This window comes from Lytechinus pictus, unplaced genomic scaffold (genome assembly GCF_037042905.1).
Source record: "Lytechinus pictus isolate F3 Inbred unplaced genomic scaffold, Lp3.0 scaffold_26, whole genome shotgun sequence".
NCBI lineage: Eukaryota > Metazoa > Echinodermata > Echinoidea > Temnopleuroida > Toxopneustidae > Lytechinus > Lytechinus pictus.
The window spans coordinates 1308564-1380652 of record NW_026974146.1 but is presented as its reverse complement, the minus strand read 5'-3'; the positions used below and the strand labels follow the sequence as shown (position 1 = coordinate 1380652).

Here is a 72089-nt window from a genome sequence, read left to right as displayed (position 1 = left end):
CGTAGTTACCTTAACAGCGTAATAACGCCAGGAATATTAACAATCTATTATTTCTAACAGAAAGCTAAAACAAAGCAAATGTAGCATATCATCACATTGATGGTTTGTGATGGAGCTTTGCTCGGACCAGACATATCAAATGAGGTATAGTGTAGTAGTACTAATGTGATTAGCACCAATCTCTAAATACTGTTTATAAAAACTAGGGCCAATCTTTCAACCTAGCTGCTTTCATGAGGCTCTTGGTAAAAAGAGATAGAAAGATTACAACGGAAAGTTGAGATGGACAAAGATATTGTACATTTAGGCAAAGTAGTGTAGCGGATCTGACCCTTTGCCTTGTAATCAGAGGGTCGTGTGTTTGAATACCACCATGGCCTAGCCGCTAGCGTCCTTTGGCAAGGCGTCAATCCACAATTTCCCACTCTCCACCCAGGCATTAAATGGGTACCCGGTAGGATGCAAAAGCCTATAAATAGTATGCCTAGCAATTGAGTCTTAGAACTCTTGTTGGAGTGCTTTTCAGGGAGTGGAGAAGGTGCATACATTGTATGCGGGCATGCAAGGATCCGTTGACCGGGGTAATAATATTTCTGTAAAGCTCTTAGTGACATTGTTCCGTTGTGTTTAGCGCTGTATAAATGCAAAATATTATTATTATCAAATATGTATTATAACATACCCTCTAGATTGTTTTAAATAACAAACAAAAGGTGAATTAATATCCTGGATATTTTTTTGTTTTACATGTACTGCACAGGTTTAGTGTCCAGCTAATTCTGTTATGAAGTTCTGGTTATAATCGCTACACAGGTTTACATAATTATGTAGGCCTGTATATTAAGTAACTGACTAATACCGATTCATGATTCTTTTCATACATCTTTGATAAATACTGATGTATGTACAAGGAAGAACATAACAAATATCATGTTTAAAGGGGAAGTTCACCCAGACAAAAAGTTGAATAAAATAACAGAAAATATAAAAAAAATATTGAAGGTTCAAGAAAAATCCATCATAATGAATAAATGAAGTTATTATTAAATATTTGATTGATGTTATACCTGTATGCTAGTAAATTCTTTTCATATCGTTTGGTGAAAATATATCATCACAAACCGTTAAGATATTTGAAATTTATGCATTTTATATTATGTATTATTTTGGGCAGCTGCCCTTTTTATGACGTTACCAATATGGAAAAATGTAATCGTATAGGGATAAATACATTTAAGAACAAATTTTTGTACTACATGTACGTAGACAATATTATCTGAGAGTGCTTATAAATAAAGGAGACTAAATGAGATTTTTTTTTATCTGGTTCTAATGCACAGGTATGCTGTCATTTAAAATGTGTTATACTTTCAAGTGCTTTGACGCAAAAACATCTAATTGATGCAAAAACATGGAATCGTTTTTAACTTTATAAAATCCATATCTTCCTAGACATCTTTTAATTAATGATACTTCATAATCATGGAAGTTAAAAAGGGAAATATTAGCTTTAAAAGTTACATGTAGGAGAGAAAGTAAATCATTGAATTTCAGAGGTGCATGTAGTATTTGTATGAGAGTGATATTGAATGACAATGTCCATGATACTGTACATGTGTGTATTACAGTATAGGGAATATACATATATACATAGAGTGAAGGTAATGAAAAATGACCAGGTGGGTTGGATTGAGATGGTTTGCAGGGTGAAGGCTTAATTCTGAAAATGGAATACATCTATGTAGACATGCAGTAGCAGCACATGTTGTTCTTGAAAGAATGTTTGAAATTATTAAGTTCTTTGCATTGAAAAGTAATTATAGGTCACATCAATTACAGGCTTTTGTAAACTTGTAAATCATCCAAATTTGTTTTGAGAATAATAATAATTGGCATGTAGCGCTTTATCAATCTAGACTTCTCAAAGCACTTCATAATTATTATTACCCATTCACTTAATCAATCTTTAAGCAGCCTGTTTTTATAGGTGCACACCTGCTAAACCAACCACAATGATGGTTGTTTCCTACCGGTACTCAATCAATTAGTACCTGGGTAAGAGTGGCAAAGTGTTGATTTATGCCTTGCCAAAGGACGCTAGGCCATGGTGGGATTCGAAAACATGACCCTCTGATTACAAGGCGAGAGTCAGAACCGCTACACCACTGCGCTTCCACAAAAATAAGGCAGTTTATGCCAACAGTACATAACCAAGATAATTGATTTTGAAAAATTTAATTCTTTCAATATTCAGAGGTTTTAGTATTAACATAATACATGCACTTAAACAGAAAAGCTATATAATGAAAATAAAGTGTTTGGATATGGTTGATGTAGAAACATGGAATATCTTTTTAACTTTATCCATATGTGATTCTTCCTAGTCATCTCTAATATGATAATACACATGGAAGATATAAAGAGAAATATCGGCTTCAAAAAGGTGGGAGAGAAAGTAGATCATTGAATATCAGAGTTGCATGTGGTATGTGTATGAGAGTGATATTGACCATGATACATACAATGTATACAGTACAATGAGAGCTACATTGAGTGTATACATGGAACATAACAATATGATGAAATGAACAATGACCAGGTGGTTTAGATTGAGATGGTATGTAGGGTAAAAGGTTACTGAAAATAGAATACTAATATGGAGTAACAAAGATATCTGGGATTATTATTGTCTTCACATGTATGATCTTAAATTGATCATTTTTGTGATATCTCAGAAATTGTTGAAAGTGATGCTATAATGTTGAATAAGGGTACAGAGGTTACCTGTAATAATTCCTTCTTTCAAAATTCATAGGTATTGAAATGTCTTGTATAAAGAAAAATAAACATCAACAGAAAAGCTATAAAGCCTAATCAGGTATGGATGCTAAAATGTTATGTTGTGATGCAATTAGCCTTATCAACACATTTTTGAACCAGTTTAACTTGAAGCATTACAGCATGATCGTACCATCTGATATGTACATGTATGTTTAATGATCAATGTTTGTACACATGTAGGTCCATACTCTTAAGATTTGGAATAATAAGCCTCTATCATCAGCCTCTTCACATCACCTAGTAGAAGCTTTATGCTTCCTACCTAACCTGACTAACCTGATACTGAGTAGAGTTTGTGAAGAGGAGGAGTTCTGTTCTCATCTGAATGAGAAGGCTTCAACCTTGAAGGTATGCTTGCTTCTACTTTATACGTATAACATGTTTGAAAACATGTCTATCTAATTTTATTGTGTTAAATACATTTAAGAACATATTTTTATACTATTTAGGAGTGTTCATTAATAAAGGAGACTAGATGAGTAAATGTTTTGGAAATTTTGCTCTAATGCACAGGTATGCTGTAATTGAAAAATTGTCATATCTTCAAGTGTTTGGTAACGATTGTTGCAGAAATAAGGAATTGTTTACAACTTTGTCCGTCTGTGAGTTTTACAAGACATCTCCTAATAAAATTGGTATACGTGGAAGATTAAAAGAGAAATATCAGCTTTTAAAAGTTAGGAGAGAAATTAGATCATTGAATATCAGAGGTGCATGTGGTATGTGTATGAGAGTGATATTGACCATGATACATACAATGTATACAGTACAGTGAGAGCTACATTGAGTGTATACATGGAACATAACAATAGGATGAAATGAACAATGACCAGGTGGTTTAGATTGAGATGGTATGCAGGGTAAAAGGTTACTGAAAATAGAATACAAATATGGAGTAATGAACATATCACAGATTATCTGAGATTATTATGGCCTTCACATGTATGATCTTAAATTGATCATTTTTGTGATATCTCAGAAATTGTTGAAAGTGATGCTGTAAGGTAGAATAAGGGTACAGAGATTACCTGTAATAATTCCTTCTTTCAAAATTCATAGGTATTAAAAATGTGTAGTCCTTTAACAAAATACACCTCAACAAAAAAGATGTGAAGCCTAAACAGGTATGGATGCTAAAATGTTATGTTGTGAAATACATCTATGAATACATTAGCCTTATCAACACATTTTTTGAACCAGTTCAACTTGAAGCATTACAGCATGATCATACCATCTGATATGTACATGTATGTTTAATGATCAATGTTTGTACACATGTAGGTCCATACTCTTCAGATTTGGAATGATGGGCGTCTATCATCAGCCTCTTCACATCACCTAGTAGAAGCTTTATGCTCCCTACCTAACCTGACTAACCTGACACTGAGTGGAGTTTGTGAAGAGGAGTTCTGTTCTCATCTGAATGAGAAGGCTTCAACCTTGAAGGTATGTCTGCCTCTACTTTATACTCACATCATGTTTGGAAAACTTGGAATATTGAAAAAGTGTTTATCTAATTTTATTGTGTTAAATTCATTAAAGAACGTATTTTATGCTACTTAGAAATATTGTTTGAGAGCGTTTATAAATAAAGGAGACTAGATGAGATTTCTTTTTAAAATTTGGTTCTAATGCATATTTATGCTGTAATTGAGAAATTGTCATATCTTCAAGTGTTTGGTTATGGTTGATGTAGAAACATGGAATCCTTTTTAACTTTATCCATATGTAATTCTTCCTAGTCATCTCTTATATGATAATACACATGGAAGATATAAAGAGAAATATCAGCTTCAAAAAGGTGGGAGAGAAAGTAGATCATTGAATATCAGAGGTGCATGTGGTATGTGTATGAGAGTGATATTGACCATGATACATACAATGTATACAGTACAGTGAGAGCTACATTGAGTGTATACATGGAACATAACAATAGGATGAAATGAACAATGACCAGGTGGTTTAGATTGAGATGGTATGCAGGGTAAAAGGTTACTGAAAATAGAATACAAATATGAAGTAACAAACATATCACAGAGTATCTGAGATTATTATGGTCTTCACATGTATGATCTTAAATTTATCATTTTGTGATATCTCAGAAATTGTTGAAAGTGATGCTGTAATGTAGACTAAGGGTACAGAGATTACCTGTAATAATTCCTTCTTTCAAAATTCATAGGTATTAAAATGTCTTTTTTAAACAAAATACACATCAACAGAAAAGCTATAAAGCCTAATCAGGTATGGTTGCTAAAATGTTATGTTGTGATACATACATTAGCCTTATCAACACATTTTTGAACCAGTTTAACTTGAAGCATTACAGCATGATCATACCATCTGATATGTACATGTATGTTTAATGATCAATGTTTGTCCACATGTAGGTCCATACTCTTCAGATTTGGAATTATAAGCCTCTATCATCAGCCTCTTCACATCACCTAGTAGAAGCTTTATGCTTCCTACCTAACCTGACTAACCTGATGCTGATAGGAGGTCATAACAAGGAGGAGTTATATTCTCATCTGAATGAGAAGGCTTCAACCTTGAAGGTATGTCTGCCTCTAGTTTATTCTCACATCATGTTTGGAAAACTTGGAATATTCAAAAAGTGTTTGTTGGGACGGATCTGAGTATTTTGGTGAATTTGGTGGAGAAAATATTATGTTTCTTTTTAAAAACAAAGACAAATCAAACACACCAATCAATGGGACTAGGAAAAAACAGGGGGAAAACTAAACAAGCAACAACAAGCACGGCGACTCAAACACCCCAACTTTTTAGCTAAACGTGATCATTCAAGAAAAATAAGCACTTGACAAAATAATTAGTTCGATGACTTCGATTTATAATTAAAATGATTCGAATGTTTTCTTTGACAAATTTACAGAGTGTTTACAACTCAAAGAAATGCCTGTATGATATATCAAATAATTGAAGACAGCAAATAAAGTTTCGTCGTATATTCAAGGGAATTATAACAGAGCAATTAATTATGTAATAAAATCCCGGAATAAAAAAACTCCAAAATAGGCCAAAGCGTTGAGAAGTTGACAGTTCGATCTACTTGGCGAATTGAGTTCGACCTGAACTTGGAATGGTGGAATACGTAGCTAGGCCTGTCGTATACAACGGAGAGTGGAAAAGCAGTCTAGATGGATCCTCGATCGATGTCATGTAGGACAAAAACTCGTCTATGGTGAGGGTCTCAGTGGAACCTGACAATTATCAAAATAAAACAAACAGTGTCCTAATACACTTATCGTTGTCGAACACAGATAAACGACCTCAAAACGTGTAAAGATATAATTTATCATCTCATAATAATGACAGTGAGAATTGTCTATTTAGCAGCAATTCTAAACAAAATATAAAAGTACATCATGTAAAACCAGGCTATATGCCTTTAAGAAATTCGACGAGAATGACTTTCATAATGTCAAGGTCAAATAACAATGTTCACTATCAAGTATAGCATACATCGCAAAACTCTCCATAATACCGACAACTGAAGATCGATTAAATACTAAGCTGTCTGCAATGACATATAAATCAACGTAAATAATTTCAAAGATCTATTTTTGCTTATAATATTCGACATTTCATGTGGATGACACTTTATACAAAAATAAAGTTGTCTACAAACGTACTCGGCATAATTTCTTCAGTACAAATACTTTGTCAAGAAATTAGTTATATCAAATATCTCTTTTCTCTTTTTACTATAAATGTTGTTATAAATATTAAACGTACATACCCGATAAACATCAGGAAAAAGAAGTAAAAAGTCAGCTAAACCAGGAGTCCATTAATTTTCCTTTACAAAATGACGAGCCCAGACAGCATCGGTGAAGTACGCTGTCGGGAGCTAAGCCGACGGTCTCGGGGGAGATATTGGTTCAAATCCCCATAGAAAAAGATGTAACCAAAATTGAACACAGACGACTCTGCTGAAGTATCAGCAACCGGGCTTTTTTTAAGAGTCCCGTATCGTTAATTAAGAACGCACGAAACCGCCCTTACAGGGCGAGATCCAATTGGTCATTTTTCGTAACCAAGAAAAACATTATTTACATATTATTACTAAGTCCGTGTCTCTTAGGGTTCAACACGTATTGGGAATGCTTTCTTTTGAAATTCACCTGCTGTTCCGGAAATACTGTCTTTAATAATAACAGGTGGAAATTTCTTTGCGTCCAACTAAAAAAAATCCAAATTGCTTTTGATTCTTTTTTTACACAGTATCACATAAAAGTGTTTTTGATTCTTGTTTTACACAGTATCACATAAAAGTATTTCAGGCTTCTTTGATATCCTAAAAATAAACTCAGAAATTGTCACTACATGTTTATCTAATTTTATTGTGTTAAATACATTAAAGAACATATTTTATACTACTTACATGTAGATACATGTATATTGTTTGAGAGTGTTTACAAATGAAGGAGACTAGATGAGTAAATGTTTTGGAAATTTGGCTCTACATGTAATTGAGAAATTGTCAATTCATTATCTTCAAGTGTTTGGTTATGATGTCGAAACATGGAATCCTTTTTAACTTTATCCATATGTGATTCTTCCTAGTCATCTCTAATATGATAATACACATGGAAGATATAAAGAGAAATATCAGCTTCAAAAAGGTGGGAGAGAAAGTAGATCATTGAATATCAGAGGTGCATGTGGTATGTGTATGAGAGTGATATTGACCATGATACATACAATGTATACAGTACAGTGAGAGCTACATTGAGTGTATACATGGAACATAATAATAGGATGAAATGAACAATGACCAGGTGGTTTAGATTGAGATGGTATGCAGGGTAAAAGCTGGAATGGAAAATGGATATGAATATGAACATACTGTTTCCTTGCTGACTCACATATTGTAGAAGATAAATACCTGCCTTTCAACTTGACATCAGTTTCAAATTAATGTTTTTCAACAATCTTTACATCTGTTGGCAAGACAATAAATATGTTTTTGTCCTGCTCAACCTATGTTTAGTGAGTTGGTGTCTGATGACATATATCTGTAGAATATACATCTCAATGGCTCTATAGTACACATAATTAATAGATTTATATTAAAAATGAATAGTTGTAATGTTGTTTTTATTTTACATCTTATGTGTGTAATGAAAGAAATATGTTTGTGTGTTGAATACATGAGACTTGTCAACAATCTCATCCAGTGACCTAGCAGAAGCACTGTGTATTATGCCAAATATTACTGACTTAACATTGAGTTCTCTTACTACGTTACTGCATTGGTTATGGGTGTTTGTGTGTGTGTGTGTGTGTGTTTTGCTTTATAGGATATAATGATTTATGAATGGTCATTCAATAAATTCTGTTTGAAATAGAATAGTGGATATTGACAGGCTGCTAATTGGATTGAAGTGTTAGTACGGGATAGTTTACTACCCTGGTATTTGAATATCAATTTCAAATTTATTAATTCTGTTTGGTAACTACTAGGAGCAAAATTTGTAGGTCTAGCAAAGAAATGGAAATTTACCCAGTATCAAATGCTGCAATGAACAGTCTGCAAAATTACATGTAGCGCTTGTCTCTGATGGTTATATTAAGGTTAAACATAATTAAATATTGTATTCTAGATTAATTTAGTGCCCTAAATGAATCACAGTCCTACTTCCTGGATGTTATACACCATCGACTTCAATTAATAATGCTGAATAGAAATTAGAATGAAATCCAATATTTTTTAGAGAAAGGAACTATTTGTAGAATTTTCAAAATTGTGAACTTTGTAAAAGAAAAATATTCATGATTTTTCTACAAAGACAATCACTATACATGCACATGATCTGTTTTAATGCATGGAGCTATTCATGTTGAACTATTGGTGCAATCCATTATGCTATACCAACCAGTAAACTCCAGAAAGTAATTTACATTCCATTTGTCTAGATGTTTACAATTATTGCGTACTTGACCTTCTATTCTACCAAAGTCAGAAATAGTCAAGGGGAGCATGTACATGAATATAATTAACATGATAACAAATGTTAATTGGCTTGTACACATTTAAGGGAATCTCCCTGACACTTTTACATAGTGTATATAAACAATTGGGATGAAAAATAAAACTTAATAAAGTAAGTGAGACTCTATCCTGTGGATAATGACATGTGAACTCTGAATTTTATACATCTCTGTTAAATGTTAGGAATTACTGTGTAAATTTACTAAACATCTAGACGGCGTCATATTGTTTACATGTATTTTCATATTAAAGATAAATTTGACATTCTATCAAATAAACCATCTATCCTTTTTTAGAGAACATTGTGAGTTCTTTTTACATTGCTTCAAGATATCAGGAATGTTTATTATTAATTGCTATTGCCCTCACTGACATTTAGGTGTCTAATTCAGATATTAATGCTTATTCTTTACATAATGAACATAACTTAATCAAAGGGATATTCTTCTTAAAGTGCATTTTGGGTCATTAGTTATTTAGTTAGTCTCAGAAAGGGAAACATTTATTTAAGAGACCCATATCACAGTCAGTGGAAAAAGGATTGATGATGCAAAGTTTGTCTAACAATTTGAATTGATAGATAAAAGATAGAGAGGAGGCATAATATATATATTTTTTGGAGACTATTAAATATTGAGGAAAAAAAAAGATGGAGGAGTAAGGATTGGAAAGAGTGGTGGAATTTTTAAATTACATGTATCCTGTTTGATGAAATGATGAGAACCGGGGGGGGGGGGGGGACTTCCATTGGCGAGTGGATACCTCCCCCCCCCCCTCTCCACTTGTGAATTTGCATTAAGCAAATTCCATGTAGAAGCATTGGTTTGTTTAATTTATTGATAAACAGAAAGTTCAATTTTAATGTAATTGCTAAGTGTTGGAAACAATTTCAAAATGATTATAACTTGCAAAAGCTGAACATTTAATTCCATCAGAACTATGGAGTATTAAAGCAAGAAAAATATTAATACAGTAAAAACAATGTGTGTCAAATAACACAGAAGGTCAATTCTTTTAATGATAAAAGATCTGAATTGTAAGTGGCAAGTTCAATTCTTGAAAGTAGGTCGTAGGTGATACATGAAAATTGTATTTGTTTTCTACATGTACAATGTAAGCAAAGGTTATTTGTGTTGAAAACTCAAAATAATGCAAGGAAATATTGAAGTTCTTTGATATGGTTTTCCATGAATTTCAGATGGTCAATTTTTAGACAATAACAATCGAAAAATTTAAGAGGATACATAACAGTATAAAAAGGACACAAAACACCAGATAATCATACTGAGTAATTTTATTGTGATAAACACTATATTCATGTTGCATTGTCTGTCTCTTCTCTTTCTCTCTCTCTCTCTCTCTCTCTCTCTATTTTCTTTTTGTCCTCAGATCTTCCTCCTGTTCTCTTCCTCATCACTATTTTCAAAATTTGCCTCGTTTAAATTTTCTTCTAGAGACGCAAGAGACGTCTTCTTTTGATGTGAAGTTGAGGAGATATAAAAAACTTTGTGCTCTGCACCCCTATGGAGCATGCTTTGCACTCTCTGTAAGTGTTGGCAACCTTCGCGTGCATTAATCAGCCCCCTGTAAATGTCCAACTAATGATCCGCGCCTGATATGACCTATATAAAATTTATATAAAAGAAGAAAGGTATATTCTATGCATGATACAATTTTGAGCATTATGATAATGAGAATAAAGAAATGATTTGATGAATTACAATTTCCAATGATGCTTCTATTCTTTCAGGGTTCTTTCCCTCAGATCAGCAAAGGTAATTTCATATTCAATGGAAAGCCTCAGAAGGATCTTCAATCATTCTTACAAACACTCAGTGATGAGAAAAGGTAGGTGAACTAATAAACTTATTAAGGTAAAGGTGACCTCTTCACTCAGGCTGATACAACCTAGATATGATCAATGTATAAACAGTTCTTATACTGCTCATTAATTTGATCATTACAATGGGCTAACTCATTTATAAATGTATGACAAATGAAATAATTGTACCTAAATGGTCATGAAATGGCTTTTGTAGAAATATGCTCCAGGCATACGATAATTGGACCTATACTGGTCATGTAAATGAAATAACTATTTACAGTACTAATTTATCATTATGAGGAACATAATGATTGCACTTAAACTGATCGTGTCGTGGTCTAGTGGTTCTGACTCTTGCCTTTCAAACAGGGCCGTGGGTTCAAATCCTAGCCATGGCGTGTTTTCCTTCAGCAAGAAATTTATCCACACTGTGCTGCACTCGACCCAGGTGAGGTAAATGGGTATTGGCAGGAAGAAATTCATCAAAAAGCTGTGCGCACCATAATCGGTAGACTACATGTAGCTTAGCCAGGGTAATATAGGAGTGCCTTGAGCACCTAGCAAGGTGGATACTTGCGCTATACAAATCCTATATTATTTTTATTTTATCATGAAATTGCTTCATCCGATAGTAATTAATTTATATAAGGTACATGTATACAATAAATGTACTTGAAAGGGTCTTGAACAGCTTTTTTACAATACTAAATTCATATGAGGAATGCAATAGTTTTACCTGAATCATTCATAACAGCTTTTTAAGATACTGGTTTAAATGTACAAGGAATACAATATTTGTATTTAAATTGGTCATGAAACAGCTTTTTGTGCAATTTTCATTTATATGTATGTGGAATACAGTAATTGTACCTAAATTGGTTGTAGAACTGCTTTGTACAATAATATACAAATTATACAATGATGGTCAAAGATTTGGCTTAAACTATTCACATCGAAGGAACATCAATAGTACCCTTCCCCTGATGGCCATCGGCCTAAAGACCCCCTCACACTGAATTGCCTGAAATATGCCTTGCGATGGCTGGCGAAAGGCATTTTTTAAGAAATCTCTTTCAATGGTAACTGGTAGGAATCATATTTACACTTCGTGTTTGGGTTCGTAGTTCGTAGTTGAATTAACAGCTGCAATTATTCAAATTCGCGCGGAAATTTTGAACATGTTTAAAATTTCCTGACGAATTGAGAAATCGTTGGTCATCTTTTGAATTCGCATCTCTTATTTAGTCTGTGGTAATCGTTTATTTATAATGTTTATCGTTCGTTTGTTATTGTCGCGCATAGTCCCTCATCGCGCTTTTGCCAAAGTGGACCGATCTCGAAAGAAGCCTTAACGAAGCAACACAATGACAAAAACGTACAAGATTGCCCTATCTATTCCCTTGTCTTCGTTTCTAATCGCACGCCATATCAAAACATTGCTCACAGTTCGTTCGTCTTATTGGGTTATATAAACCCTTCGCTCGTCTTCGGCTGCAATTTACTCACATAAGTGAACCGAAAAATCAATATCCTTTGCATGTCATATTTATCCTTCGCTAACCGTTCGTTGATAAAATTTGACAATAGTTACTGATCGCATGATTTGACAGAAATTTTATTTGAATTAGTTGAATTTGCGTGCATTTCGTGCATTTTTCCCATTCGTCACCTTTTGTCAGCCTACATTAGGTCAGGTGTGAGGGGGCATTAAGGGAAAATGGTACTATTGATGTTTTTTAATGTGCATAGATTTAGCCTGTTCAGAGAATGAGTCTTTGTATATATATTGTATATCCCTACCAGCTGTATCATTCCTCTTCATATGTAAAAAAAAATAAAGAAAAAAAGTAAAATTATACGTTTTCTTCTTTTGTAAACTCACAATTTAACGGTCTCATGCAAGGGATTTTTCCAAGGCTAATTTATATACCTGTACGAGGAATACAATAATTGTATTCAAACTGGCCATGAAACAGTAATATCTATTAAGCGGTTAGACATGTTGTTCCGATGAGCGCTATTTAAAAGCGGATTATTATTATTAACATTACTAATTTTAGGGAATACAATAATTACACCTATTGGTCATAAACAGATTTGTACAACAATAATTTTATGTTTGAGGAATACAATAAATTGTTCATGAATCAGCACTTACAATCGTAATGTATATGTTAAAGGGATGGTCCGCGCTGAAAATATTTATATCTAAATAAAAAAAGTAAAATTACCGAAGCAAAGTTCTGAAAATTTCATCAAAATCGGATAACAAATAATAACAAGGTTATTGAATTCTAAAGTTTATCAATTTTTTTTAAACAGTTACATGCACATCGCCATGAATATACATTAGTTTAATTGGCACACATTTGTAATTCCGAAGCTTCGTTATTCCGAAGGTTCGTTAGTCCAAAGACAAAATGTGGTTTGTATTTCCGAAGGTTCGTTAGTCCAAAAACGAAGTGAGGTTCTTAATTCCGAAGGTTGGTTAGTCCAAAAACGAAATGATTAGCGAACCTTATTTCGTTTTCGGATTAAAAAAGCTTCGGAACATCGAACATTATTTCGTTTTCAGATTATTGAACCTTCGGAATAACGCCACAAATGTTTGGATTAACGAACCCTTTTATGATTTCGGATTAACGAACATCGAGGTATAGGCAATTTACGTGTTTCCGAATTACGAACCCTCGGAATTACGAAGTGTAACCGTTTAATTTTGTTCATTCATGTGTAAATGATATGTCTCCATTATGATATAATAAGTTGCGGCAATGAATAACTAATGCACTTAATCAGTTGTAAATTCAATATTTTTTAGTTCTTGGTTGAAAAATTTTGATTTTCATATAATAAAATACAAAAGAACATGTGGGTATATGACATCAGCCCACCTTATATTCATGAAGACATGCCTAAAACTTTTTCAACCGAATAATGGGTATCTTTAAAATTCAATAACTTTGTTGAGATATAAATATCTCCAGCCTGGACCATCCCTTTGAAGTATTCAGGGCCAATAACCTATCAAATAAACATATATTTTGTCACCTTTTCTAAATATTTTATAGGGATATTGAAACTTCTTTTGAGTCTTCCTCAGACGAAATTGAAACTTCTTCTGAGTCTTCCTCAGACGAATATTTTGATGCATGATGTGACTCTGCAACAAATACAGTCAAGATCTATACAATGGCAATCCACAACCATCTAATTGATCTCCATGACGCGGTCATATCCTACAATGGTTTGTTTCAGAGCTGTGATATGTCTGAACTCATTTCATTTTTAATCCATGGAATATTATTTTGATGTGAAACCAATTGTCACCAGAGGCAAATATGAATCATAATTTTAATCCTAAAATGACTGATGAGCTCTTTTCATCCAACTTTCAAAGTGATATTTAAGCATCAGATATAGGCCTGGGACGATTGTCAATGTTACCATTTGATTATTTCCTGAAAAAAACAATTGAATCATTCAGTCAATCGATATTTACTCCCAGGCCTATTCAGAAGTATCATAACTAATGATTTCATGCAATGTGGGTTAAGAGAATTAAATATAGGCCTATAGATTGTGCCATCGTCACTGGGTGATGTTAACCTGAATTTACCCTTTTTATGCAATCATAAATATCAATTTAAAGTATTTTGTCCATGGTATTCCATATTTTCACATTATTCTGAACCAAAATCAATGTTTAATCTGTCAATGCATTATCACGCCAAACTCTTCTAACAATGCTTTATACAACCTGGAATTCTTTTATTACCTTCAATTCTTTTATCTTTATCATACAGAAGAAAGTCACTCCTTCAATTCTATTTTTTGTAACCACAGTGAAAATCGTAGGAATTACAATTCATAATGATTTAAAGTGAAATGCTTGTGTAACCGAAATAATGAAGAAAAAAAAAGGAATAAAAAGTTATACATGTTAAGAAAATTGAAAGCTTACAATCTACCTGAATGTGATTTGTTAACAGTGTAATTAGGGTATGTAAGACCAGTCCTAGAGTATTGTGTACCTCTATTCGCCCCTTCTCTTACTTTGAAACAGATAAAAGTTACTGAAACTGTTCAGAAAAGATCATGCAAGATAATATTGGGAACCATTTATCTATCATATATATGACATGGTTTCAAATACCTCAAATTTGACATCACTTGAAAGTCGAAGAGTAAAACTTACCACAGATTTCGCTTTAAAGTTAGAAATGAATCAATTGTACAAAAACCTCCACTGAAAACAAACGCTTTCAATTTATGACATATGAATAAATATGAGGAGATTCTATGTAACACAGAAAGATTTCAGAAGAGTGCTCTTCCAAGTCTGACAAGATTATCAAATAAGTACCACATGTGGTAAATAAGTCTGAAATTTGTGTAATGAATGTGCAATATTGTATTATCTATAATTTTTGTCTCGCCCACCAGAGGTGAAGGCGAGACTTAGGGATCCAAATGTTGTCCGTCGTCTGTTGTCCGTCCGTAACAAACCTAATGACATATAATTCCACAACTGTAAGTCGCTTTTCAACCAAACTTGGATGGTAGATGGACTTGGGGGACCTGCATGTTATGCTGCAGTTGGAGGTCACATAGTAAGGTCAAAGGTCATTTTCAGGTCAACATTGAAGTTTACATGCAAGACTCTCTTATGACACCTAACTCCGCAACCGTAAGTCGCTTTTCAACCAAACTTGGATTGTCAATGGACTTGGGGGACCTGCATGTTATGCTGCAGTTGGAGGTCACATAGTAAGGTCAAAGGTCATTTTTAGGTCAACGTTAAAGTTTACATGCAAGACTCTCTTATGACACATAATTCCACAACCGTAAGTTGCTTTTCAACCAAACTTGGATGGTAGATGGACTTGGGGGACCTGCATTTTATGCTGCAGCCGGAGGTTACATAGTAAGGTCAAAGGTCATTTTCAGGTCAACATTAAAGTTTACATGCAAGACTCTCTTATGACACCTAACTCCGCAACCGTAAGTCGCTTTTCAACCAAACTTGGATGGTAGATGGACTTGGGGGACCTGTATGTTATGCTGCAGTTGGAGGTCACATAGTAAGGTCAAAGGTCATTGTCAGGTCAACGTTAAAGTTTACATGCAAGACTCTCTTATGACACCTAACTCCGCAACTGTAAGTCGCTTTTCAACCTAACTTGGATGGTAGATGGACTTGGGGGACCTGCATGTTATGCTGCAGTCGGAGGTCACATAGTAAGGTCAAAGGTCATTTCAGGTCAACGTTAAAGTTTACATGCAAGACTCTTATGACACCTACATGTAACTCCGCAACCGTAAGTCGCTTTTCAACCAAACTTGGATGGTAGATGGACTTGGGGGACCTGCTTGTTATGCTGCGGTTGGAGGTCACATAGTAAGGTCAAAGGTCATTTTCAGGTCAACATTAAAGTTTACATGCAAGACTCTCTCATGACACCTAACTCTGCAAACGTAAGTCACTTTCGACCAAACTTGGATGGTAGATGGACTTTGGGGACCTGCATGTTATGCTGCAGTTGGAGGTCACATGGTGAGGTCAAAGGTCATTTTCAGGTCAACGTTAGAGTTTACATGCAAGATTCTCTTATGACACCTAACTCCACAACCGTAAGTCGCTTTTCAACCAAACTTGGATGGTAGATGTACTTAGGCAACCTGTATGTTATGCTGCAGTCCGAGGTCACGTGGTAAGGTCAAAGGTCATTTTCAGGTCAACATTACAGTTTACGTGCAAGGCTCTTATGACAAGTGTTATTTCATCCCAGTCATTTCACAGTGAAGTTTTGATACAATTATGTCGCATGCCCTCGCAAATCACGATATTTCTGGTTATTTTCATAAGTGGGCGAGACACAAAATCGCTTTTGCCTTGTATTTTTATCCATTTTTAACTGTACATATATGTAATTTTAATTTGTATATTCATTGTTAATCTTAGTAATTTTGATTATTTTTTTATATATTGGCATTGTGTAAATATTTACAATTCAGACTGTGACTGCCAATCATGTATTTTGCAATGAACCTGAATTGAAATAAATTCATCATAAAGGAGAAAGTCACTCCTTCAATTCTATTATGTTCATCATAAAGGAGAAAGTCACTCCTTCAATTCTATTATGTTTATCATAAAGGAGAAAGCCACTCCTTCAATTCTATTATACTTATCATAAAGGAGAAAGTTACTCCTTCAATTCTATTATGTTTATCATAAAGGAGGAGAAAGTCACTCATTCAATTCTATTATGTTTATCATAAAGGAGAAAGTCACTCCTTCAATTCTATTATGTTTATCATAAAGGAGAAAGTCACTCCTTCAATTCTAGTATGTTTATCATAAAGGAGAAAGTCACTCCTTCAATTCTATTATGTTTATCATAAAGGAGAAAGTCACTCTTTCAATTCTAGTATGTTTATCATAAAGGAGAAAGTCACTCCTTCAATTCTATTATGTTTATCATAAAGGAGAAAGTCACTCCTTCAATTCTATTATGTTTATCATAAAGGAGAAAGTCACTCTTTCAATTCTAGTATGTTTATCATAAAGGAGAAAGTCACTCCTTCAATTCTATTATGTTTATCATAAAGGAGAAAGTCACTCCTTCAATTCTATTATGTTTATCATAAAGGAGAAAGTCACTCCTCAATTCTATTATGTTTATCATAAAAGAGAAAGTCACTCCTTTAATTCTTTAATGTTTAACATAAAGGAGAAAGTCGCTCTTTGAAATTGAGGGAATGATTTTTAGTCTTCTTATCTAGTTTTTACAAATCTTGCCCATTCTTTCAAAATTAAAAGTGAAGCCTTCCTTTATGTTATTTTCATGATATTGTCTATGTTGTGATGATCATACATGTACATTTTCGTGTTGAAACTGAATGAGGAATATTTGGGTTATGATTAATCACGGTTTTCAAACCATTTTTTTTTGGGTTTGATGTTATCAGTTTTAGAGACATGAAATCAATTTAATATGAACTTTGAAACCAAGTTGCATTCTTTCAGAATGAAAGGAAAGTCTTTTCACACAAATATATGACCTACCAATATAATATTTGATTATCTTCATAATAATATGCATATTCAATGACAACATACAATAGATTACTTGTTTTCTGATGCGTACATACACTGAGTTACTCATCCATTCTCAATTCAATGTTTATATCTAACTTGTAATAAAGATAAAGCAAAATGAAAAGGTACCATTTGATTATGATAAACATAAAAATTCTTCACCTTTTAGAAGTGATCCAAATCAAACTACTAATTTTTTTCTTCAAATTTTACAAGAACAGAGGGGCGGGGCTATTTCAAAATCATACACAGTCATACACTGAGTTACTCATCCATTCTCAATTCAATGTTTATCTCTAACTTGTAATAATGATAAAGCAAAATGAAAAGGTACCATTTGATTATGATAAACATAAAAATTCTTCACCTTTTAGAAGTGATCCGAATCAAACTGCTATTTTTTTTCTTCAAATTTTACAAGAACAGATGGGCAGGGCAATTTCAAAATTATACAAAATTGATTATACAATATAGATACACAAGCTCACAATAGATTACATTGAGTATGATTACTCCTTGGATGAAAATAATCTTCATCATTTTTCATCTGTAGCCATGGTATCAGAATGATTTATCTTTTAAATAGAGACCAATAATCAGCTTCAAGTATTTTGTCACATTTCATCTTATTCTTTCCATTGTAAGAAAAAGCATTGTGGAATTATTATCAGCTACAAGTACATGTCCACAGTGTATGTGAAGTCCTCCAATTTTAATAATGTATAGAGTCATAAATAATACATGTTTATATACAATGTAAATTAGTAGTGTAAAGTTTAGAAGACAGTATTGTCTATAATAAACCAATGGCAGCTGAATTCAGGAATTTTCTTGGGTGCATTGTTAACTGTTTATATCTAACTATTTTCTATTCCTGTATGTCATTTGCTTTAAAAGTTAAATGCCTTTTAATGTTCATTTATTATCACATCTCCCATGAATTACTCATCCTTCAGATGTAAGATGTTTGATAATTTATTGTATCCATCCATCCTGTATAGACCAATATAGGGTTTAGGAGGATTTTAATGGTAATTTGAAATGTTGTGTATCAAAATGACTAGTTATTGACTTTTATCAAATTTGTGAATCAGAAAATCCCCAATATGTTACGTCTTGAATATGAATCCAAATTTAAACTGTTTTGTCTTAGGATAATTGAGTAAAAGGATGGCTCCTGTCAGAATATTGTGAAGTGGTACACCTGTATTTTGGACACAGTGGTATTACTAATTATGTGTTGTTAATACATGTAGTAGAATTTGTGTATCACATTAGTAGTAGTGTCAAATTGGTGTATCAAAAATGCCCAAATCCCATTTAATTGAGAAGTTGATTAATGAGTAGAAAGGATTACTTCTGTCAGATTATTGTGAAGTGGTACGTAATGGTGCTCTATGAAGGTATTTGGGCAAGGAAACAAGCTAAAAATGTAAAAGATATCTCCAAATCAGTCTTTCTAGCTAAAGTCTGTGTGTTTTTCACAATTGAAGTCTACGTTTTATTCATATAACTATTTCCAAATCTGCGCAAATCATTTTTCACCAATTTTTCAAAAGTGAGTGGTGCTCACACAAGCTGAACAATTATTTGACAGTTATATCGTCATTGGCTTAAAGAGATCTGAACCAATGTTTAAATGTGGAAAAATCTTCAAGATATTACAAATTTTACAGCATTATTTCTAAGTGTAAACTTGTTTTGATTTGCACTGTAGAAGTTGATTACTGAGTAGAAATTTATTGTGAAGTAGTACACCTGTACTTTTGACACAATGGAGTTACTTATAATGCATTCTAAATGCAAATAGAAGAGTTAATGGTTTTAATTGCATGAATCATTAAAACGTTAAAACATGTAATATGTCATTCATATTGCTAATGATATAAATTAATATTATACACAGTATCATGTTACAGTAAAACCTGTATATAGATATCAAACAATAGAGAGAAGCAGTCTTTGTAATGGGATAGTCTTTATATGAACAGGGTCTGGTAATACATGTTTCAATGATATACAAGGATACACACTTATTATCAGGAATGGTGCCTCAAAGGTGACAGGGTAGATCCACCATATTTTTTCAAGCACTAGTAAACCAAGATAGAGAAAAGGATGGAGTAAAGAGAATAAAAGAAATAAGTGTATCACCAGCAGAGGTTTCAGCGGTGTAGCTCAATAATAAACCCTAAAATACAAATGATAAAAATATGTCATCTTTCAGTTTTTATGTTCATATTGTTACCCTTTGGTGTAAATTTTTACACGTATTGATTTGATATTTATTATGGATTCAATTTATAGAAGCAATCGTGCTCAATTTGACCCCTCCACAAGTATAATCCCTATTTAATGTAAATTATTTTGTATATTTATATATTTTGAAATTGTAATAATGAAGTTAAATTTGAATTTCAATCATCTTCTTATATAGAGTCAATAAGATGTTGTAGACAGATGGTCTCTAAAGCAGCTTTGACTGTAAATACAAATGTTCCAATAATAATGACTTGTGAATACTGAATGCAATTGTTGTGGAACTTTTATACACATGGGAATGAATTTTTAAATAAATATTACTCTATTTTTTCATGTATATTGTGTCTGCTCTGAGTTTGTCATGAGATAAGTTTGTGTGGGCACGTCATGATCTAGTGGTTCTGACTCGCCTTTCAAACAGAGGGTCGTGGGTTTGAATCCTAGCCATGGCATCTTTTCCTTCAGCAACAAATTTATCCACACTGCGCTGCACTCGACCCAGATGAGGAAAATGGGTATCGGCAAGAAGTAATTCCTCAAAAAGCTGTGCACACCAGACTTGCTAAGCCGGGGTAATATAGGAGTGCCTTGAGCACCTAGCAAGGTGTATACGTGCACTATACAAATCCTATATATCATTATTATAACATTATTGAATACATCTGATTAACAGTCTTGGCTACCTTGTTTTGACAAAATTGCAAGATGAATCATAGTGTGGTAAGAAATAAAAAAAGATGAAGAGCAAGATAGAGATGAAGATGTGGAATGGAGGGAGAGGAATGAGGGTGGGGTATGTAATAAGATAGAGATGAAGATGTGGAATGGAGGAGAGGTATGAGGGTGGGGTATGTAATAAGATAGAGATGAAGATGTGGAATGAAGGAGAGGTATGAGGGTGGGGTATGTAATAAGATAGAGATGAAGATGTGGAATGAAGGAGAGGTTTGACGGTGGGGTATGTAATAAGATAGAGATGAAGATGTGGAATGGAGGAGAGGTATGAGGGTGGGGTATGTAATAAGATAGAGATGAAGATGTGGAATGAAGGAGAGGTATGAGGGTGGGGTATGTAATAAGATAGAGATGAAGATGTGGAATGAAGGGAGAGGTATGAGGTTGGGGTATGTAATAAGATAGAGATGAAGACGTGGAATGAAGGAGAGGTATGAGGATGGGGTATGTAATAAGATAGAGATGAAGATGTGAAATGGAGGGAGAGGTGTGAGGGTGGGGTATGTAATAAGATAGAGATGAAGATGTGGAATGAAGGGAGAGGTATGAGGGTGGGGTATGTAATAAGATAGAGATGAAGATGTGGAATGGAGGAGAGGTATGAGGGTGGGGTATGTAATAAGATAGAGATGAAGATGTGGAATGGAGGGAGAGGAATGAGGGTGGGGTATGTAATAAGATAGAGATGAAGATGTGAAATGGAGGAGAGGTATGAGGGTGGGGTATGTAATAAGATAGAGATGAAGATGTGGAATGAAGGAGAGGTATGAGGGTGGGGTATGTAATAAGATAGAGATGAAGATGTGGAATGAAGGAGAGGTTTGACGGTGGGGTATGTAATAAGATAGAGATGAAGATGTGGAATGGAGGAGAGGTATGAGGGTGGGGTATGTAATAAGATAGAGATGAAGATGTGGAATGAAGGAGAGGTATGAGGGTGGGGTATGTAATAAGATAGAGATGAAGATGTGGAATGAAGGGAGAGGTATGAGGTTGGGGTATGTAATAAGATAGAGATGAAGACGTGGAATGAAGGAGAGGTATGAGGATGGGGTATGTAATAAGATAGAGATGAAGATGTGAAATGGAGGGAGAGGTGTGAGGGTGGGGTATGTAATAAGATAGAGATGAAGATGTGGAATGAAGGGAGAGGTATGAGGGTGGGGTATGTAATAAGATAGAGATGAAGATGTGGAATGGAGGAGAGGTATGAGGGTGGGGTATGTAATAAGATAGAGATGAAGATGTGGAATGGAGGAGAGGTGTGAGGGTGGGGTATGTAATAAGATAGAGATGAAGATGTGGAATGAAGGGAGAGGTATGAGGGTGGGGTATGTAATAAGATAGAGATGAAGATGTGGAATGAAGGAGAGGTTTGACGGTGGGGTATGTAATAAGATAGAGATGAAGATGTGGAATGGAGGAGAGGTGTGAGGATAAGGGCATGTAATAAGATAGAGATTTTTTTTCAAAAATGTGGAATGGTTTATAGGGTTAAGGGTAGGGCTAGGGTTAGGTTTAGGTTAGAGTTAGGGGGTAGGGCGGGGGGTAGGGTTTAGGGTTAGGTATAGTAGACGCTTTGAGCTAGTGGGGGATCCCCCATCCATTATGTTTGGGCTTTGTAAACTTATACAATTTATTCTTTTAGATTTATCTTATTCTTTTTTTCTTCCGTAGATAGTGTTTGTTTAATTTCCTTTGTGATGACCTTTTTTTTTACATGTTTACTTAATTTAGATCACTCTTATCCGGGAATTAGGGGGGCGGGGCAAATTCTCTTAGTGGCCGAAATTAATAAATGTTCATTTGGTTATGGCGAGGGTAAAGGTGAGGGAAAAGGTTAGGGTTAGGTATAGAGGCACTTCGGGCCAGGGAAGCGGGGGTGCTGGGGGGTTCTTAGGACCCCCAAGATTTCCATGGGGGTACTGCGTGTAATATTCATCTCAGTAGGCAACACCCCCTTGAAAAGCTTACGAACGTAAAAAAATAAATATTAAACAAGAATTTCCTTAATTTTGTAGCAAAAAAACTTTTCTTTGTGCCTGTCAAATTTCTCTTGATCAAAAGGAGCTGAAATTTTTCGTGAAAACACCTTTTTTTCATATCAAATGTAAACCAGCACCCCTGTTACAAATCGTTCCCAGCATCCTGTCAAGCACATAATTAAACTTGTTCAAGGAATCAATGTCCCATTAACAATAGGATTCATGCATTTAAAAAGCACCATAACATTTGTTTCACATAATAAAAAGATTTAAATAAATTACAAGCTCACCCATTAGTATAAGCACATCTCTTTACCTAGGTTGACAACAAGCTTTTTTTCTTTACTCATGTAGGAATGCTAAAAGATATTGAAAATACAAAACAATTCAAATACATGAATGCTTTGTAAATGGATTATGAAAGGATAGTTCAAAAATTATGAACAAAGATAGAGAAAAGCTTGAGAGGAAGTCTGCTGACTAGCAATATGTCCGATCGTCAACGTTTTTTTTTCGGCCATTTGGCGCAAGCCTTTTTTCTTTTATATCTGCCAAAAATGTTCCGTGTGTATTCAAGCATGAATGAAACTATTTTTATGGCATTTGGAAGATAAAACTTCAGAGCATCTATTGACATCAACATACACATTATCGTAATTTGAAACAAAGTTTTGATAGATTTTACAAAACTGTCCTTTTTTCATACGCATTGTGGCTTGTACACTAATGTATCGTACAATTTCGTTGTTTCTTTTTTTAATAGATAATGTAGGCCTTTGTGTTAAATTTTTTTCATGGTCGTTTTTTAGGGTTAGGGTTGCGAAAAGGTAAGGATTAGGGAAAGTGTTTAGGCTCGGTGTAAAATGGCAGAGGTAAAAATGGCAAAGGTAGTAAAGATCATGACATGCTACGTACATCAACAAGAAAAAGACGGAGCCTTTCCAGAATATTCATGGCGGTGTGCATATACATGTTTTCACAAAATATTGATAAAATTAAAATTCAATAATTTTTTTATCCGATTTTTGTGAATTGCTTTGCTTTGCTTTGTGAATTTTACTGTATTTATGTTATTTAGATATAAATATTTTTTAGGGAATGCTTGTCACTGAAGGGTATCGTTTATTTTATTTTATTTCATACCTGGTATAAGGGTAGGATTGACGCCAATACTTGTTAAGGGTTGCATTTTCAGAACATGTAAAAATATTTGTTTAGGGTGTTTTTCAAACCCAATGTTCACGCATGGTATCCACTGGTCAATGGAAGTGCCCCCCCCCCCCCTCGGGATAAAAAGTTAGCTGAATAACAACAGTAACATGCCCGGAAAAAAATTGGATTTTATCTTCCACAGATTTTAAATAGCGCCATCTGTATGTCGATTAGGAAACAGTTTTTCTCGGGGATTCCCCGTGACGCGTTGCAGGAAGTGTCTGTCGACATCGGCCATTTTGGTCATTGGCCGCGTACGCGTACGCGTACTGTACAAACTCTTCTTCCTCATCTATTCCGAACTTTGACAGTTCATTGGTGGTCATTGTTTTCATCATCATGGAGACATCTACTATTAAAGTGCTGGGATGTTGATCAAGTGTTCAGAATCAGTCGTTAAACAACAAGATCTACTACTGGCAAAATTGACTGGAATCTATCGAGTTCACAAATCACATTTGTTGGCCTAGGGCCTATAGCCTAGGCTATACAGTTGCATTGACCATGGCTAGAAGAACCTCGTTCGTAGGATGAGTGCTGACTGGGAAGAATGATCAGATAATATTCTATATTCTGCAGGTCATGCAGGTGAGATGATCGAGATGTTCTTTTTCCATTAATTGCCATGTAGTAAGAATATAGCCTATCTTCATATAAACATGTAGAGAATGATAATGAACTTGGACGAAAGCTAGACCTGGAAACTTGGCTGCAGCTTTCTGCATTTTTCCAGTACATCCGGTAATAATAATAAGAATAATAAGATATAAACATGTAGAGAATGATAATGATGCCGAGTTATTACAGGCAGACTTGTTTCCTGGTCTGACAAGTGGCTGTTAAAGTTCCAACCTGGATAAATGTTGTGTACTTACAATAGGTAAAATGAATGATGAATTTAATGCCTATACAATGACACATGATGAGAATGCCTCACATCGCAAGTTGAAACTAGTAAAGATTTAGGAGTGATTGTCGACACAAACATGACAAAGCTTAGTTTTGACTAGACAGCTGGCAGCCGTCTGTTTCGAGGAGTTTTTTAACTTTTTTTTTTTTTAAATTTCTCCTCGTACACAGACGGCTCGCTAGCGTGCAGCCACCATTAGGGGACTTGCAATGCAAAATCCCCCCGTCGGGGCTCTTCTATTTTTGTCTTTAATGAATAAAAATTTTGAAAATTAACGCGACCAAAATGCAAATTAATATTCCCTCTTGGCATTAATTGCCCCAAAACAGAGAAAAATCAAGTTAAAAGGAACAAAAACAGTGACTTACCTCGGCTGTCGCGCAAATTCACTTCCCCGTTTTATCCGATCTTAAGTACATAAACATATGGCCATTGAGTCCCCTGTACAGATCGCGCTAGAACTTCGGTCTCTGTATTTGGTGAGTGAAGCCAACGGAGTTCAGCTGAACAACCAACATAACAGAGACCGAAGCTTTTGGTCTAAGTTTTGACCAGCACTTTCAGTCAAAGATAAATAAAGCCAATAGGCTAATGAATCTAATTAGAGGAACATTTGTTTATCTTCACATGTCACAAGGAGAACTTCTTACTCCTATACAAAGCATTGATTAGACCTCATTTGGAGTCACCCAAGGGTTCATTACATGCCACCGCGCAAAGAAAATTCAAGCCATAGAAGTCGTGTGTTGTGGACCCAAGAAGTGAGATCCCAGCACGCGCGACCCACTAGTTAGAAATCCACTGCCAAACGCGGTTCGTGGTGCGAGGTTAGTATACTAATACTAACCTCGCAATACGTGTGAGTGATTTGGAGTATGCTCCTGCAGTATGGAGTCCATACTTAAAGAAACATTCAAGCAATAGAAAATGTACAAAGAAGGGCCACTAAGTTGGTACCTGAAGTAAAGAACCATCCATATGAACAAAGATTGATTCAACTAAAACTTCCTACATTAGCATATCGCAGTGTGCGAGAAGATATGATCGAAACATTTAGGTATGACCAAGAGGTAGTGCCAGGTTTGGGTCAGGTGCATGGGCCTACCAGAGGTCATGATAAAAAATTGTACATTCTGAGGTCAGTCACTGAGAAATTATTGAATTTTAAAATTTATCAATATTTTGTGAAAACATTTATATGCACACCGCCATGAATATTCTGGAACGGCTCTGTCTTTTTCTTGTTGATGTAAGTAGCATGTCATGATCTTTACCTCTGGCATTTTTACCTTTGCCATTTTTACCTCTAAATCCACTTGTAATAACTCAGCATCTTTGTCATCCGACGACACTCCTTTGCGGTATTCCGCTGGTTACATCAGCCCAGTCAGAGAACACACCATTCACACAAACACGGTGCTGTCGACCAACAAGAAATGATCTGACCTACTCAAATATGAGCTTAGATATGCCAAATCCCTCAATGTTAGCTAAAATGTTGATTTTGAAGTGCTGCTAGCTTTGTGCTCCTCCTGGCCATGTGCATTTGCTATGAGACCTTTAAAAATGCTTAAAGGTCAAGTCCACCCCAGGGAATTGCTACAATGTAGCATAGTGCTGAAAATTTCATCAAAATCGAATGTACAATAAGAAAGTTATGACATTTTAAAGTTTCGCTTAATTTCACAAAATAGTTATATGCACATCCTGGTCAGTATAGGAGACTATGACGTCATCCACTCATTATCTTGTTTGTATTTTATTATATGAAATATTCTAATTTTCTCATTGTCAAGTGATACAACAATTAATTTCTCCCTGAACATATGGAATTAGCATTGTGTAATACTATATGGTTCAGTCAAGTTGATCCTTATTGTCAAATCTATAAAACTGAAATATTGTAAAATTCAAACAATAAAAAAACAAAAGAAATAGTGAGTGATAGACATCATCAACTGACTCACCTCGTTGTGCATATCACTGTTTTGTGAAAAATAAGCGAAACTTTAAAATGTCATAACTTTCTTATTTTACATCCGATTTTGATGAAATTTTCAGCACTATGCTAGTGTGATTCTTCTCTATTTATTCAAGTCAGCATTTACCTGGGGTGGACTTGACCTTTAAATTTACCAATTTTTAAAGCCCCTTTTCAGCCAAAGTAGGTTTCATCATCTTGTGGTTCTTGAGATTAGACAATACTAGTTGAACAAATAGCAAGCAGATATATTGCTTTTATTTCTCTGAATTGGGGTTTACAGATATTTGCAAAAAATATATCTGATCAAATAAAAGAAAATGTCATTTATCCATAGGTGCTATACGGTATACAATGCACTGTACATACTCCATGAATTGACCAGCATGACATATGACAAGTCCTGTGTATACCGGTAATGTCATAGAAATGAGGATCTGAGCTTTAGAATTAGATTGTGAATTGTGAATTTGATTGCTTGTCAGCTATACATGTAAATATACATGATGAAACCAGATGTAATGTAAATTGCTCATGAATATCACTTGCATATGTATGTACATCACATTTTTAGCTATATCTTCTTCATTAACCAACCCACTGTATGTTTTAAAGGTAAATTCCAGTTTTGGGAACGATCTCAAAATGACTTTTTACAGAATTTAATATAATGATCACCAAAGTGTCTGTTTGTATGAATAAAAAACATGTGCCAAAGGATTCTGGAAGAAATTGTGTAATTGCTGAGAAATAAGCAAAATAAGCGCGGATTCGGTCACTTCCGTCGGGTCTTTATTCCAGCAATAATGATACACTGTCCCACGTGTGCCTATCTGTGTTGGCGACCTTCAGTGTGATCGTTTTTTAGCTAGATATTATGATTTCACAAAGTTCAGTTTATGTAACTGTACCAGATCTAGATCCACGATGATATATCAATACTTTACCTTGGTTTTACAGACTTTCTCACGAAATCAGTGTTTTACTGCAACTACGTTCATTTAGCTTTAAATGGGGTCAGGTAACTACCATGGTAACGCTGATCAACGACCAATTTTAGAATCATGGATTCTATGCAAGTTACCATTGGATGGCAAAGTTAACGTTATGGTAAATTTTTATGCAACGGGCCCAAAATAGCTACAGTGTAAACTGTAAATGCCATAATGCGGGGTTGACTATAATCTATATATTGTTTATTATATTTTCCTCTCTCTGTCCCCTGAATTAGCATATTTGACAAAACATGTCTTCAATTTCTGAGGCAAAACATATCTTCAATTTCTGAGGCATTTAGAGCTCATTTCTATGATACTTTAGTTTATATACAGGCCTTGTTATATGTCATGGTGGTCAATGCATGGACATATGTATGCAATGTAGTATGTGTAGTACTTTGTATACTGTATAACCCCAATAGATAATTGACATTTTTTTTGTTTAATAAGATATTTTGCAAATATCCGTGAAACCCAAAGTAGAGGAATAAAAGCAATATAGCTACATGTACATGAAGCTACTTGCTATTGTTGAATTCGTATCATCATTATATCCAAGAACTCCAGGAAAATGAAACCTACTTAATTTTGCCTGAAAAAAGGCTTTAAAAATTGTCAAATTTAAGTAAAATTATCTTTTAGATCTACATGGTTTAAAAGTACTAATTAGAGGAAAAACGAATTGTCTGCCCCCCCAAAAAAAAAACCAACATATTAATAGACACCAAAACCAGAGAAAAAAGACCACCAAATAAAGAAGTTGTGGCCAAAACAGTGATTTTGGGGGGTTTTCACTGCAATTTTGGCCCGGCACACTTTTTTCTCGGACCCGAGACAAAAAATATTGTCATTTTTATGTTGAGATACATGACAAGGAATAAAAAAAACTGTTGCCATATTGAAATGACAAAAAAATAGTTTTGACCCATGTATAGCCCGCTCCTATTGGTATCATATTATTACCCCGGCTGAAGCTAAGCCGCCTATTTTAAACTAAACTTGACATACCAGAGGACCTTTATTTATCAAAATTTACTGTTGCCTTTCAAAGTTCTTTCTATTAAGCGTACATTCATACAAAATTATCTTCCAACTCCTTTTTAGAAAATACAAATTTTTCATTGTTAACAATCTTCATCTTATACAGATTTACTAGATGTACTAGATCTGTCTTATACTGAAATATCTTAAACCAAAATCTGAAAGAAAAACGAAATATCGTGATTATTTTCTCCATCTTTATGTTTTTTTTGGGGGGTATATTTTTCAAAAATTCTATCATAATCATCATCAGATATTTTATCAAAAACGTAGCGGAAAAAAATCTGGTAACAAAATAAATTTTATTATGTACATGTATTTTATTGATTTTTTTAAAATTTCTAAAGTATTTCTTTTTAAAAACCTTTTTGTTACAATTTCTGGAAAAAATCATTGGGTACATTATTTCTCTTATAAATAGCGTCAAATTAAAGAGAAATTCCAGTAGTTGCAGTAAACACTGATTTCATGAGAAAGTCTGTAAAACAAGGCTTAATTGTCAGTATATCATCGAGGATCTAGATCTGGTACAGTTACATAAACTGAACTTTGTGAAATCTTGAAATCTACGCTGAAAAATGTTCAGACTGAAGATCCCCAACAAAGATAAGCGCACGTGGGACAGTGTATAATTATTGCTTTGAATGTCGGGCCTGACGCTCTACCAGAATCCTGTGCTTATTTGCTGATTTCTCAGCAATTACGCAATTTCTTCCAAAATCCTTTGGCACATACGTTTTATTTATACAAACAGACACTTTGGTGGTCATTTCATTGGATTCTGTACGAACTCATTTTGAAATTGTTACCAAAACTAGCATTTACCTTTAAATGACTGTTGTCAATGAAAATGAGAATAATTGAACCTCTTTTAATAGGTGAAACAGATTTTGTAGTGACTTTGTACATGATAGATACATCTTGAGCAATTTGGTCTGACAAGAACTTAAAAGGAGAATGAAAGGATAGATTTATTATCTGGTCATAAACTGATTACATTTCACTGATTAAAATAAAATTAAAATGAGGCAGAACGGTTTCCTATTTCCCATGATATGCCAAGTCAAAATTATCAATATTTTGATATTTGAAAGACCCGTGGAGATCGCCATTTTGCTCATACTCCCTATATCTCTGTGGGGGGTTGTGACGTCAGCGACGTACAACTTGGTGTCCGACCTCGGCACTCGCCTTTGATTGCTAGCATAAAATACATGGACCAGAGTGGTCAGAAAGGGGCACGAAATGCAGCTTTTGCCAAATTCCTGATCCGCAGAAGAGGCCAGAAATCTCTTTAAAAAATGAGTGGCTGCACTAAAGGTGGAGAAATACAACAATTCTTCCAAATTCACGAGGAATGATGTTGTTCGTAGCGAGCATTTTACAGATTTCTTCGGCAGAGTATTGGGATTCGAAGTCGTAGGCTCTCGGGCCTTCTAACTAAGTTCTATTTCAATACAAACGTCCGATAAGTTTTGTTTTACTTAAAATCGACGGTAACAAATAATAAACAACGTTAGATATATTGAAAAATAGCACAATTAACAATTTAACGATATTCAAACGGGATAGACAACCAAACTTCCAACATAACAGTTAACACGATCACTCGGTTCGGGGGCCGGCGGTCGGCACTCAAGGGTTCATTACATGCTGCCGCGCACAGAAAAATCAAGCCACAGAAGTCGTGTGTTGTGGACACCAGAAGGAGGATCCCAGCACGCGCGACCCACTAGATAGAAATCCACTACCAAACGCAGTTCACGGTGCTGGCTTAGTAGTATTAATACTAACCTCGCAATACATGTGATGAGTGGGCGACCGGGGACGGCTGTACTGTCTACGTACAAATTTAGCTTTGTCAAATTTGCCAATTTGGATATCGTAAATAAATGTGTAAACATTTTTATCAAAACTCATCAATTTGTGTTTTAAACCATAAAATAATTTGAATAGCTTTTTGATAATATTTTCAAGTGTTTTATGTGTATATTATATTTATTTCTTGTAAAAAAAGTATCTATATTATGCAAACTCTGGGTTGGTTTCAGCCTGTGACTAGCTGCACATGGAAATTAGTACCGAGAGCAGTTGTACGTCGCTGACGTCACAATTTTGAACGAACCTCGCTACAATGGCGATCTCCATTCAGAGACTTTGAACGTGAAGAAGTCTAACTTTGAAGAGGTGGTACTCCACTCTGGGAAATTGGATTTGGGTATAAGTGGATTAATTTTGATTATCATTTACTTATCAATGATATTATGTGGTATTACATTTTGGGTTTCATTCTCCTTTAATGTTGCATAATTAGGTGGTCTGTCAACGACAGATCACCTATTGATTTCGCCAGAATTTTCTTTCTTTATTTATTCTTTATTTATTTATTTTTATTTCTTCCGTACACTTTTTTGTACACACGTTCACTCGAAATCGACATGGTCAATTTCCTTCAAATTTCTGTCAGTCATCAAGCCCTATGATTTCAAGTAAAATCAACTTTTTCAAGGTCATCAGGTCATGATGACGTCATCCAGGCGCCATTTTGTAAAATCACATTGTTGATCATATCTCCATTATCAATTATCAAAAATCAATCAAATTAATATCACATCAACTTCAGGTCAAGGGTCAAAAGGTCATGTCATCAAAGGTCACCTGGAGGTCACGACGCGCGCGTATGCGCTCATCAAATTTTTAAAATGCTCAAAATCACTTTTTGACCAAAGTAAAATACGTTTTAGGTCATTTCAAGCATTTCAAAAATTTGCGCGCGCACACGTATGCGCGCGCGTTTCCGCGCGTAACGCCTTCAACGCAACGCAGAAACGCCGTTTTTTTTATATCATTGCATTGATAATATAATTCTGAGCAATTTGATACCTTGATCAACCTTCTACGACCATTAATAACGAAATTAACACCCGTTAAAGTTTGCAGCACGTGTGCGCGCGAGCTCTCACTACAGGCCATATATGGGCAAAAACATGTCTATTGAAAATTCACTGTAGCTCTTTAAATAGTCCTTTGACCCCAATTTTTTTTTTCATATATCGATAGAGTATGAGTTGTAGATTTAATTTCATGTCACCATTGTCCCTCAATTTGATCATGACGTCATCAAAATTGCGCCTAAACTGAAAATTTCATTTTTTCAAAAATGACGTCATCAAATTTATGCAAATTTGATCATAACTCCGTGAATATTGATCATTTGTCGCCTAGATTTCAATATGTTGTAGTTTAGAATGTACTCTTTCTCGTCAGTGACCATGAATTTTCATTTTGAAAAACGCATCATGGTGTAAAATTGCGATGAAAAGAGGCATGTCATTTTTCCTCATTTTACGTGTAATCTCTATGGGACATGACTTTTTCTCAAAACTATATTCTACATTCCTCTATTTCGTGAGCTATATCTCCATTTTTTCTTGTTAGTTATCCCTGAGCTTTTGGTATGATGTAGCTGAGATTCTAAGCTTTCGGAAGTGTGCCCTCCATTTTTCGATCAGATGTCAGGATCATGCCCGTTTTTCGCTTCCAAAATTGGATTTGTAATTCTCAAATTTGCTTACGTGTAATCTCTATGGGAACGTGTAATCTCTATGGGGAATATCGTGGCTCAATGGATAACGCACTTGACTTGAGTTCTCGGGGGCGCAGGTTCGAGTCCTGGGGGTGAACAAGATGATTTTTTTTTTCATTTTTTTTTCTTTTTACCACCTCGTACATGATCCTTTATGATAATTAAAAGGTATGAAAGTTAAAATTTAGCAAGATTAAACAGATTATAATTACTTTTTTCATATCACATGTATTTTCATATATCAAAGAGACCCTTTTCACAGTGCTTTATCATCTCCCGTCTTTCACAAGTATTCCATCCATAATGAACATTCCGTTGTCATCATGAAGATCATATTGATCTGCTTGAACATGGTAATAGTGATCATGATGGCGAGAATAAGGACAGACCACCTAATTCGTCCGCATGACGAATTAAAATCTAGTTTATTTTGTTACCGCATGCCCGCGCATCACAAATTTGGTCTACATGTATAAAGCTGCGCGAGACTTAAGATTAAATAGTCGGTGAGCGGCATGGTAAAAATTTGTGCAGCTGATATATCTCGAACAATTTTGAGGGTGCCTGAAAGCACCCCCCCCCCTGCAGATAAGTTAGGGTTACATGTAAAAGGAGCACCAAACCTCATTCCTGCAGTGACATCATCAACTAAATGTTAAAGAGTTAAGATTTCTTAGAGCTGACCTGTATTATTAACAACGTCTAACATCAATGATGAATTACGGAAATGTAAAGGAATTGAATGAAAGCAGATAATTTTATTGTCTGCAACCGCTTGGTTACATACCATTGTCTATCTTAAAATACAAGTGACGCCGACTCGATTGATGATGTTACATCCAGCATGCGATCTCAAGCCTATGGGGGGGGGATTGGGTCAAGTTTATTTGGCTGTCTGATACTATACTTTAAAAGTTATGATTATTTTTTTTAACAAAACATTTTGATATGTTTTGATACTATTATATTGAACTTGTATTGCAGGGGTCCACTAATAAGACGAGGGATCTGACCCCCCACCTACATTTTTTGTGATAATTCTGTAACGCAAAAATTCGGTGCTGCACCGTGTCATGCCTATTTTTTAAGCCTTGCTAAACTTTTGAGAATATTTGCGTCTCTTTCTGCACCCGCCTTAATCTATTACTGTGGTCTGGCATGATATTCCCCTATCCAGTCTATTACTGTCGTCTGGCATGATATTCCCTTATCCAATCATTAATACAAAGCTTGTCACAGCCTGATAAGCAGAGTAGAGAGGCAGTTACCACCCCCCCCCCAAAAAAAAAAAATAAAATAAAATATTTATACTGAAAAATATTCACAAAATTAACCATAAGTGTGCACAAAATCCTTCAATTTCACTTTAGAAAATGCAAAAGCGCTCCAATGGCAAACTTGGTTAATTTGCTCCCTCGCTTTTGAGTTTCATCAGAAATGTTTACGCCCCCCCCCCTCCAGAAAAATTCTGTTTACGATCTTGTTCATCCCCTCCACACAAATCGACACCCATGGTAGTAGAAGTAGCAGATGAAGAATGTTATCTGTATGTCACCTGGAAATGATGTTGGGCACTCAAACTACTGGAAAACAGAACAAGTCCCCCAACAGAGCCTTGGGGTACTCCACATTCAAGTGGCCTTCTCAAAATGGTTTTGCAGGAGTGACCGGAGAAGAATTGGAAATTTTCATTTAGTTTTCTCACCCACATTCTCATGCCTTTTTCTCATTTAATCTGCTTTTAATTGAAAAAAATCAGGCAAAAATCACCAAGTACCATGACGGAGACCTTAACAGAGGAAAAACTCATCGACCTAGCAGAGGCTGTGGGTGACCATAAGAACGTATTTAAGTTCGGGTTGAAACTGGGATTCAAGAAGTCCGAAGTCAGTACATACATCAGTACAAATAGACGAAATGACAGTTCCGAAGGAACCACCTCCATGCTCTTCGACTGGAAAAGAAAGACACGGAGAGCAAACCAAATACCTGATATCATCAAGGCACTTGAAGACGCTGGATTTGCGGAATTAGTAGATGATTTCTTCCCATCTGGAGAGGGTAAGGTGGCCTTACATATTCCTTTTAAAAATACATAAAAGCGAGATCCCCTTTAAAATGATGTAATTTAATGAATTTTATTATAATAAAAATTCCTTGAACTGCTCTTTGCGAGTGGGTATGTCTCTTCGGGAGAGGGAAGGGTGATGTTCTCCTTTTTAAATATATATTTTTTATGGCCCCTTCTCATTTAATTCTAATTTTAACTTCAAATATTTACGTACAACGTAATACTGGTACATGTAGTGTTCGATAATAAAAAATATCTAAAAATTAAAGATAACTTAGAAATTATCCTTTCGTTTAGTATAACGAAAATAGACCACAAGGGATCCCAAAATTTCAAAGCCATGCTGAGAGGTTATATTAATTTTGTAAAAAATAGTTATTACACCAGTTTTTCATGTTACTTGATACGTTCTTTACTTCTTGATGAATCCTTTGAAGTCTTTGGGTAGACCTTTATGAGCTTACAAATCATTTTGCACTACATGTATTTCATATTTTTCATTAATATTTGCTTTAGTTTCATTGTAAAATTAACTGTGCTATACATGTACTCTCCAAATGCGTTAGATAAAATATCAGTGTAAGCACATAATGTTATATGGACCAAACCAAGGTTAGATTAATAATTTGCAAACAATAACTTTGATTTCCCTTCTGTAAAATTTTTAACACATACATATTTTGGTTTTGTCCATATAATTGCTCTCAAATTAGTCGAGAGTATAGACCTATATTTTGACAGATTTCCTGCATTTCCTATAAAGCAAATGAAGTCAAATAAAAGTGAATAATCAATAAATCGTTAAAGGGATACTCCGGGCTGAAGATATTCATATCTAAATAATTGTAGTAGAATGCACACAGCAAAATGTTCAAAATTTCATCAAAATCTGAAGTTATTGAATTTCAAAGTTAAGCAATATTTTTTGTAAAGAGTTAGATATGTGGTAATATATTTGTTCATGTCTTTAGTTAAATGAAATCTATTAAACCTGTTTGAGATTAGTTTGTTAATGGCTTTGCTTGCAGAATGCCTTTCTGAGTGTAGTACATTAGGAATTCTCAGTGGTAGTACAGTATATAATTAATAAAGGTCAAGTCCTCCATAAGAACAAATTAATTTGGATAAAAAGATAACGTTCAATCAAGCATAATGCTGAAATTTTATCAAAATTTAACAAGATGAGAAAGTTGTGATGCTTTTTTCGTAGTTATTCACATTTCAGTGGTTTGCAATGAGAGAGTTCATGGCTGATGTAGCTCACTCACTATTCATTTTTTTCAATTTTTTAAAATTTCAGTTGTTAAACATATGAGAATACAGATTTAACCACCAAAGGGTTAATTAAATGGCAATGCCATATGTTTAATAGGAAAGAGTAAAACTTTCACATTACAATGAGGAAACAATTTTGATATATTATATTTCGTATTAAAAATAACATACGAAAGAAATCATGAGTGGGTGATACCGATGGTTCCCTCCTTACTTGCATACCAACCAGGAGGCCCATTGCATAAAAGTAAACCAATCATAACTTGCATGGAATCCTTGATTCTGATTGGCTGTTGAGCAGTGTTACCATGGTAGTTATCATTAGATAGAAAAGTTTAAAACCACAATAGTATACGATGGGGTCCAGGATGTGAAATGATTCAACAGTTTTGCATTAATCCTCATTTGACCCCCTCAACAAATTTTTGTCACTATGCCGTCGCGCATTTTTGTTTAACTGCGCCGCTTGCTGACTTTTTACTTTTAAGTCTTGCGCATTATTTGAGACCAAATTTTCGACGCCCGGATACGTGGTTTGGAAATTATGCAACATTTTATTTTGTAAGCGCATGTCAGGCCCCAAAAAGCTCAAAAATGTGATCCTTTGTACAAAAGTCAATGTAAGTTGTGTTTTTAAAACAAAAATTATATTTATAAATGTATGATTATTTTTACTTTTGTTGGTTCATGATATTCATGACTTTTGGCAGCTTTTGTCTGTTAGAAATGTAAAAATTAATACTCTCTCAAAAAATAAGCATTCTACTAGCTATATTAAAAAGGCAAAAACCTACAATAAACAAATTTAGGGGAAATTTCATATAGATGCTTATTTGCATAATTAGATGATAAGAAATATAGACAATCAATATTTGGAAAATTTTACTAGATAGTCTTATAGTTTGGCTTTATGCACGTGCAAAATTACACGGTGATCGCGCAATCAGCGGCCAAGATCTGAACAGGGGTCAAATTGATCCTCCTCCCCCGTCTATGGTGAAATTATATAGCATTTTATATTACCATATTTTTTCCCATTTTTTTCTTTCTTTAAAATGATAAAGATGTCTCACAAGAAACTGCAACAACTTCAAGAGCATCGACTTCAACAGGAGCAGCAGACATGTCAGCATTACCACAGTATGTAAACAATCAATACTTGACTTGGTGTACACATGGGGATGTGACCAGAGCGTTAAAAATCTGTGTTTCTTCGTATGCTAGAAAATTTGGACAAACATCAAAATAAGAAATCTAGATCATGATATATCATACTCTTACATTGTTATAAACATTTTAATAAAGACTATAGAGTACCAAAGTGATGAGGTCAGTTGCCATGGTATCATGGCGGCCTGGTTCTAAACGAATGAACCCGGCCAAATGAAAGCGTGTGTTTCTCATAGGAGAAAATGGCTGCTATCGAAATGATCGCTTGCAACCTATTTTTCAGATGAGCCAAAGTCATTTACAAATACAGATGATCGCTAGGTGTGACTTTGATCAGAACCAGCCCGCCATGACACCATGGCAACTGATGTCACACTTCAATACTCAAGATGATTGTACAGTATTTTAGTTTAGGTAGAAAATAATACATGTACATGTGTATTCTACTGGGTTTGTACATTACTTTTAAGATTTGTCAATAAAACGAGGCTTTGCATGATGTACAGTAATTGCGTACTCCAAATGTATAGTATAGGGAAGATGAGACTTGATTTTGATAATTGGTACTCAATAATGCATCACGGTCCGCCACTGCCTCCAAATGTATGATATAGGGAAGATGAGACTTGATTTTGATAATTGGTACTCAATAATGCATCACGGTCCGCCACTGCCTCCAAATGTATGATATAGGGAAGATGAGATTTGATTTTGATAATTGGTGCTCAATAATGCATCACAATAATATTAGCACTTGATATTTCTCATTTCTTCTACAGTACCATCAGTGAGAGAGAACTTTTGATGTTGTCAACAGAGATCGGACCAAGTTACTACAAGAAAGTTGGCGTTAACCTGAATATCTCCATTGTAACCCTTGATAACATCAAGGAGCGTACCCGAGATAACTGCAATGCATTGATGACAGCTTTCACAAGATGGAGGGATAAACAGCTTCCAGACACAAACATCAGGGCTCATCTTGCAGAGGCTTTATATCATAGTGACTTAGGTTTACTTTCTCACAAGTTGATTACTGGAAATCTATTGACAAAGTCAACAGGTAAAGGGGAAGAAGGAAGTTAAGATGGCTGCCTTCAAAAATCAGTTCAATCAATTCTTAAAACAAATACTGTTTTTATCTAGTGGCACTATTCCATTGACCTGTTTGATCGGGTTCACTATTATACACAATGATACACTTATCTTACTTCTTATAGAGTTAGGATATAAATGGTGATGTTTCAGTTTGTTTGAGTATTTTGATGCCTCATCAAAATCGTTCCTAAATTGAGTTGGTGCTGCCCAGAAAACAGATTTTTGACCCATGGGACCGCGCCCGATTAAAAATGCATTCATTATACAAATAAACATAAATTGACCATGATTTTTTTTTTTAATTTATGACTGAAATAATATCACCCACGATTTCCATCAAAAAATGAAGAAAAAAAAGAAAACCAAAAGCCAATAAACAAATAAATACATAATTTTTATGTACATGTCTATATGGACATCTGGTGATTATTGAATTACTTTATATACAAAAGTATGCATAAGGCGCATTAACTAAAAAATTACCCAAATTTGTTACAAAATAGTCAATTAATTACTAAAATGCACTCAGACACGCTCTTGTATGGTCTATATTTAGGGCCACAGCCATTCAAATAACATTTTCGGGAGGCACAGTCTTGTTTTGGGTCAAATCTCAATAAAAACTGGTATGAAAATGCTATGGAGAAGATCGACACTGCTTCAAATTTCCTGAGGTCACTTCATGATTTTGACAAGAAACTGAATTACATGTATTGTTTACAGGTTCATGTTAATGTGTTGTTTTGCAATATCAGCACCGAATTAAAAAAAGGGGTGATGATTGTCGCTGAATTTCCGTGTACTTCAATTTATGCTTTGAAGCATACTTTTCTATTGAAAAGTTAAAGAGAATGAAATTCATTTTGGACGATAGAACCTTGTGCTTACAGAAATATGTCTATAATTGTTTCATGTGACTTTAAAGTTTAAGGATGTGACATTTTTTTCCTAGGTGCACCTGTGGTAATTCCAGTATCAGAGACCAAACCACTTACCCCGGACCTGATAAAGAAATGTAAAGATGAGCTCCAATTCAAGTACAGGACTAATTTCTGTATGATAAGAGCTGATCCACTAGATCCTGATTCTATTGTGCCATTCCAAGATATGTACACAAACCTTTTCTTGGAAAAAGAAAAACGAAAGGAAAGGAGTCAACTTGAGTATAAGGATCTCTTTAATCTCAAAGTCAACGGCATCTTCCCCAAACGGATAATGATCCAAGGAGAGGCAGGGGCTGGAAAGACCACATTCTTGGCTAAGATTGCATGGGACTGGATAAATGATAGTCCAGATCTGTCAAAGTTTGTGTGGGTACTCATTATCCCTCTGCGTGAAGCCAAGCGATACACAATTGGTCAGATTGTTAAGTCATATCTCTCGAAGGACAACCCAGCAACAGCCTGTCAGATCACCGAGTACATCCGTTCAAATCCAGAAAAGGTATTCATTGCCTGTGATGGATTAGATGAGTATAGTGGCAAGGTTGTACAGCACTCTGAAACCAAGCAAGGTTCAGAAGGTGCTCAGTCAGAGTTCAAAGTTGGACCAGAAACAAGTCCAGCAAGTATATCTATGCACCAAAGAACTAACACCCAACCCAATGTAAGTTCTTTGGACAGAGGTGATATCACAGTTGAAGATATTCTTGGCTCAGATGAACTTCGTACTTGCCAAGTAATGGTGACAAGTCGTCCATGGAAGGCCACTGAAATAAGATGGAATGAGAGTTTAAGAAGACTATACACATTCATCCATGTGGAAGGCTTTAGCAGGGAGAATGCAAAGGCTTACATTCGCAATTACTTCAAAGACACTGAGGCTACAGCAGATGAATTCATCCAATTGTTTGAAAACAATGATATCATATCAGAGAATATGGTGCCATATCCTATCTACATATCTATGCTCTGTCACATGTGGAGAGAACTTGATGACAACAAGAAAGAAGAGTTGAAGTCTTTTCAAACATTCTCTGAAATATTCAGTGAAGTGTTTGAATTCCTAAAGGTGCGTTATGTCCAGAAAGAGATCCAAGATTTAAGTAGCCCATTATTCAATACATATCGCTCTGAAATTGAGAAACCTCTGGAACCAATTGCCAAGGTTGCTTTTACTGGACTACAATCAAACAACCTTATTTTCAATGAGGGAGATCTTAAACAGTACTCAGACTCTGTGGAAACAGCATGCAAAGTAGGGGTGTTGTCACAGGAGAAAAAGCTCTCATCCATTCATGATAAACGCAGTCCGTACCTGCAGTCAACATTCTTCTTTCCGCATAAACTATTCCAGGAGTTCATGGCTGCAGTCTATTTTGCTTCTCTCTATGATTCAGATCGCACTGAATTTAACAGGCTGATTGAGGAAGTAGTGCTCCCTAGAAAGGAAGAGTTTAGGTATCTCCTGTACTTCACTGTGTCACAGGACAAAAACATTGCCAAGTATACCACAAAATGTCTGTTACAACAGTACACCCAAAGCAAAGGCGATGATGCACAAGAGAAGATGAATTTCTTGGTTGATGTAACCTTTGAGAGTCAGGATGAAGATACCAACGCCATGCTTCAGAATTCAGTGTCATCTCTGTCCATTGATCTAAAAGACACACACACTATAGCTGGTTATGCATTCACTAGGATATATTCAAAGGCGGTAAGTTGGATACAACAGAAAAGTTCCCTGAGTTCATGCATGTTTCTATTTTTTCAATACAGTAGCACACCTTCAGGAGTGTAGCTGAAAGTCATCAGAAAGATCTTACTAGTCTTGAAATTGACTTATACATAAAACAAAAAAAACCTGTAACCATTCAAACATCCATCTTTCAGTTTGTTTCTCATTTATTGAGTAAAATATCAGTAGTACATACATGTACATGTATGAAGATATTGGAATCTTGAATTGGACTGAAATATTGTCCATCTTATGCATGCATATTATGATAATTATTATACCGGTTGAGTTCAATAAAAACTTAACACCTCGAATCCCCAATTTATGGAAAAATAAATCATGAACACATAATTATTAAAAAAGGCATGAAAGAGTATGTTCTTCCAAGTATACCATATCTATGGGGTATGTGTTAATGCTTGGATGATCAGTAGGTATTCTTTGCAGTGATGTAAATTTTGATTTGTGCCAAAGTAAAGCATGACTGCAATGAATGAATCCAGATGTCAATGATGTCATAATCCTACAAGGATTGCATTAAAATCAAATTCAAAACATGTTTTCAATAATTTATATTATAATTGTTTAAATGTTTAAACACTTTTTAGTATCAGTTCTCAAGTTAACTTTATTGACAAGGGATGTGCAAATATGTGTACTAACTCATGTAGGATTATGGCATCATAAAAATCTTGATTCATTCATTGCAGTCATGCCTTACTTTGGTGCAAATCAAAATTTACATCACTGCAAAGAAATATCCAAGTGTGAAGACATACCACATAAATATGGTATCAAATTATTTGGGAGAAGAAACTTTTTCCAGCCATATATAATGATTATGCCTCCATGCACGGCCGTATGCAGGAGGGTGGCAGTTACCCCCCCCCCCCCACAAATTTTGAAAACTTACATTTTTTACTGAAATTGATCACAAAATTCACCAAAAGTACACACAGAATCCTTCTATTTCTCTTGACAAAATCTAAAACGCCCCAGTGACAAGCTTGGTCGTTTTACTCCCAAGCTTTTGATTTTTTTTAAAAAGTTTATGCATGCTTCCCCCCCCCCCCCACCTAGTGAAAAATCTCTGCATTCGGCCATGTCTTCATGACATATTTTTACCTTAAATTTGGAGGTGTCAAGTTTTTTTTCTATTCACATGGTATACTCATTGAAATATTCTTTGACTGTTTGAAAACAAGCTTTTCAATACTTAAGCATTTGATACTTTGTAAACACATTATTATGTAAGGGTGGTCCTTTTCAGCCCATTCCAAGTTTGCATACATGCACCACTGCTACCACTTATATTCTGCACTGCCTAGCATATCAATTATCAACCCCTTTGATCATTCAGATTCTGATCAGGGAATTTCCTGAGCTGACCAGAAAATCTCCAAGATCTAACCAAGCTCATCAAATCGTAACATCACGCATGTTCGGAAGGGCAAAAACAGTATTAGACAGTAACAATTCATTTCAAGTTTGATAATGGAATATGCCCAAAGAGACAACAAGTATATTTCATTCATGCTCAATTCTAACTATATTGCATTCTTGATGTCATTCCTTTTTATTAACTTTGGATAGTACAGAACAAGCCGAGATGTGAACCATGGAATTGAGATATTTCTACAGTGTTGATTTGGAGATTTTATTCAATCTGAAATGATAAAACAAAACGGCATATTTTGAGTCATCTCAACCTGAATGAAAAAATGAATATCTTGTGTAATCTGGTCTTGATGCATTTACATTTGTCCATCAAAGTATTATTAAATATTCTGACCAAAATTTACTTTCATTGTTTATAGTAAAAGCATGGATTAAGACTAATATAAATCAACTGAAAGTCTGAATGTAGCAGACAATATTATTTTCTATCAAAATCACTCCTTATACAAAAGGCAGAAAAAAAAAATCATTGCCCAATTTTGGCAGGGCGCCATCAACGCATAGTTGAGTCCAACTATGCCGAAACAAATCACTAATAGCTTTTAAAACTGCTTTTCTCTAAATTGAATGTACATGCAATTATTCATGAACCAAAACTAGTTTTGTCAGAAACTTATTTCTACTTTTTAAAAATACACTTCATGAGTTCACCAATCGTTCATGTATCAGACTCATGACCATGTATTTGTATCCTTTTGTATAGATCTATATAAATTTATGCACTTTCACCTTACAATGAGCAGCTTGTCTTAAGCATAGATATGCTTTAAAATACATCAATCCAAACTTTGTAATATGAAATTAAACCCACATATTTTGTCTCTTCTTCTCACCAAAAGAAGTCTTATATTTTCATGCTCTTGCTAAGATTATAAATCCAAACCGAACTGAACTTCCTGGAAATGTTCACATTTTCCAACATCACTAATTGCTCCCAAAAAAAACTAAACAAAGCTTTCAACTGAAGCTTTTCATTAATTAAATATTCAGATTTTAGACATCTTGTATCTTTTACTTCATAACACAAATTTCAGTTATGTGCATTTAAGACAATTGTGATCAGATTTAACACGAGCCTTTCGAGCCAAAAATTGTCTACTAACTTCAACCCCTTTTCAGGTGTACATTTATAATGAATTTTTACTTCTGTTTTTCGTCAATAACTCTCTTTGACTTTCTTGACATAATTATATAATCAACACATTACATGTATCTCCCCTATTATCTGATTAATCTACGAAACTTACTTCTATGACGGGACACAAATGAACATTGCTGAATTTTGGACATAAAAGGTGACGAACTGCAACACCTCCGTTAATTCATGAACGTGAAAAATCTGATGCTGAAGATAGCGCACTGTTGTAAATTGACATGTTGACAAATTTGCTATGGTATCTTTGAGATAGATAATTAAAACAAACGTTATAATAATTATATGGAGTTTAATCCAAAACAAATCCCTTTTTTTTCCAAAGTTTAATCTTCTCTCCAATTTAGCCTTTCTGAAGGATTAAATTTTCTCATATATTCAGCTTCTTACCAAAACAAACTTAATGGGCTAAAGTTAATTCACCGGACCTTTTTGAATGAAAAAAAGAAAAATATTTCCACAAGTAATGTTCGCTTTTGCAAAGTATGATACACTCGTGGTTTTCCCTTCATTGTTCAGCTTATTGTACTTATCCATCATTCATATTTTCTATGAAGTTGATGCACTGATCCCCTATCAATTATGAAAAAAACTTCATTTTTGATGGTTTTTAGCTCATCCGGCCCGAAGGGTAAGATGAGCTTATGCCGTGGCATGGCGTCCGTCGTCTGTCGTCTGTCCACAATTTCAAAATGCTACTTCTTCGCCATTTCAAGTCCGATTTCAATTCTGTTTGCTTTATATGATAGCACTAGGTGGGGGATTCATAACTTCTACACAGAATTTTGAAATTCATTAAATATGCTAATTTATGCGCATTTTTCAAAATTCACCAAAAATGCTTCTTTATCTGTTGACCGATTTTGAATGTTTTGCTTCCATCTGGTAGAGCTTCATAAGGTTCACCAAACTTCTACACAGAATTTTGACCAGAACAATTTTTATGCTAATTTATGCGAAATTAATTTATGCAAATTTTTAAAAATTCACATAAAATGCTTCTTCTTTATTTGTTGACCGATTTTGATTTTTTTTCTTCCATCTGTTAGAGCTACATGAGGTCCACCAAAGTTCGACACAGAATTTTGAAATTTTGACTAGAACAATTTTTATGCTAATTTATGCGAAATTAGTTAATTCATACTTTTAAAAATTCACATGAAATGCTTTTTCTTCTTTAATTGTTGACCGGTTTTGATTTTTTTCCTTCCATCTGGTAGAACTACATGTACTTTTACACAGGATTTTGAAATTTTCAGTAGAAAACTATTTATGCTAATTTATGCAAAATTTATTCAGAAATCATAGAAAGTGCCTCTTCTTCTTTATTTGTTGACCGATTTTGATTTTTTTCTTCCATCTGGTAGAACTTCATGAGGTTCATCAAACTTCTACACAGAATTTTGAAGTTTTCAGTAGCAAATTGTGTCACGAATTAACTTTGAAAATGGATTTTTACCCTAAATAAATTCAGGTCAAAAACTTAAGTTCAAAGGCAATTGTGTCGACTCATTAAAAATCTAAATACCGGGTTGCTTGACCACCCACAATTCACAAATGACTCAAGAACTAGAGAGCAGCCATCAAATAAAGTTTAAATAAACTTTATTTTTAAAAAATCACTGAATCCTTTCATAACAAAATTAGCGAAGTCTTTACAAAACAGAGCCTTGTACAAAGTGTAAATCAATAGAAAATCACATAGACTAATGGCAAATGCCAAATTACAAAAAAACAAGCTCCCTCTCTAAACCCAAAATTAATATTACGTCGCGAGTGTTCTTTATATTATAAGGATACCGTTGAAGCCGTAAAGTGTTCTAAATGTCTCTTCAAAACAGTCACTAAAACTTCGGAGGTTTGGAGAATCTTGAAGTTGAACTTGAAGGACTACATGTAGCTCCCCGAGAGCTACCGCAGAACAAAAAGTCAATGGTAACGTGATACAGTTCTCCGTAGATAGATGCGGCGACAAACTGAAGACGTCTATGGAACGCTAGATGTACCTTGTTTGGAATATATGAAGTGCCGTATACTTCTGTTTGTAGAAATATCTGGATCAGTATTACAGTAACAGTAGTTACGCAGTAACCCGGAAGGCAAAAAAACCGTAGTAAGAACAGAAACGTCGTAGTAACACTGTAATGTAGTAACCCGGAAGACCAATAATGTGGTAGGAAACACCGTAACGTGGCGTAATGTAATGTAACGTAACGGCCGCCTGAAAAGAGGAGACACCCAATATTTATAAGAATATATAGGGTCTATATTAAAGTATCAACTTAGCAGTGGCATAAGTTTAAAGGCCACGCCCTAATCTATATAATACTCCTATATGACTCTTAATCAATCAATTCAATAATACATGAGTTAGAGGCATAAAACTATCATATATCTGCAAGCACTTGTTCTATTATGAATGTGGGACATATGCCAATGCTCTTAAAACATTTAACAAAATTACACTTCCTACTCTTAAGGAGTAAATGTCCTTTCAAAAGCAAAAGCTCACAAGCTAAATAATATGTTAAATATCTTTGATATTTTATATCAAGAGAAATGCCTCTTATATTGTGGCAATAAAGTCAAACTGGTTCTCTATATTCACTCTATTAACTTGTCAAAAATAAAAGTAACTTACACATGTAGTGTTAGCAAATCTTGTTAGCACCTAAAGGGGTATAACCGGTGTGGCTCCCTGGAGCTACACCAGCTCGTAAAACAGGTCCTCTCAGGAGGAGAGCTGGCTGCAGACTGGTTAAATCACACTGAATTACAACATAGCATAATCAGTCAAGCCAAGAATACAAAAGAAAACACCTGAAGTGCATGCCTAGCATTGCAATATACAGGAGGTCTACATAGCACCTCTGAAAGGAATCTAATTATCATTATAAAGGCTGCCCAACTAGACTACCAAATCAGACTCTGTTGGCAAAGGATAGGGAAAATAATCAAGATTGTCACAAATTGTTTATGCTAATTTATGCGAAATTTATTCATAAATCACAGAAAATGCCTCTTCTTTATTTGTTGACAGATTTTGATTTTTTTTTCTTCCATCTTGTAGAGCTGCATGAGGTTCACCAAAATTGTACACAAAATTTTGAAATTTTGTCTGGAAAATTATTTATGCTAATTTATGCAAAATTTATTCATAAAGCACAATTTTTTTTACATAAATTCACCCCTATGTCAGAGGGACTTTTTGGGGGGATGCGCTGTATATTGCCTGAGTTTCAGGTCACATGATTAATGTCGAAGGTCACATAAGGTCAACATACTTTGGCCATGTTGTCTCTTTTTTTTGAGGAATTGTCATCATAACTTTAAAAGTTTATGAATCTAGTTCATGAAACTTAAACATAAGAGCAATCATGTATCCTTGAACCTCCTGTGCAAGTTTCAGGTCACATGACCAAAGGTCAAAGGTCATTTAGGGTCAACAAACTTTGGTAATGTTGGGGGTATTTGTGGAAATGTCATAAACTTTAGCAGTTTATGTACATGTATCTAGTTCATGAAACTTGGACATTATACAAATAATGCATGTAAGCGCTTGCATGCAGGGCCAAATAATAAACAATGTGCGAGAAGAGCCAATGGATATACCGCACCGAGGTCTGCAGGACTGAGTGCGGTATATCCATTTGGCGAGTTGAGCACAGAGTTCATTATTTACATCCTCTATGCACAAGAATGTGTGCGTTGTTTGTTTTATACAACCCCCCCCCCCTCACCCATGTTACTGATTTGCCCTGAATGCTATATTTGATCAAAATTCTAGATAATTCTATATAATTCCAGAACTCGTACTATCCTGCACTCTGTCGTCAGAGTGCAGGATAGTGCATTTTGGATGCAATAGTGCAATTCGCTGAATATCATTTGATCCGATTTGGACCAAACAGATTACAGGACATTCTTGGGATTTCTATAAAAGTGCAGCAATGTATCCCTAAATACCCTGTGCGCATTTCAGGAACATGGCCAAGATTAAAGGTCATTTAAAGGTTAATGACCTCTGGCCGTGTTGGGAGTATAATTGCATGGTATCATAACTAAGAATGTTTTTGGATCAAGCTCATGAAACATCCGGTAATCAAGTATGAATGATTGTTTTGCATGTCTTCGGTCACATGATCATTGTCAAAGGTCATTTTGAGTCAATCGACATAATATTTTATCATAATAAGTGTTTTCTTCTGTGAATAATTATTCATTAGCCGTTTTCAAAGGCAGCACTGCTGCTATATCAAATTGTGTCATGCAGGCGAGACTGCCAGAGGTGTTCCACGTGTTTAAAACTTAATATTGATATTGAAAATGAAATATGATTTTTCACTTTGAATAAAAACAATAATTCTGAACCCAATGACAATAATAAATAAATAAATACATGTAAATACCAAATAATGCAATCAAAATATTGTAATTGTGATGTATTGTTCTACTTTCAGATCAAAATGCATATTGGTAGATATTTAACTTCATATGGACCAGGTATATCAAAAGAGGTTGCAGTGATGGTGTGCTCAGCACCATCACTAAGGGATGTTGTACTGAGTGCAAGGTTTCACCCTACCTTCTATGAAACTCTTGCCAGAGAAGGAAGGACAGCCACAGTAAGTAGAAATTCATCTTAAAGAATAAGATGGTCATGTTGATGTTAGAATTTTTAAGGAGGAAGAAGAAGATGAGTGATGATAGTAATAATGAGAATGACAGTGCTAAAAACAATACTGATAGTGATCTATAATTTTAGTCTATGTATCGTAATCTTTATATAATGCTGATGACTTTATATGATCACAATTTAAGTTACCTACATTATAGTGATTTGTTATGCCAGTCTTTTATAGTGACATTCCTAGATGCATGTAAGACAAATTAATGATTTAACAACCAATTTGGAAAAAAAAAATGATTTTTTTAAATATAAACTACCTTTTATCGATAAAAAGGGCAACACTTACAATAAGCCCAGTTTATCTGTTTTAGACGAACAGTATACAGGGCAACATAAAATGAATATACATGGACATAAACATAAAGCAAGCGATAATATGCACATGGATTATAACGAGTCAATTTTATTCATAACGAAATTCATAGTAAAGTAAGGAGAAGGGGGAGGAGGAGATGCTAACATGTGGTTTAACTTATTTTGTTCCGATTTTTTTTTACATGAATTCATAATTGTACTAACATATTGGTATGCCAAAAATATATAAATAATGCAAATACAAGTATATGAAGAAACAAGAATGGTTAGAATTTAGTATTCATATCTTAGAGAAGAAACTTGAAGGGCAAATGGGAGCTTGAAAAGAGATCAAGATGGGGAGAATGAGGAACAATGACTGATGGGAAGAAAGGGTATCGAACATAGTAAGATAGAAAATAGGTTGAGGGGAATAAGGAGAAAGAAGAGAGAGAGAGACAAAGAGAGAAAGAGAGAGAGAGAGAGGGGAGAGGGCAAAGAGAAGGGAAAAGAAATCAGTCCTTATGCCGTAATAACCTTAACAGCGTAATAATGCCAGGCATATTAACAATCTATTATTTCTATATTAGGAAGCTAAAACAAAGCAAATGTAGCATATAATCACATTGATGGTTTGTGATGGAGCTTTGCTCGGACCAGACATATCAAATGAGGTACAGTGTAGTAGTACTAATGCGATTAGCACCAATCTGTAAATAATGTTACTGGGGCCAATCTTTCAACCTACATGTAGAGCTCTGCTTTTATGAAGCTCTTGGTAAAAAGAGAAAGAAAGAAACGTTTAAATAGATTACAATGGATAGTTGATGGACAAAGACATTGTACATGTACATTTACAAGCAGTAGTGTAGCGGTTCTGACCGTGTTCGAATCCCAACATGACCTAGCGTCCTTTGGCAAGGTGTCAATCTACAATTTGCCACTCTCCACCCAGGCATTAAATGGGTACCCGGTAGGATGCGAAAGCCTATAAATAGTATGCCTAGCAATTGAGTCTTAGAACTCTTGTTGGAGTGCTTTTCAGGGAGTGGAGAAGGTGCATACATTGTATGCGGGCATGCAAGGATCCGTTGACCGGGGTAATGATATTTCTGTAAAGCTCTTAGTGACATTGTTCCTTTGTGTTAAGCGCTGTATAAATGCAAAGTATTATTATTATCAAATATGTATTATAACATACCCTCTACATTGTTTTAAATAACAAACAAAATTTGAATTAATATCCTGGATATTTTTTTGTTTTACATGTACTGCACAGGTTTAGTGTCCAGCTAATTCTGTTATGAAGTTCTGGACCAGGTTATAATCGCTACACAGGTTTACATAATTATGTAGGCCTATATATTAAGTAACTGACTAATACCGATTCATGATTCTTTTCATACATCTTTGATAAATACTGATGTATGTACAAGGAAGAACATACATGTAACAAATATCATGTTTAAAGGGGAAGTTCACCCTGACAAAAAGTTGAATAAAATAACAGAAAATATAAAAAAATATTGAAGGTTCAAGAAAAATCCATCATAATGAATAAATGAAGTTATTATTAAATATTTGATTGATGTTATATGCTAGTAAATTCTTTTCATATCGTTTGGTGAAAATAAATCATCACAAACCGTTAAGATATTTGAAATTTATGCATTTTATATTATGTATTATTTTGGGCAGCTGCCCTTTTTATGACGTTACAATATAGAAAAATGTAATTGTATAGGGATAAAATATACATTTAAGAACAAATTTTTGTACTACATGTATGTAGACAATATTATCTGAGAGTGCTTATAAATAAAGGAGACTAAATGAGATTTTTTTTTAAAAATCTGGTTCTAATGCACAGGTATGCTGTCATTTAAAATATACTTTCAAGTGTTTTGACGCAAAAACATCTAATTGATGCAAAAACATGGAATCGTTTTTAACTTTATAAAATCCATATCTTCCTAGACATATTTTAATTAATGATACTTCATAATCATGGAAGTTAAAAAGGGAAATATTAGCTTTAAAAGTTACATGGAGGAGAGAAAGTAGATCATTGAATTTCAGAGGTGCATGTGGTATTTGTATGAGAGTGACATTGAATGGCAATGTCCATGATACATGTGTGTATTACAGTATAGGGAATATACATATACATAGAGTGAAGGTAATGAAAAATGACCAGGTGGGTTGGATTGAGATAGTTTGCAGGGTGAAGGCTTAATTCTGAAAATGGAATACATCTATGTAGACATGCAGTAGCAGCACATGTTGTTATTGAAAGATTGCTTGAAATTATTAAGTTCTTTGCATTGAAAAGTAATTATAGGTCACATCAATTACAGGCTTTTGTAAACTTGTTAATTATCCAAATTTGTTTTCAGAATAATAATATTTGGTATATAGCGCTTTATCAATCTATGACTTCTCAAAGCGCTTCACAATTATTATTACCCGTTCACTTAATTAATCTTTATTAAAGCAGCCTGTTTTTATAGGTGCACTCCTACTTATAACCAACCACAATGATGGTTGTTTCCTACCAGTACTCAATGAATTAGCACCTGGGTGAGAGTGGCAAAGTGTTGATTTATGCCTTGCCAAAGGACGCTAGGCCATGGTGGGATTCGAAAATATGACCCTCTGATTACAAGGCGAGAGTCGGAACTGATACACCACTGCGCTTCCACAAGAATAAGGCAGTTTATATTATATAATGCCAACAGTAAATAACCGAGATAATTGATTTTGAAAAATTTAAGTCTTTCAATATTCAGAGGTTTTTAGTATTAACATAAAATACATGTACATGCACTTAAACAGAAAAGTTATATAATGAAAATAAAGTGTTTGGATATGGTTGATGTAGAAACATGGAATCTTTTTAACTTTATTCATGTCAGAAAACTACCCTTCTTTGTAACTTTTTTTTTCATTTCAGATATACAGGAGCTGCAATTCGCTTTTCTTTGTAATGCAAATGGTTGCTAGAGCAGGAGTGTGAGTGGTAGTGAGAGTGACTCTTAGATGGTTGATTTGAATGAGAGTGTGTACAAGTGAATGGGCAGGGTTGTATGTGAGGGGTTTCTCAGTTTGTCTCACTGCTAATTGAAAAAGCTTTTTTTTATGTGGTCAAAGAGGAAAGACTTCTATCATGTCCATTGCGTAATTGACAATGACCATGATACATACAATGTATACAGTACAGTGGGAGCTACATTGAGTGTATACATGGAACATAACAATAGGATGAAATGAACAATGACCAGGTGGTTTAGATTGAGATGGAATGCAGGGTAAAAGGTTACTGAAAATAGAATACAAATATGAAGTAACAAACATATCACAGAGTATCTGAGAATATTATGTTCTTCACATGTATGATCTTAAATTGATCATTTTTGTGATATCTCAGAAATTGTTGAAAGTGATGCTATAATGTAGAATAAGGGTACAGAGATTACCTGTAATAATTCCTTCTTTCAAGATTCATAGGTATTAAAATGTCTTTTATAAACAAAATACACATCAACAGAAAGCTGTAAAGCCTAAACAAGTATGGATGCTAAAATATTATGTTGTGATTCAAACATTAGCCTTATCAACACATTTTTGAACCAGTTTAACTTGAAGCATTACAGCATGATCATACCATCTGATATGTACATGTATGTTTAATGATCAATGTTTGTACACATGTAGGTCCATACTCTTGAGATTGAGAGTTATAAGCCTCTATCATCAGCCTCTTCACATCACCTAGTAGAAGCTTTATGCTCCCTACCTAACCTGACTAACCTGACACTGAGAGGAGTTTGTGAAGAGGAGGAGTTCTGTTCTCATCTGAATGAGAAGGCTTCAACCTTGAAGGTATGTCTGCCTTTACTTTATTCTCACATCATGTTTGGAAAACTTGGAATAGTGAAAAAGTGTTTATCTAATTTTATTGTGTTAAATACATTAAAGAACATATTTCATGCTACTTAGAAATATTGATTGAGAGTGTTTATAAATAAAGGAGACTAGATGAGATTTTTTTTTTCAAATTTGGTTTTAATGCACAGGTATGCTGTAATCGACAAATTGTCATATCTTCAAGTGTTTGGTTATGATTGATGTTGAAACATGGAAACCTTTTTAACTTTATCCATATGTGATTCTTCCTAGTCATCTCTTATGATAATACACATGGAAGATATAAAGAGAAATATCAGCTTCAAAAAGGTGGGAGAGAATGTAGATCTTTGAATATCAGAGGTGCATGTGGTATGTGTATGAGAGTGATAATGACCATGATACATACAATGTATACAGTACAATGAGAGCTACATTGAGTGTATACATGGAACATAACAATAGGATGAAATGAACAATGACCAGGTGGTTTAGATTGAGATGGTATGCAGGGTAAAAGGTTACTGAAAATAGAATACAAATATGAAGTAACAAACATATCATAGAGTATCTAAGATTATTATGGTCTTATGTATGATCTTAAATTAATCATTTTTGTGATATCTCAGAAATTGTTGAAAGTGATGCTATAATGTTGAATCAGGGTACAGAGATTACCTGTAATAATTCCTTCTTTCAAAATTCATAGGTATTGAAATGTCTTTTGTAAACAAAATACACATCAACAGAAAAGCTATCAAGCCTAAACATGTATGGATGCTAAAATGTTATGTTGTGAAGTACATCTATGAATACATTAGCCTTATCAACACATTTTTGAACCAGTTTAACTTGAAGCATTACGGCATGATCATACCATCTGATATGTACATGTATGTTTAATGATCAATGTTTGTACACATGTAGGTCCATACTCTTGAGATTGTGAATGGTGGGCGTCTATCATCAGCCTCTTCACATCACCTAGTAGAAGCTTTATGCTCCCTCCCTAACCTGACTAACCTGACACTGAGTGGAGTTTATGAAGAGGAGGAGTTCTATTCTCATCTGAATGAGAAGGCTTCAACCTTGAAGGTATGTCTGCCTCTACTTTATACTCATAACATGTTTGGAAATATGGAATAATCAAAAAGTGTTTATTCGATTTTATAGTGTTAAATATGTTAGAGAACATAATTTTTTATACTGTTTAGATGTATTGTATGGGAGTGTTTATTAATAAAGGATACTAGATGAGTAAATGTTTTGAAAATTTGACTCTAATGCACAGATATGCTGTAATTGAGAAATTGTCAATTCATTATCTTCAAGTGTTTGGTTATGATGTCGAAACATGGAATCCTTTTTAACTTTATCCATATGTGATTCTTCCTAGTCATCTCTAATATGATACTACACATGGAAGATATAAAGAGAAATATCAGCTTCAAAAAGGTGGGAGAGAAAGTAGATCATTGAATATCAGAGGTGCATGTGGTATGTGTATGGGAGTGATATTGACCATGATACATACAATGTATACAGTACAGTGAGAGCTACATTGAGTGTATACATGAAACATAATAATAGGATGAAATGAACAATGACCAGGTGGTTTAGATTGAGATGGTATGCAGGGTAAAAGGTTACTGAAAATAGAATACAAATATGAAGTAACAAACATATCACAGAGTATCTGAGATTATTATGGTCTTCACATGTATGATCTTAAATTAATCATTTTTGTGATATCTCAGAAATTGTTGAAAGTGATGCTATAATGTTGAATCAGGGTACAGAGATTACCTGTAATAATTCCTTCTTTCAAAATTCATAGGTATTGAAATGTCTTTTGTAAACAAAATACACATCAACAGAAAAGCTATAAAGCCTAAACATGTATGGATGCTAAAATGTTATGTTGTGAAGTACATCTATGAATACATTAGCCTTATCAACACATTTTTTAACCAGTTTAACTTGAAGCATTACAGCATGATCATACCATCTGATATGTACATGTATGTTTAATGATCAATGTTTGTACACATGTAGGTCCATACTCTTGAGATTGTGAATGGTGGGCGTCTATCATCAGCCTCTTCACATCACCTAGTAGAAGCTTTATGCTCCCTACCTAACCTGACTAACCTGACACTGAGTGGAGTTTGTGAAGAGGAGGAGTTCTGTTCTCATCTGAATGAGAAGGCTTCAACCTTGAAGGTACATGTATGTCTGCCTCTACTTTATACTCATAACATGTTTGAAAATATGGAATAATCAAAAAGTGTTTATTCGATTTTATAGTGTTAAATATGTTAGAGAACATAATTTTTTATACTGTTTAGATGTATTGTATGGGAGTGTTTATTAATAAAGGATACTAGATGAGTAAATGTTTTGAAAATTTGACTCTAATGCACAGATATGCTGTAATTGAGAAATTGTCAATTCATCATCTTCAAGTGTTTGGTTATGATGTCGAAACATGGAATCCTTTTTAACTTTATCCATATGTGATTCTTCCTAGTCATCTCTAATATGATAATACACATGGAAGATATAAAGAGAAATATCAGCTTCAAAAAGGTGGGAGAGAAAGTAGATCATTGAATATCAGAGGTGCATGTGGTATGTGTATGAGAGTGATATTGACCATGATACATACAATGTATACAGTACAGTGAGAGCTACATTGAGTGTATACATGAAACATAATAATAGGATGAAATGAACAATGACCAGGTGGTTTAGATTGAGATGGTATGCAGGGTAAAAGGTTACTGAAAATAGAATACAAATATGAAGTAACAAACATATCACAGAGTATCTGAGATTATTATGGTCTTCACATGTATGATCTTAAATTAATCATTTTAATGATATCTCATAATTGTTAAAAGTGATGCTGTAATGGAGAATAAGGGTACATAGATTACCTGTAATAATTCATTCTTTCAAAATTCATAGGTATTAAAATGTCTTTTGTAAAAAAAATACACATCAACAGAAAAGATGTGAAGCCTAAACATGTATGGATGCTAAAATGTTATGTTGTGAAATACATCTATGAATACATTAGCCTTATCAACACATTTTTGAACCAGTTCAACTTGAAGCATTACAGCATGATCATACCATCTGATATGTACATGTATGTTTAATGATCAATGTTTGTACACATGTAGGTCCATACTCTTGAGATTTGGAATAATAAGCCTCTATCATCAGCCTCTTCACATCACCTAGTAGAAGCTTTATGCTCCCTACCTAACCTGACTAACCTGATACTGATAGGAGTTTGTGAAGAGGAGGAGTTATGTCCTCATCTCAATGAGAAGGCTTCAACCTTGAAGGTATGTCTGCCTTTACTTTATTCTCACAACATGTTTGGAAAACTTGGAATAGTGAAAAAGTGTTTATCTAATTTTATTGTGTTAAATACATTAAAGAACATATTTTATGCTACTTAGATACATGTATATTGTTTGAGAGTGTTTACAAATGAAGGAGACTAGATGAGATTTTTTTTTAATTATTTGGTTTTCATGCACAGGTAATTGACAAATTGTCATATCTTCAAGTGTTTGGATATTTGTTGATGTCGAAACATGGAATCTTTTTAACTTTATCCATATGTGATTCTTCCTAGTCATCTCTTATGATAATACACATGGAAGATATAAAGAGAAATATCAGCTTCAAAAAGGTGGGAGAGAAAGTAGATCATTGAATATCAGAGGTGCATGTGGTATGTGTATGAGAGTGATATTGACCATGATACATACAATGTATACAGTACAGTGAGAGCTACATTAAGTGTATACATGGAACATAACAATAGGATGAAATGAACAATGACCAGGTGGTTTAGATTGAGATGGTATGCAGGGTAAAAGGTTACTGAAAATAGAATACAAATATGAAGTAACAAACATATCATAGAGTATCTAAGATTATTATGGTCTTATGTATGATCTTAAATTGATCATTTTTGTGATATCTCAGAAATTGTTGAAAGTGATGCTGTAATGTAGAATAAGGGTACAGAGATTACCTGTAATAATTCCTTCTTTCAAAATTCATAGGTATTAAAATGTCTTTTATAAAGATAATACACATCAACAGAAAGCTGTGAAGCCTAATCAGGTATGGATGCTAAAATGTTATGTTGTGAAATACATCTATGCATACATAAGCCTTATCAACATATTTTTGAACCAGTTTAACTTGAAGCATTACAGCATGATCATACCATCTGATATGTACATGTATGTTTAATGATCAATGTTTGTACACATGTAGGTCCATACTCTTGAGATTGTGAATGGTGGGCGTCTATCATCAGCCTCTTTACATCACCTAGTAGAAGCTTTATGCTCCCTACCTAACCTGACTAACCTGATACTGAGAGGAGTTTGTGACGAGGAGTTCTATTCTCATCTGAATGAGAAGGCTTCAACCTTGAAGGTATATCTGCCTCTACTTTATTCTCACATCATGTTTGGAAAACTTGGAATATTGAAAAAAGTGTTTTATCTAATTTTATTGTGTTAAATACATTAAAGAACATATTTTATGCTACTTAGATACATGTATATTGTTTGAGAGTGTTTACAAATGAAGGAGACTAGATGAGATTTTTTTTTAATTATTTGGTTTTCATGCACAGGTAATTGACAAATTGTCATATCTTCAAGTGTTTGGATATTTGTTGATGTCGAAACATGGAATCTTTTTAACTTTATCCATATGTGATTCTTCCTAGTCATCTCTTATGATAATACACATGGAAGATATAAAGAGAAATATCAGCTTCAAAAAGGTGGGAGAGAAAGTAGATCATTGAATATCAGAGGTGCATGTGGTATGTGTATGAGAGTGATATTGACCATGATACATACAATGTATACAGTACATTGAGAGCTACATTGAGTGTATACATGGAACATAACAATAGGATGAAATGAACAATGACCAGGTGGTTTAGATTGAGATTGTATGTAGGGTAAAAGCTGGAATGGAAAATGGTATATACAAACATGACATGAATATATATACTGTTTCCTTGCTGACTCACATATATATACCTGCCTCACAACTTGGCATCAGTTCCAAATTAATGTTTTTCAATCAACATTACATATATCTTTTGGCAAGACAATAAATATGTTTTTGTCCTGCTCAACCTATGTTTAGTGAGTTGGTGTCTGATGACATATTTCTTTAGAATACGTCTCAATTGCTAAGGAATATAGTACTCATAATTAATAGATTTACATTAAAAATGAATAGTTTTAATGTTATTTTAAATCTTGTGTGTGTGTGTTATGAAAGACTTATTCAGCAAGGAATGAAAAATTTGTTTCAAGGACAATGAGGAGAAAATAAATCATATTTCATATAATGAAATACAAAAGAAATAGTGAGTGAGTGAATAAATATATCATATGACTGTTTGTTTAATATTGGTTTAATTCAAAGGAATCACTTGTAAGTGGCAAGAAGATGTTGTTTAATTCTAGCTTTAAATGAGGTACATGTAACGGTGGTCATTCTTTTAAGTAGTGGGTTAAGACTGTTCCAAAATTGAGCCCCTTTGTGTTTAATAGAGTTCGTCTGTCGTAGTTTTAAGCGTGAATATGGCACAAATATATTGTTTCTCTGTCTTGTATTAACACTATGTTTTTTATCAACCGTAAAAAAATAATTATTGAATATAGCTGGTAACATGTTATTCATATATCGGAACATAAAAAGTGCTGCCTTTATTTTTATAGTATCAGTTAAATTGGCAGTGTTGAACTTTTTAAATAGAGGTAGAGTATGGGCAAGATAATGCGTGTTAGAACATAGACGAATTGCTTTCTTTTGAAGTACAATCAACCTGTTTAAATTACATTTTATCAAAAATTTCAGCTTGCGATTTGTGCTCACATTAATTGTTGAAAATATATTAACCCAGGCATCCTATTCATAATTACAAAAGTGCTAAAATGTCCAGTTTTCAGGCCTTAATATCAACAAATTTTGCACTCTCATTAGGGTTATGAGATGAATGAATAAGATAATAACATTTTCATAAATTCTTAATAATCAAATTGTCCCTTTTTCAGAAAAGAATATCAACAAGTCTTATCTTGCGCTAAGGAAGAGGAGTAGGAAGATACGTGTTAGTCATAATTTTTGTATGATGACAAAATATCCTTAGATTGTCCCGTTTCTAGGTCAAAATGATAATTATAAAAATATAAGCTTCGCTCTTGCATCATTTAAAGTGCGGTCTATATCCACTTCAGATTTTTCCTACACAGTGCTTGAAATAGTGCTAATTGATCCTTTTTCAGATCAGAGTATGAAATATTTTCAGCTTGCATTATTGATTTCCATGATAAAAAATGTATTTAGAATGCACAGATTTTTAGGTCTAAATCTAAAACATGCGCACGCATGTTTATATCACCCTCAATATATGTCTTTCGATGAAAGCTGAAACATCTTCTTCTCAAGGACTATTCTTAGTATGAACACAGTTGTGTATCTATATATCAGTTATAGCCTCATTCCATTTGCTCTAGTAGTTTATCCTGAATTAATTTTATGTTTTATTTCTCATTGCTCCTTTATATCTGTTGCGCGTGGGTTGTCATATCCTTGGAAGTCATCCCCCCGGCCCAGGGATCTTTGGTCATCTTGATCGGATGTGAATCTATTATGTGGTGGTACCTACTCTTACATACATGTATAGGTGGTTTGAATTAAAATTAATAAACGGCTGTTTTCGACTCGCCGTACGGCGGCGATAGAGCAAATGTGACCAAGGTATTACTTGAGTGCCCCCCTCCCTTGTTGCCCCCCTTACCGTCCCTTCCGCTCATTACTCCCTGATGCCATTGATCATTGACTTCCATTATTATCATTACTACTACTGTTATTATCATTACTTTTTTGCCACTCTTAGCAATAATTATTTTCATGCTCCTACAGGCTCTGATCAAATTTGTTGCTTTTACACTTATTATTTTACTCATTATTTATTGATTGATTGGTGGGGATTTTTTACCTGATTGCTAAGAAAGCATGAATGCTTGTAAGCAAGCAACCAAAGGACCGACGGCTTAAGGTCCTCTCCGAAGGACCTGGTAATGAGGATTAATGCCTTTATACCAAAGGGCACTAGCACACCAAGTGGGAATCGAACCCAGATCACCGGAATACAAATCCCCCGCTCTACCGACTGAGCTATCGCGCCTCCTTTATTTATGTATTTGTGTATCCCCCGCTTTTGTTTACTTTTCGTTTGCTCTTTTATTCATTCCTCTATTTTTCTTGTCGTATTGATATTTTTATGGGACTTTCACTGCATATTCTTTGGAGCCTTCAACCAACAAGCTCTGCTTTTACTTTTGGCTCCCTCATATCTACATCTCCCATTTTCTTTCTTTGTCATTATTTTAGAACCTAGCTATTACAAGGATACATTTTAGTACTTTTTCTATTGTTATATTAGGTATACATTTCATATTTTATGATATTTATTTAAGCTTTTCTATGATAATTTGTATTGTATAATACTATTGTTTGTATTGAGTTGTTGATTTCGTTGAAAATGTGAAATGTTCATATGAATAAACCTTGAACCTTATTGAGATATATGCAGTTAGTTCTTAAATTATCCAGTTTCAGATCAGAATATCAGAATGTAGGAAGATACCCAATTACCCATCCTTTTCATGCTTTATAAAACATGAAATCTCAATTTTTCCGTAACAATATTTTGTTATATCCTGTTCCTGGTTACAAAAATGTGCTTCGAACGTCCATTTTTTAGGTCAGAATGTAAAAAAATTTCAGCTCGCTTGGTTGGTGAAATACATCTTTTCGATAAGGCCAGAACCTCTTTAAAAAAATTCTGCTCGCACTTGCAGTAATTATAGACCTATAGTTACATACTCATCTTGTTCAGGATAAAAAACATTGCACTCAGAATGTTCAATATTAGGGACAAAATACATTAAATTTCAAAAATTTTAGCTCGCACTTCGCGCTCACTCTTTTTAAATTAGGGCTTATGAGATTATGATAGATTTATGTTATTTTATAAGAATATAGCTAAAAAGTGAATGTTATAGGACTACCCCATCGAAGAAACTAACAAAAATCAATTTTGAGCCCGATCAGGAAAATGTTCCCCCCCCCCCCTTGGTGAAAAGCTGGATCAGCTTCTGTTTATCATTATTAAAAGATGAAGGTAATTTGAAAATTTATGTGAATTTGCATCAGGCAAATTCCATGCATAAGCATTTGTTTGTTTTATTTATTGAGAAACAGAAAGTTCAATTTTAATGTAATTGCTGAATGCTCGAAACTTGCAGATTAAAACTTTCATAAAAAAAAACAAATAAATGTATATATTATCAAGTTCAAAATGATTATAACTTGCAAAAGTTGATGCATTTAATTCCATCAGACCAATGGAGTACCGGGTTTTAAAGCAAGAAAATGATTGATACAGTATTAAAACAATGTGTCAAATAACACAGAAGGTCAATTCTTTTAATGATAAAGGATGTGAAGTGTCATGGCAAGTTCAGTTCTTAAAAGTAGGTCATAGGTTATACATGTAAATTGTATTTGTTTTCTACATGTACAATGAAAGCAAAGATTAATTGTTGAAAACTCAAAATAATGCAAGGAAATACTGAAGTACTTTGATATAGTTTTCCATGAATTTCAGATGGTCAATTTTTAGACAAAAGCAATCAAGAAATTTAAGAGGATACATAACAGTATAAAAGCAACACAAAACACCAGATTGTCATATTGAGTAATTTTATTGTGATAAACACTATATTCATGTTGCATTGTCTGTCTCTTCTCTCTGTGTCTCTATTTTCTCTTTGTCCTCAGATCTTCCTCCTGTTCTCTTTCTCATCACTATTTAAAAATTCACCTCGTTTCAGTTTTCTCCTAGAGATGCAAGAGACATCTTCTGTTAATTTGAATTTGAGGAGATAATTATCAAAATCTTGTGCTCCGCACACAAGGGGGCAAACTCCCCCTCCCTGCATTCTCCCCCCTAGGAAGCACGCTTCACACTCTCTGTAAGTGTTGGCAACCTTTGCATGCATTAATCAGCTCCCTGTAAAAGTCCAACTCAGAATCCGCGCCTGATATGACCTATATAATATTTAAATAAAATAAGAAAGGTATATTCTATGCATAATACAATTTTGAGCATTATGAAAATGAGAATAAAGAAATGATTTGATGAATTACTATTTCCAATGATGCTTCTATTCTTTCAGGGTTCCTTCCCTCAGATCAGTAAAGGAAATTTCATGTTCAATGAAGAGCCTCAGAAGGATCTTCAATCATTCTTACAAACACTCAGTTACTTCATGTAGATACGGTAGGTGAACTAATAAACTTATTAAGGTAAAGGTGACCTCTTCACTCAGGCTGATACAACCTAGATATGATCAATGTATAAACTGTTCTTATACTGCTCATTAATTTGATCATTACAATGGGCCAACTCATTTATAAATGTACATGTATGACATAAGATAATTGTACCTAAACTGGTCATGTAAATGAAATAATCATATACACTACTAATTTATAAGTATGAGGAACATAATGATTGTACTTAAAACTGATCATGAAACTGCTTCGTCCACTAGTACTTGATTCATATGAGGAACACAGCAATTGTACCTAAAAAGGTCATGAAACATGTTTATGTGCAATATTAATATGTATGTATGAGGAAAACGGTAATTGTAATTTTCATTTGTCATGAAACTTCTTACTAGTTGTAAGTTTAAGGAAGGCCAAAATTTTAGCTAAAATTAGTAAAACCGAACAATATTGTTCATAAAACAGATTTTTTACAGTACTGATTTATATTTACGAGAAATCCACATTTGGATGTTGTTTGAAATGATTGGAATACACATTTATATGTAGGCCTACGAGGAGTGCAATAATTGTACCTAAACTGGTCATGAACAGCAGCGTTTTTGTACCAAACTAATTTATTTGTAAGAGGAATGAAATAATTGTTCCTAAACTGGTCATAAAAACATGTCTTAACATTATTAATTTACATGTATCAGGAACACCTTACCTGGCCATGAAACCGCTTTTAGTAATTTATATTTACGAGGATTTTGGGCCCACATCCTGTTGAATTAATCCTGTATTTTTGCATTTTCTAAATATCCATAGCCAAATGGATCTTCTTCGGGCAAGATTTTTTAGATGAGAGCTCCTCGGTTGGACCCTCTTTCTTAACATGAGTACTCTGCTGCTGGTGCCTCTTCCTCAGACAAATATTTTGATGAATGACATTTCTCTGTCATGGACTGTGTCATGTACATGTATTATCATTAGCAATTATACCTGTGCGCGCATTATGATGTCACTAATGTCTGCACAATGATACGCTGCCATAGTAACCGGTCATGCTGGATGAAAGCCTTGGAATTTTTTAACTAAATATACCACCTTGGACTTGATTATTTAGTGTATGTGTTGGTGACATAGTGCCAAGTAATTCATACAAACATATAACAGAGTATCCCAACCATCTAGATGGTATAACTGGTTTCATTCTACTCTAATGAATAGAACCATCTTATTGGTCTCCATGACAGTCACTAGATCCTACAATGGTGTGTACATGTACATATAACAGAGTATCCCAACCATCTAGATGGTATAACCGGTTTTATTCGACTCTAATTAATAGAACCATCTTATTGGTCTCCATGACAGTCACTAGATCCTACAATAGTGTGTACATGAACCCATTTCAGTTTTCTCCCTGGAACATTATTTTATTCGTAAAATGACTGAGCTCTTTCTATCCCAGAAAGATTTGCAAGGAATTTATAATGTGAAAACTTTTGAGCATAGAAGATTATGCAGTCACCACCCGTTGTTGATGCTAATTTTCATTTATTACCTAGTACATGATGTTAAAAAAAATTCACCTTGTTAAGTTTATGCATATATAAAGATAAATTTTAAATATTTTTCAAAGCTATTCCAAATATTTTCATATTATTCTTAACCCTAAGAAGACTGGGGGCTGATTCAGCCCCCCCCCCTCGACATTGTTCGCGATAAATCCGCCGCGCGAAATTTTTTTGACCGCATCATTCGCTGAATTTTTACTTTCAAGTCTCGCGCAACTTTTGAGACCAAAATTGTGACCCCTGGGTACGCGGTTTCGAAATTACACAACGTTTCATAAGTGCATGCAAACCCAAAATTGCTCATAAACGTGAATTTGTGTAGAAATCCACTGCAAATAGTGTTTTTAGCCAAAATTCATAAAATGTATCATATTTTTCTTTTTACTGCTTAAAATCAATTAATTTTATCTTGTTCATGGTCAAAATAAAGTCTCCAACAATTTGCAATGAAAAAAAAAAAGTCGAAAAACAAAGAAATACATAAGAAATTTAGAAAACAATAAAATACATAAAAAAATAAATGTGATGTTGACATTAAAAAAAATTTAATCAGATGCCTATACAGAGTATGTAATTTTTTTTTAGTATTTTAGGGGCATTATTTTGTTAATTAGAGCAAACTTATGAATTTACGCATAAATTAACATAATTAATGAGCAATGAGATTTTTCGCAGATTTTGATATAATAATTTGGTAGATAATGCCATGGGTAACGTGTGTGCCAATTTTCTTCGCGATCGCGCGATCGACGGCCGAGATCATAAGGGGGGGCTGAATCAGCCCCCCCCCCAGTCTTCTTAGGCATCAAAATAGCCCAGTCTATTTAGGGTTAACCAAAACCCATGTTTCATATGTCAAAATTATATCAGTTTGATGTGTTATCAAGCCAAACTCTTCCAGAGGTAATACTGTTTTATTCTTCCTGGAATCCTATTATGTTATCTGAGGTAGAAGATCTAACAACTATGCTGTAGAAAATGAGAATGTCCTTCCTTTAATTATGTTTTATTTATCATGTTATGTTTATCATAAAGGAGAAAGTCGCTCCTTCAATTCTATTATGTTTATCATAAAGGAGAAAGTCACTCCTTCAATTCTAGTATGTTTATCATAAAGGAGAAAGTCACTCCTTCAATTCTATTATGTTTATCATAAAGGAGAAAGTCACTCCTTCAATTCTATTATGTTTATCATAAAGGAGAAAGTCACTCCTTCAATTCTATTATGTTTATCATAAAGGAGAAAGTCACTCTTTCAATTCTATTATGTTTATCATAAAGGAGAAAGTCACACTCTCAATTCTATTATGTTTATCATAAAGGAGAAAGTCACTCCTTCAATTCTATTATGTTTATCATAAAGGAGAAAGTCACTCCTTCAATTCTAGTATGTTTATCATAAAGGAGAAAGTCACTCCTTCAATTCTATTATGTTTATCATAAAGGAGAAAGTCACTCCTTCAATTCTATTATGTTTATCATAAAGGAGAAAGTTGCTCCTTCAATTCTATTATGTTTATCATAAAGGAGAAAGTCGCTCTTTCAATTCTATTATGTTTATCATAAAGGAGAAAGTCACTCCTTCAATTCTATTATGTTTATCATAAAGGAGAAAGTCACTCTTTCAATTCTATTATGTTTATCATAAAGGAGAAAGTCACACTCTCAATTCTATTATGTTTATCATAAAGGAGAAAGTCACTCCTTCAATTTTATTATGTTTATCATAAAGGAGAAAGTCACTCCTTCAATTCTATTATGTTTATCATAAAGGAGAAAGTCACTCCTTTAATTTTATTATGTTTATCATAAAGGAGAAAGTCACTCCTTCAATTCTATTATGTTTATCATAAAGGAGAAAGTCACTCCTTCAATTCTATTATGTTTATCATAAAGGAGAAAGTCACTCCTTCAATTATATTATGTTTATCATAAAGGAGAAAGTCACTCCTTCAATTCTAGTATGTTTATCATAAAGGAGAAAGTCACTCCTTCAATTCTATTATGTTTATCATAAAGGAGAAAGTCGCTCCTTCAATTCTATTATGTTTATCATAAAGGAGAAAGTCACTCCTTCAATTCTATTATGTTTATCATAAAGGAGAAAGTCACTCCTTCAATTCTATTATGTTTATCATAAAGGAGAAAGTCGCTCCTTCAATTATATTATGTTTATCATAAAGGAGAAAGTCACTCCTTCAATTCTATTATGTTTATCATAAAGGAGAAAGTCGCTCCTTCAATTATATTATGTTTATCATAAAGGAGAAAGTCACTCCTTCCATTCTATTATGTTTATCATAAAGGAGAAAGTCACTCCTTCAATTCTATTATGTTTATCATAAAGGAGAAAGTCGCTCCTTCAATTCTATTATGTTTATCATAAAGGAGAAAGTCACTCCTTCAATTCTATTATGTTTATCATAAAGGAGAAAGTCACTCCTTCAGTTCTATTATGTTTATCATAAAGGAGAAAGTCGCTCCTTCAATTCTAGTATGTTTATCATAAAGGAGAAAGTCACTCCTTCAATTCTATTATGTTCATCATAAAGGAGAAAGTCACTCCTTCAATTCTATTATGTTCATCATAAAGGAGAAAGTCACTCCTTCAATTCTATTATGTTTATCATAAAGGAGAAAGTCACTCCTTCAATTCAATTATGTTTATCATAAAGGAGAAAGTCACTCCTTCAATTCTATTATGTTTATCATAAAGGAGAAAGTCACTCCTTCAATTCTATTATGTTTATCATAAAGGAGAAAGTCACTCCTTCAATTCTATTATGTTTATCATAAAGGAGAAAGTCACTCCTTCAATTCTATTATGTTTATCATAAAGGAGAAAGTCACTCCTTCAATTCTATTATGTTTATCATAAAGGAGAAAGTCGCTCCTTCAATTCTATTATGTTCATCATAAAGGAGAAAGTCACTCCTTCAATTCTATTATGTTTATCATAAAGGAGAAAGTCACTCCTTCAATTCTATTATTTTCATCATAAAGGAGAAAGTCACTCCTTCAATTCTATTATGTTTATCATAAAGGAGAAAGTCACTCCTTCAATTCTATTATGTTTATCATAAAGGAGAAAGTCACTCCTTCAATTCTATTATGTTTATCATAAAGGAGAAAGTCACTCCTTCAATTTTATTATGTTTATCATAAAGGAGAAAGTCACTCCTTCAATTCTAGTATGTTTATCATAAAGGAGAAAGTCACTCCTTCAATTCTATTATGTTTATCATAAAGGACAAAGTCACTCCTTCAATTCAATTATGTTTATCATAAAGGAGAAAGTCACTACTTCAGTTCTATTATGTTTATCATAAAGGAGAAAGTCACTCCTTCAGTTCTATTATGTTTATCATAAAGGAGAAAGTCACTCCTTCAATTCTATTATGTTTATCATAAAGGAGAAAGTCGCTCCTTCAATTCAATGATGTTCATCATAAAGGAGAAAGTCACTCCTTCAATTCTATTATGTTTATCATAAAGGAGAAAGTCACTCCTTCAATTCTATTATGTTTATCATAAAGGAGAAAGTCACTCCTTCAATTCTATTATGTTTATCATAAAGGAGAAAGTCACTCCTTCAATTTTAGCATGTTTATCATAAAGGAGAAAGTCACTCCTTCAATTCTATTATGTTTATCATAAAGGAGAAAGTCGCTCCTTCAATTCTATTATGTTCATCATAAAGGAGAAAGTCACTCCTTCAATTTTATTATGTTTATCATAAAGGAGAAAGTCACTCCTTCAATTCTAGTATGTTTATCATAAAGGAGAAAGTCACTCCTTCAATTCTATTATGTTTATCATAAAGGAGAAAGTCACTCCTTCAATTTTAGCATGTTTATCATAAAGGAGAAAGTCACTCCTTCAATTCTATTATGTTTATCATAAAGGAGAAAGTCACTCCTTCACTTCTATTATGTTTATCATAAAGGAGAAAGTCGCTCCTTCAATTCTATTATGTTCATCATAAAGGAGAAAGTCACTCCTTCAATTCTATTATGTTTATCATAAAGGAGAAAGTCACTCCTTCAATTCTATTATGTTTATCATAAAGGAGAAAGTCACTCCTTCAATTCTATTATGTTTATCATAAAGGAGAAAGTCACTCATTCAATTCTATTATGTTTATCATAAAGGAGAAAGTCACTCCTTCAATTCTATTATGTTTATCATAAAGGAGAAAGTCACTCCTTCAATTCTATTATGTTTATCATAAAGGAGAAAGTCACTCCTTCAATTCTATTATGTTTATCATAAAGGAGAAAGTCGCTCCTTCAATTCTATTATGTTCATCATAAAGGAGAAAGTCACTCCTTCAATTTTATTATGTTTATCATAAAGGAGAAAGTCACTCCTTCAATTCTAGTATGTTTATCATAAAGGAGAAAGTCACTCCTTCAATTCTATTATGTTTATCATAAAGGAGAAAGTCACTCCTTCAATTCTATTATGTTTATCATAAAGGAGAAAGTCACTCCTTCAATTCTATTATGTTTATCATAAAGGAGAAAGTCACTCCTTCAATTCTATTATGTTTATCATAAAGGAGAAAGTCACTCCTTCAATTCTATTATGTTTATCATAAAGGAGAAAGTCACTCCTTCAATTCTATTATGTTTATCATAAAGGAGAAAGTCGCTCCTTCAATTCTATTATGTTCATCATAAAGGAGAAAGTCACTCCTTCAATTTTATTATGTTTATCATAAAGGAGAAAGTCACTCCTTCAATTCTAGTATGTTTATCATAAAGGAGAAAGTCACTCCTTCAATTCTATTATGTTTATCATAAAGGAGAAAGTCACTCCTTCAATTCAATTATGTTTATCATAAAGGAGAAAGTCACTCCTCAATTCTAGTATGTTTATCATAAAGGAGAAAGTCACTCCTTCAATTCTATTATGTTTATCATAAAGGAGAAAGTCACTCCTTCAATTCTATTATGATTATCATAAAGGAGAAAGTCACTCCTTCAATTCTATTATGTTTATCATAAAGGAGAAAGTCACTACTTCAATTCTATTATGTTTATCATAAAGGAGAAAGTCACTCCTTCAATTCTATTATGTTTATCATAAAGGAGAAAGTCACTCCTTCAATTCTATTATGTTTATCATAAAGGAGAAAGTCGCTCCTTCAATTCTATTATGTTTATCATAAAGGAGAAAGTCACTCCTTCAATTCTATTATGTTTATCATAAAGGAGAAAGTCACTCCTTCAATTCTATTATGTTTATCATAAAGGAGAAAGTCACTCTTTCAATTCTATTATGTTTATCATAAAGGAGAAAGTCGCTCCTTCAATTCTATTATGTTCATCATAAAGGAGAAAGTCACTCCTTCAATTCTATTATGTTTATCATAAAGGAGAAAGTCACTCCTTCAATTCTATTATGTTTATCATAAAGGAGAAAGTCACTCCTTCAATTCTAGTATGTTTATCATAAAGGAGAAAGTCACTCCTTCAATTCTATTATGTTTATCATAAAGGAGAAAGTCACTCCTTCAATTCTATTATGTTTATCATAAAGGAGAAAGTCACTCCTTCAATTCAATTATGTTTATCATAAAGGAGAAAGTCACTCCTCAATTCTAGTATGTTTATCATAAAGGAGAAAGTCACTCCTTCAATTCTAATATGATTATCATAAAGGAGAAAGTCACTCCTTCAATTCTATTATGTTTATCATAAAGGAGAAAGTCACTCCTTTAATTATATTATGTTTATCATAAAGGAGAAAGTCACTCCTTCAATTCTATTATGTTTATCATAAAGGAGAAAGTCACTCCTTTAATTCTATTATGTTTATCATAAAGGAGAAAGTCACTCCTTCAATTCTATTATGATTATCATAAAGGAGAAAGTCACTCCTTCAATTCTATTATGTTTATCCTAAAGGAGAAAGTCACTCCTTCAATTCTATTATGTTTATCATAAAGGAGAAAGTCACTCCTTCAATTTTATTATGTTTATCATAAAGGAGAAAGTCACTCCTTCAATTCTAGTATGTTTATCATAAAGGAGAAAGTCACTCCTTCAATTCTATTATGTTTATCATAAAGGAGAAAGTCACTCCTTCAATTCTATTATGTTTATCATAAAGGAGAAAGTCACTCCTTCAATTCAATTATGTTTATCATAAAGGAGAAAGTCACTCCTCAATTCTAGTATGTTTATCATAAAGGAGAAAGTCACTACTTCAATTCTATTCACTTTTTTGTTTGATGATTTTATAGACATGAAATCAATTTAATATGAACTTTGAAACCAAGTTGTAATCTTTCAGAATGAAAGGCAGTTCTTTTTACACAAATATATGACCTACCAATATAATATTTGATTCTCTTCATAATAATATGCATATTCAATGACAACATACAATAGATTACTTGTTTTCTGATGCGTACATACACTGAGTTACTCATCCATTCTCAATTCAATGTTTATATCTAACTTGTAATAATAATAAAGCAAAATGAAAAGATACCATTTGATTATGATAAAGATAAAAATTCTTCATCTTTTAGAAGTGATTCAAATCAAACTACTATTTTTTTTCTTCACATTTTACAAGAAAAGAGGGGCGGAGCAATTTCAAAATCATACAAAATTGATTATACAATATACATGTAGATACACAAGCTCATAATAGATTACATTGAGTATGATTACTCCTTGGATTAAAATAATCTTCGTTATTTTTCATCTGTAGCCATGATATCAGAATGATTTATCTTTTAAACAGAGACCAGTAATCAGCTTCACTTGTTTCACTATATTTCATCTTATTCTTTGCATTGTAAGGAAAAGCAATGTGGAATAATTCTAAGCTACAAGTACATGTTCACAGTGTATGTGAAGTCCTCCAATTTCAATAATGTATAGAGTCATAAATGATACATGTTTATATACAATGTAAATTAGTAGTGTAAAGTTTAGAAGACAGTATTGTCTATAATAAACCAATGGCAGCTGAATTCAGGAATTTTCTTGGGTGCATTGTTAACTGTTTATATCTAACTATTTTCTATTCCTGTATGTCATTTGCTTTAAAAGTTAAATGCCTTTTAATGTTAATTTATTATCACATCTCCCATGAATTACTCATCCTTCAGATGTAAGATGTTTGATAATTTATTGTATCCATCCATCCTGTATAGACCAATATATGGTTTAGGAGGATTTTAATGGTAATTTGAAATGTTGTGTATCAAAATGACTAGGTATTGACTTTTGTCAAATTGGTGAATCAGAAAATCCCCAATATGTTACGTCTTGAATATGAATCCAAATTTAAACTGTTTTGTCTTAGGGTAATTGAGTAAAAGGATGGCTCCTGTCAGAATATTGTGAAGTGGTACACCTGTATTTTGGACACAGTGGTATTACTAATTATGTGTTGTTAATACTTGTAGTAGAATTTGTGTATCAAATTAGTAGTTATTGACTTTTGTCAAATTGGTGTATCAAAAATGCCAAAATCCCATTTTAATTGAGAAGTTGATTAATGAGTAGAAAGGATTACTTCTGTCTGAATATTTTGAAGTGGTATGTAATGGCGCTCTATGAAGGTATTTGGGCAAGGAAACAAGCTAAAAATGTAAAAGATATCTCCAAATCAATCTTCCTATAGCTAAAGTCTGTGCGTTTTTCACGATTGAAGTCTACGTTTTATTCATATAACTATTTCCAAATCTGCGCAAATAATTTTTCACCAATTTTTCAAAAGTGAGTGGAGCTCACTCAAGCGGAACAATTGTTTGACAGTTACGGAGGCGCGATAGCTCAGTCGGTAGAGCGGGGGTTTCGGATTCCGGTGACCCGGGTTCGATTCCCAAGTGATGCGCTAGTGCCCTTTTGTAAGGCGTTTATCCTCATTACCAGGTCCCTCGGAGAGGACCTTAAGCCGTCGGTCCCCTGGTTGCTTGCTCACAGGCATTCATGCTTTCTTAGTAGTCAGGTAAAAACCTCGGTATGTAATTGTATGTATATCATCATTGGCTTAAAGAGATCTGTACCAATGTTAAAATGTGGAAAAATCTTCAAGATATTACAAATTATGTATAATTTTACAGGATTTTTTCTGAGTGTAAACTTTTTATATGAACTGTATACATGTATGTCATTTGCTTTAAAGCCAAGGCCTTCATGTTAATTTCTTATGACATTTCTCATGAATTACATATTCTCCGATGTAAGATGTGTGATAATTTATTTTGCATCCACCTGTAGAGGCCATTGTGATGTCACTGGTTTTGAATTGTAATTTCTGCCTGAAATAGTTCTTGACTATTGTCAAATGTGTGTATCACACAATCCACTTCATTATGTATAAGAATTGATGGATAACTTGCTTAGATAGAAGTTGATTACTGAGTAGAAAGGCTGACTTCTGTCAAATTTATTGTGAAGTAGTACACCTGTACTTTTGACACAATGGAGTTACTTATAATGCATTCTAAATCCAAATAGTAGAGTTTATCGTTTTAATTGCATGAATCATTAAAATGTTAAAACATGTAATATGTCATTCATGTTGCTAATGATATAACTTGATATTATACACAGTATCATGGTACAGTAAAACCTGTATATAGATATCAAACAATAGAGAGAAGCAGTCTTTGTAATAGGATAGTCTTTATATGAACAGGGTCTAGTAATACATGTTTCAATGATACACAGTATCATGGTACAGTAAAACCTGTATATATATATCAAACAATAGAGAGAAGCAGTCTTTGTAATAGGATAGTCTTTATATGAACAGGGTCTGGTAATACATGTTTCAATGATACA

At 33.8% G+C, this 72089-nt stretch overlaps 2 protein-coding genes and 1 long non-coding RNA gene across 4 annotated transcripts in view; 2 read left to right on the top strand and 1 right to left on the bottom strand.

The window, feature by feature from the left end:
• Positions 1-14630, top strand: part of LOC135158027 (uncharacterized) — a 26039-nt gene extending 11409 nt beyond the window's left edge. Inside the window, exons 6-10 of one of the 2 annotated variants that reach the window (XM_064115271.1) lie at positions 3022-3189; positions 4123-4287; positions 5232-5399; positions 10611-10708; positions 13757-14630. In XM_064115271.1, the coding sequence (XP_063971341.1) occupies positions 3022-3189; positions 4123-4287; positions 5232-5399; positions 10611-10708; positions 13757-13841 (684 nt within the window). In that variant the 3' untranslated portion in view covers positions 13842-14630. The remainder of the gene's footprint in view (positions 1-3021; positions 3190-4122; positions 4288-5231; positions 5400-10610; positions 10709-13756) is intronic. The other variant, XM_064115272.1, reaches the window with a different exon arrangement.
• On the bottom strand, positions 5361-6832 carry LOC135158028 (uncharacterized). Its single transcript, XR_010296856.1, has 2 exons — positions 6605-6832; positions 5361-6065 (listed from the first exon to the last, which is right to left on the bottom strand). It is a non-coding gene; the product is annotated as an uncharacterized LOC135158028 (long non-coding RNA).
• Positions 14631-24175: 9545 nt separating the features above from the next.
• Positions 24176-64031, top strand: LOC129263461 (uncharacterized). The gene is made up of 13 exons (XM_064115290.1): positions 24176-24572; positions 34260-34561; positions 36911-36986; positions 37796-38079; positions 39067-40769; positions 47862-48026; positions 52100-52267; positions 53219-53386; positions 54347-54514; positions 55480-55647; positions 56597-56761; positions 61600-61703; positions 62525-64031. Exons 2-12 carry the CDS (start codon positions 34279-34281, stop codon positions 61696-61698), a joined length of 3447 nt encoding a protein of 1148 aa, XP_063971360.1. The 5' UTR covers positions 24176-24572; positions 34260-34278; the 3' UTR covers positions 61699-61703; positions 62525-64031.
• Positions 64032-72089: the final 8058 nt, after the last annotated feature.

Bases quoted from the DNA above. Each gene is read 5' to 3' on its own strand.
- LOC129263461 (XM_064115290.1), top strand. From the start codon at position 34,279: ATGACGGAGACCTTAACAGAGGAAAAACTCATCGACCTAGCAGAGGCT. The intron at 34,562-36,910 runs GTAAGGTGGCCT...AAAATGATAAAG, and splicing joins TTTCTTCCCATCTGGAGAGG to ATGTCTCACAAGAAACTGCA. The intron at 36,987-37,795 runs GTATGTAAACAA...TTTCTTCTACAG, and splicing joins GACATGTCAGCATTACCACA to TACCATCAGTGAGAGAGAAC.